Genomic DNA, 72,089 nt, shown 5'->3' on the forward strand with positions numbered 1-72,089 from the left:
ATAAAGCCTTCTGATCGGGACTTTTGATGACTAATTAGGTGGTCAATACATTTTGCTGATTCAGGGGCTCGATGCTTCCCGGATATCTTCTAAATCTGACACTTCAGATGAAACCGTAAGCAGCAGGTCAGGCTGGGAAATGACAATGCACATAATTTCCTTTTACAGCTTCTGTTCATTTCAAAATGTTTAACCTGTTAAAACCTGAAAAGCATCATCATTTTAGATTTCTTTGGCTATTCAAAAATAGCAAATATACAAGCCCATAGCTTGTGAAGTTTCTGCAAATCTTTGAATTTTCAAAATTGATCAAAGCGAACATTTTTATATGAAATCTTTGGTTCTGGGGATCCCTGGTAGAATTTTTTTTTTTAGATGGTCGGCAGCCAAATACATATTATTTTGGGGGTTCTTGACATGAAAGTTTGAGAACCACTGAAATAGCAAGATACGTTTTTCAGAAAACGTAGGATTTAAAAGATTTATTTTTAATCGGCCTCAGGTCTTAATGGGTCAACTAGATAAAAAAAGGCAAAAGAATGCAATAAAGACAAACTCACGACGGAACTTTTACACGTTTATTCACTAAGTGCTCCCATTTCAAGATACAACTCTGAACTGTTATGTCATTTGGAGTTAAAGTAGAAAGAAGACAGTTTTATGAACTACAAGTTTTTTTTGTATGTGACATGTGCCACAATTCTGTCCCCAAATAAAATAGAAAATAAACAAATAACAAATGAAAAAAATAAGGAGTATAAGTGAAAACTGAACTCAAGTCATGTGCAAGTCCCCACAACCCCCTGAGCCACGAGAAGTGCCAGATGAGGAATTGGGCCACAGGGAGTGATGACAAAACAGGGCAGCACTACCAACAGGAGGGGGGGGGCACACTCAGGCTGAGCTCCTCTGCTAGAGAACCGCTAAGGGATTATTTTACAGTTTAGGAGAGGGGCCGCTCAGGAAACATTTTGTCCTTTAAGCTTTTCTGCGGCTGCAAAATGTTGGTGTCTCAGAGATAATTGAAGTGGTGGGGTGGGGGGGGGGGGGGGGACTTGGGAAATTTGGATTTCTCAACACATTTTCTCTTGAGGTCTTTTGGGGATTACTGACTGAATTAGTATCATGTCATGAACATGGAGGGGAGGGGGAGGGGGGATCAATGTGGTGAGGTCTAGAGGGACAAGGGTTGGGGGGGAGCAAGTAGAGAGGTGACAGGGCACGTTGGATAAAAGCCCCCCCCTCGGTCCACAGTGCCAAAAGCTAGTGAGAGAGGGCGAGGAGGTTTGAGAGACAGCAGCTGCTGGGCTATGGATCATAGGGGAGAGGCAGACACTAAGGCTTCCATTTAAACTTGACTAGATGTTCAGATACAGATGATGAAAATCAAAGAGGCCCCAGTATACATGCACACTCCCCCTCTTTTTGTCAACCGGCCTGTCCCCCATAGCCTGGCACTGCCCCCCCCCCATTATATACATAACAGGCATCTTCAAGTCAGCTTTAACTGGGGACTATGTACAATCAGGCACAGGGTTACGTAAAACTCGGAACTCAAACTCAAACATTAACCACAGGCCTCAGAAAAATGATTGATCCCACACAGCTGACCTGGATGTATAACATCCCCCCCTCCCCCTCCCCCTCCCCCCCAACCCACCCCATGTACCCCCATCCCTTCGTCTTTCCCGGGTTGTGTGCGGGTTCAGTGTGGGGCTCAGCGGATGGTGTATCGGACGTAGGGCACTTCCACGTCTTCATCTGTGAGGTCGTTGCAGCACAGCTCGAACACCAGGGCTTTCACGTGTTTGCCCAGCTTCTTTTTGGACACCTTGGTCACAATCTCAGTCATCCTGCAGGGACAAATGACAGGGGACCCGGTTAAGACACAGCCAAAGCAATAATATACCCAGGGATTAAAACCGGGATAGCATCTGTGCGAGTTTAGATTTGAGCTATCCATCTATATATCTATCTATCTATCTATATATCAATATATAAAGTGGGGTCACCATTATCTTATACTTTGGCTATTCGAAAATAACAGATATACAAGATATGTATCCAGTCTCCTCAGCACACACTGATGCAGTCAGCGTGAGAAGTCGAGTTGAACTCACTTGCACCCAAGCAGACAGCCTGGTGCATCAGTATTAGCATGGCGAAATCATCATCGGAGTTCACAGCACTGGACAACTAGAGTTAGCTGAAACCATTAAAAGAGCTTGTGGAGCTGCTATTTTAAAAAAGAAAGTCAATTATTTTGACAATCTTTGAATATATATATTTTTAAAGCAATTATTTTTACTCAAATCATTGCTTCTGGGAGTCCCTGGAACAAAATATTTTGATGGGTCCACAGCCTGATATAGCAACATAAAATTTTCAGGATTTAGAAGACATTTTTAGAACCGTCTGCAGGTCTTAATGGCTTAAGGCCTAAGAGTGTTTCACAATATGGAGGCTAGTTACCTTCAGATCGTACATTTTTTGATAACTGCACGACTTGTCACTTATTACCACCATTTATTATTTTACTTTTGAGATTCACTTATTACTGTCTAATAGTCTAATATAAGACATAATACAGTAATTGAGCACACCGTGTGTGTGGTCACTTTACTTACGGTAGCTCCAGTCTCTCTTTGAGTTTGGACGCAGGCATGAAGAAGGAGTAGAGCATGGACACTCCCTGAGAAAGCATGGTGATCTCCAACTTATGTTCATTCTGTCAAGAGAGAAAGAAAATGTTAGAATTTAGTTTCATTTTTGGGTGAACCGCAGTCACAACAAGGGAAAGTGGTGAGATGGGGAAGTATCAATGGATTAATTTTTATTTTCATGTCTTGTCCCAAGACCCCTTATGGCAGTGGTTCTCAACCTTTTCAGGCCGCAACCCCCACAAAATAATCATGTTTGAACTAGGGACCCCCCCAAATAATCATATTTGAACTAGAGACCCCCCAAAATAATCATATTTGAGTTGAGGCGTTCCATTTAGTTTGACTCTGTTTCAGAGATAAATATTGTGAAAATAAAAAATTATCTACAAGCTCACAACAACTCGCAATGCGAGGCGTTGTGGGCTTGTAGATCAGCTACTTTCAAAATGTTTGCCGCAGTCTTATATTATTTGAAAATGTGGCCATTGTTAGACCAGTTTTTATAGAATAGTTTGAGGATTACTTTTGATTCATTTCACTTCACCGTTTCAACGAAGCACAAATTCCGACATAAAACACCAAAAACATAATTTATAGTTACAACCAGTACCTTGAAATAGTCGAGGAACTGTTTGAGTGTCATCTCTTCACCGCTGGCCTGCATTCCCTTGACCTCAAAGCGATCCCACAATGTCCAGTCAATGTCGTAGTACTGCAGACAGAGAGAAGAATCGAGAGACACATGACAGCGTCACGTCAGTAAAGAAATAAGACTCACTGCATTTTTAGAGTTGTTCCGATACCAGTATCGGAAAAGCTGCCGATACTGCCTAAAATGCTGGTATCGTTATCGGCGAGTATGACAGTCTATGCCATGCCAATACCACGTAATTTATCACGTGATATTTCATTTACCGTAATATTTTTAATGTTTCATACTCTTACTGTATCATTTACATTAGTTATTTACAAACTTGTAGCTGCCCAATTATTCATGGAATTTAAATTTAGATAGGTTAAAAAATGGTATCGGTACATCTCTACTGCATTTCCCACGGCTCAAACGGCACGCGTCTGCCTTCCTATTGCTATTCAAAACTAAAATACCTATATGCCAGTCTCCTCAGCACACACTGATGCAATCAGCGTGAGAAGTCGAGTTGAACTCACTTGCACCCAAGCAGACAGCCTGGTGCATCAGTATTAGCATGGCGAAATCATCATCGGAGTTCACAGCACTGGACTACTAGAGTTAGCTGAAACCATTAAAAGGTCGCCATCTTTTTAAAACCTCAGCTGTTTTTACGCCAACACTTTTGTTTTCCCTTAACATGGCTCATCATCAGCATTAAGCGCTATATGTAAAAGCATTTTGTAACTGTATAATGTATCCACATGCACACACGTCCAGCTAAGCCATACACTGTACCTTGTGGCTGGGAGCAGCAATGGGCTCGGAGAAGGCAAAGAAAGGCAGTGCCAGGTTCATGAAGCCATTCTTGAAGTTATCCAGCTTCTTGTGTCCCTGCACGATCTTAATGAGCTCCAGACACACCAGGCCCACCACAGCGGCCGTGGTGGTGGCGATGGCAGGGATGATCTTGCCAGCGATCAGTTTGCTCTGAACACGAACAGTAAACACCACAGAGAGAGAGAGAGAATATAATGAGCACAGAACCCATTTTACCACCCGTGGGGTGGTTAAGTCCCAAAGAGTTAAAGAGTGACAAAAGTTCTAGGTCAACATCAAGAGCGTGCATCAGTCAAGTGCGCTCAACCTTGTGTCTGTCGGCAGCGGGAATGTCGTAGTTCTCTGCCCTCGAGTTGGACGCCGCCACGATGAAGTCCATGTGGAAGTTGGTGTCATCATCCTGGAGAACACACACAGGTGCACACAAACATCAATATAGAGTACGGCACAGGTGATATTAAACTGGGCTATTAACCACTTAACCCCTATATACACTTCATTGACCAAGGGTCCCTCAGGTGGTCAATACTTGGTCCCTTCCTTTCCCCCCCCTCTACATCTCTTAACCTAAAATAGCAGCTCTACAAGCTCAAGCGATGGGTTGTGAGCTTGTAGATCTCCATTTTCGACAGATGACAGTGCTGGACTTTTATGAGGCAGACTCTGTATAGCATTTAAAAGACTGTGGAAGAGCGGTCTAGCTTGACATACTATGTGGCTAAGGACAAGAGGTGGCGTACCTTCTCAAAGTCGATGGAGCTGAGCTTGAACGTCGTGGAATTCTCGACGTTTGGGAGAAGAGTCTTCAGCTCCTCAAGTCGGGAGTCGTCTGCAAACAAAGGCGGGCCAGTGGTCAGTTAATGTGAAAACAAATCAAATGGGCGCCCCTGCTACCCTGACAACACATGCTAAATATTCCCAAATACTTACGAGTTTCCGCATGCAAACAGAATGCCAACTTGTATTTGCCTCTGGCATTTGAATGATGAAACTTCTGTTGTGGTTCTAATGATTCTATGCAAATTAACAGCATAAACATATGATTTGTTTATTTAAAATTCAAATTTGATAAAGCTTTCAGTAGGTTAGACACATTTATCTACACCCAATACTCTGAATTGAGGAAATAGCATAAAAATGGCATACAATGAACAGTAGGGCTGCAAAATACAACACAAATTAAATCACCATCTCAGGGGTGCTGGAAAATGCCTGGATAAAGTCTTGACCACATAATCATCTCTCTACTCTCAATAAGGCAAAAGCTACCTTGGTGATTCATGGTTCTATGCAATTTAAAATCACAAAGGCTTTGATTAAGACGCACGTCGTTTCAATTGGGAAACCTTAAAACAAGCACTCTCAAATACAGAAATTCAAGACTCACTGCATTTCCCATGCCTCAAATGGCACGTTTGCATTCCTATTGCCATTTTAAAACAATAAAATCCAGAATATGTACAGTATATGCCAGTCTCCTCAGCACACACTGATGCAATCAGCGTGAGAAGTCGAGTTGAACTCACTTGCACCCAAGCAGACAGCCTGGTGCATCAGTATTAGCATGGCGAAATCATCATCGGAGTTCACAGCACTAAGACAACTAGAGAGCCCCGACGGTGAACTCTACACAATTTAGTGTTCAAGTGTGCAATAAGTAGCCTATTGGTGCAGTTGGAGTGCACATTCTACATTAGCCATTACACAGTTAAAGGGATACTTCACTTTCGGGCCGGGGACACATTTAAAAAAAATATTAAAAATAAATGAAAAAAGTTATGGAAAATTCATGGCCCCCTCACGACACGCAGTGTCCTACTAATGTGTGAGGGGGCCATGAATTTTCCATAACTTTTTTCATTTATTTTTAATATTTTTTTTAAATGTGTCCCCGGCCCGAAAGTGAAGTATCCCTTTAAGCTTATTGCTTAAGTCAATTAGTTGTTTTGAACTACTACATAAAAATAGAAATAAATCACATCAATATTTGGGATGCACCATTATTTTAGAATAGATGATCATTTCCCATCCACATCAGCCATGTACAAAAACTGGTTAACCTTTTCACATAAGCCCGTCTTCAGATAATCGAGGAGTAAAATTACTTTAGGGGAGATATAGAACTTTGGTAAGGGTAAGCATAGTTTCAACAAAACCAAAAGAGGCGCTTCCGGGTCACTGATATAATTGGTCTGAAACAACCATAAAGCACATTCAGGCGAACAAGGATTGTGATTTTTAACCCATAAAGACCTGGAACGTATCCGTGTCATTTTTAGATTTGAGCAAAAATTGAGCAGATATACAAGCTCATAGCGCGGCACCGAGTGCAGATCTACAATGAGCTTGTAGATTTGCTATTTTTGAAAAATCGTGAAAATGTGCACATTTTTTAATATATATATTTTTAAAGTGAACATTTTTTACACAAATCTTTGCTTCTGGGGGGGTCCCTGGAACAAAATATTTTGAAATGGGGTCCGCGGTCAAATACATTTAATTTTGGGGGTCCTTGACGTGAAAAAGATTGAGCACCACTGATATAGAAACATACGTTTTTCAGAATACTGTTGGGATTTAGGAGACATGTAGAATCGGCTTCAGGTCTTAACCCATTAAGACCTGGAACGCATCTGTGTCACTTTAGATTTCTTAATCTTTGGCTATTCAAAAATAGCAGATATACAGATCTATACTTGTAGATCTGCTATTTTTGAAAAACCGTGAACTTTTTTTTAGATTTTTTTCAAAAAACTGTTAGGATTTAGAAGGAAAAAAAAGGATCGCCTCAGGTCTTAATGGGTTAATACAGCCTTTCGATAAGTCAGTGCATTGACATTCCCAAAAATGTTCCCTATACATGAAATATATGGAACTAAATATTCATCTTCTTATAAACATGCATGCTGAAAAATCTTGATCTCAATTCTAAGCCAGAAAATTGTGATTCTCATTTTAAGCCTGAATGATGCAGCCCTACTACAAAATACAACAGCCAAGTTCTCTTACCGACAGACGCATTGGCGCTCTGCAGCTCTTGATCGGAAACGTGGATTTTTACTCCAGAGCGAGGGGTGAAGACCGGCACGTTGAGCTCCTCCAGGATCTTGGCCACGCCTGCACGGTCGGTGCTGCCTTGCATACCGTATGTCTGGGCAAACAGGTTGGCTCCTGCCACTACGTAGTCCATGTGTAGGTCCTACACAAAAGACATGGGAATTAATTCCAAAGGTCAGGAACACAAGCGAAGCGGTGTTGATTTTGTCAACTAAAAAACTAAGAATAAATATATTGACAATTTCGTCAACAAATAAGAACTAGACTAAAATGTTAGTGAGGGACTAGTGGATTAGAGATCCAGTAGAACTAAAAGACAAGTGATTTTATGTTTGGTTGCGCTCGGGTGTTGCGCTCTGAAAATAGCAGATCTACAAGCTCACAACGCGACGCGTTGTGAGCTTGTAGATCGGCTATTTTCAGCATGCAACCAAGTGTAAAATCAGCCATTACGACGCCATCAAGACACCACCAACATACATTTTAGATTTAGTCGACTAAAACCAGGCCAGCAGAACCCACCAGGCACTTGACCGCTGGGGCCAGTGAAAATAATGCCTTTAAACATTAACATCTAATGTCATATTATTTCCCTGTGGTAATGTGTTTTGTAATGATTTGTGAAATCGTCTGGGCAATTACCGCTAAAACATAGCGTTACGTGAGCCCCATGTCATATTGAATCAAAGACAAGAGCCATCTGCTGTCTGTGTGCATCAAGCAAGCAATTCAAAGCTCGCTCATGTTTACTCCTGCACCACTTCCAACAAACTAACAAAACACAGACAAGTGATGAGCCCCTCACTCACATTGCTAGTGCTGAATTCTAGGGGATGAGGACATCTCTTTGGACCAGACCAGAAGGGGGCGCCAGAGCTGGTGGTCTGAAAGACAAGACATGACAAATGTTATTTTCCATTGAGCCAGTGGAGAGAAAATTTACTTTTTGAAAGTAAAGATGGACCAGTATGTCCATTTGTTTTACCCTATCAAATGGAGGGTTTGGACATGGAAGGTTTTGCTGTGTAGAAAGGGCACACATGTATACCTGATCTGGAGGAAAGTTGTGTAGTAGCTGGCGGATGTTGTTGCTGTATTGGCACTGCCAGTGGTTGCGTGACCAGGCTACACAGTCGGCCCAGCTGTGGGGGCAGTCATTGACCAGGCTCTTGTACACGGCTTCCAGCACCTCCAAAGGCTGAGCTCCAGGTAGTTTAAGAGTGCGCTCCATGAACTTGGGATCTCTGTTAAAGAGCAATGAGACAATTTATACAATGAAATTGAGAAGTACTTTTCAACGCATGTAATCCTACGTGTACTTGAGTAATATTTAAGTATCAATGCTTCTACTAGAATAAGATATTCTAGTACTGCCCTGATGGTTTGGCAAAAAATTAAAAATCAATTACACACCTCATGAAGCCTTGAATTCATGGAGATTTTTTGGTTTGGTTTTGTCAATCAGTGAATCACACAAAAAGCACTAGCACTAATGTTTTTACTTGCACACTTCATTAATAGCGGCAGTCAGTCTCGAGAGACCATGGCACAAGCGCACTTGGATTAGATCAGGTGGTGCTGAGGGAGCAGTGCTTAGTGTGGCTGCAGAGTCCCACTCGCAATATAAGAACAATGTGAATAAGAACAATGCTGAACATTTCTATTGGTTTTGATTATTCAATGGATACATTGAATTTTTTCAATCTGAGGTTTTATTCTGTTAAGCAGTTGTCCTGGTATTTAAGTAATAAATGTACTGTGGACTCACGATAGGTATTGCATGGCATTTTCTGATGGCTGCTTGAATAGACCCTCGAACTCATCACGGGCCCACTGAATAGAGAGGGAGACAGAGACAACAGGTTCATTATTCACTCATTCATGGTTCAGACCTGCAGTGCAGTCTCATGCATTTGAGTGACAATCTGATGACCTACAGCATGCATTACGACAGTGGTTCCCAAAACCCCAGGGGGGAGGTCCCAAGATGATTAGCTTAAAGCAGTGGCGTCCCCAGGATTTACGTTTAGGGCAGACAAGTTTTTTTTGCCTCCCCCCTCTATTACCCCCAAAAAAGAAATTTCAACTCAATCTAAAATCGGCGATCGAAAACTGGCGACAGTGGCCGTTTTCAAGATGTTTTGGCCATTATCTCTGAAACGGAAGGTCCAATAGAGACACACGGGGACTACAAATTTCACGCCCACTTTTGAGACAGCGCCGCTACTCGAGGTCCGTTAGAACGATGAACTACAGCTGCCAATGCATTCCCTATGAGAGGATATGAAAGTTAGCCTACTTTTAAAATTATCCTGCATTAACTGAAGACGATATTGATTTAAATAAAAATATGTTTCCAAATGTATGGAGTGTCTTTGTCAACATATCTTCTTGTTTTCTTAATAGTTGATGTGTTTCACATTTAATTTGCCACTTTAACGAGTTACCCATAATGCTAACACAGCGAGGGTAGACAGCAGACGGGCATTTCAGTGACATCACTGTCTTTATGAGCGCCGACCAGTGGCGTACGCACTGTAGAGGCAGGAGAGGCGGTCGCCTGCCCAACTAAGATCTCGCCTCCCCTAAAAAAATAAAAAAATAACCCGAAAATGTGTCATTGCGTGCTTAATGTCCTCAAAGTCACGCATCCAACAAGCTTTGAACTGAGCAGATTGGACCTTCTGTTCCAGAGATAATGACCAAAACCTATTGAAAACGGACACTTTCGCCAGTTTTCTGGGTATTGAAAACCTCAAGGGATGCGTCCGTGACGTATATACCATGCGATATAGATCTCCGATGCTAGCGGTTTTGACATACTGATGGAGTATATTATAGTATATTGTGGGTAGTATATCGAGATGAAAGATATGGGACATTAAAAAGGACAAATTAAACAAATGGGACAGATTATTATAACACAAAAAAAAATCGCTACAGCCTCAGTAGTTAACCAGTGAAATGACGGTATTTTACAATGCCTCTCATAGAGATTGCATTGAGAGCTGCAGTTCATCGTTCTGACGGACCCCGAGTGTCAAAAGTGGGCGTGGATTTGTAGGCCTTCCGCTTCCGGCCATGTGTCTCTATCTGCTCAGTTCAAAGCTTGTTGGATGCGTGACTTTGAGGACATTAAGCACATAATGACACCTTTTCGAGTTATTTGGGTTTTCTAGGGGAGGCGAGATCTTAGTTGGGCAGGCAACCGCCTGTCCTGCCTCTACAGTGGGTACGCCAGTAACGCCACTGGCTTAATGTCCAACATTGTTTTCTCACTCAACAGTTAACAAACCAACACACAGTATAAGTGTATACAGGGTATCTGCACAGTTCTTAAGTTCAATTTAATGACTTTTAAAGACCTTTTAAATATCAAATTGGCCAAATTATGTATTGCGTAATAAAGAAGCAAACATTGTGAAAATAGCTGCTCGTCAGGGTGGGGGGGGGTCCCTAGTTCAAATATGATCATTTTCAGGGGGTCGCGGCCTGAAAGGTTTGGGAACCCTTGCATTAGGAGGAAAGGGTCTGTTGGGCTGCTTTACCTGCAGTGTGTGTTCAATGGCATTGGGGAAGTTCTTGAGGGTGCAGATGGGGATGGACTTCTCTGGGGGGTCTTGGCTGGAGCTGTAGGACTCTGTGAGGAAGGGGATGACCACCTGCACGTTGCCCTTGGTTCCAAGAGTGCCAGACTCCAGCAGGGGCTTACGGTAGTACACACATCGGCGGTCCATATACATACCTGCACATTGGGGGTGAAATAAGCAACATTAATAATCGAATAAAAGCTTAGTAATCAATCTGTTTAGCGATGTTAACAGACATTTCTAACATGTACAATTTACCAAACTTCACCCAAAAAGGCAAATGGTCTTTGATCAATATCATAAAATGGAAAGCATGTTTTTAGCACATCTAGTGGCAGGGCACTGAAGCCTGATTTATATTTAGTTGCACGCCGCTGCTGCACATCAAAACTAGGCAATTTACAAGCTTGCAATGTTGCGAGCTTGTTTTCAGTAACGACGACGGGTATAAATCAGGCATAAGGATGGCAATGTCGGTTGTTTATTTCAGTGTTTCTCAACCTGTGGGTCGGGCCCCAGGGGGGTCCCCACATGATTTTTTTTTTGGGGGGGGGGTCCCCAGTTGACAGTTAAGTGACAAGTTAAGGACTTATAAGATCTTTCAATACTTCAAAAAAGGAAAAAAGGCCATTACTGCATCAAAAGTAATCAACAAACTATACAATAACATATGGTCAAATATTGTCCAAATTATCAAATATTACATAAGAGGCTAAAATTGTGAAAATAGCTGATCTAGAAGCTCACGTAGATCGCCTATAGTATTTTCACAACTCTTAGAACCGAGTCAAACTAAATGTAATGTCTCAACTCCTACAATTCCAAGTGCTTGTCAGGTTGGGGGGTCCCCAGTTGAAATATGATTATTTTGGGGGGGTTGCGCCCTGAAAAGGTTGAGAACCACTGGTTTGGTTTACTGCTTGATCCTAAACAACAACTCAAACACTCCTGTTTGGATTATTATTGAATTTACTGTGTGCATTCACGCTCTCCGTTGAATGAACACTACAGGCTTTGGTGACCCCATGCATGGCCTTTCCTTTGGCACCACAGTTTCCACTTAAGCACAAGATCTCTCAAAATCTAATGAGCAGATTCCCATGAGCTGAGCACATTTGCTGTATGAGTGTGAATGACCCCATGATGTTGACTTTAGCGCCACCCTCAGGCCAAAATGCCAAATCTGCACAAAAGGTGTCTCATTATGCAGTGGGCAGACTGCAAGATGAACACAACCGATTTAGTTGACCCCATGGCCTTCCCTCAACCATCTCCTTCAGTGATTATACAAGATTCTCTATTCTGCCACCAATAATGACTTAGCACCCTTAGCGAAGAAATGTATTGATCAGGTTAACCCACTTGGGTCTGGTTGGGTGTCAAGGAGTAGCACAGCCTCTAGAGGCCGCTCTGACATTTTAGACTGACTGCTGGGTAAACATTAAACATCTGATATCAGATACCCTGGTGTGGTGAGGATTTTTACCATATTTCACCACCACATCACTTAACCCTATATACACTACGTTGTAGGTCAATTAGGCTTGGGCAATTGGACTAATACATTGTCCTGTTGGCTGATTTGTCATTTTTTTCTTTTACTTACACCCACATCAAGGGTCCATAGGGGTACTTTAGGATCTTAAGTCTCAAAAGACTGCTTGAACTTTGCTTCGTCTCCCCTCATTGCTGTGATCTTAGCCTACTCATGAAAATTGGAACTGATGTTTCACAATTCTTCGTTGTATAAACAAGTTTTGGTCAACAAGAGGGGCCCCCCCGGGGGGGGGTGCACGCCATGCCAGCATCTGTGTTTCATCTGTGTAACTGACAGCGGCTGGGCAGCCCCCCAAGGGACTGGGGAGCTGCTCTCGCGTGCATTGCTTTTCTCACGCAAATAACAGTTATTTAGGTCACTGGTAGGAATCTTTTGCCCCAATATCAAAAGTAGCCGATGTAAAAGATCACAACACGCTGCAACAGATTGTGAGCTTGTAGAGCTGCTATTTTTGCTGAATATTTGCTTATTTTTTTACAAATGCTACTTCTATTTTCCCCATTATGACAAGCCCAGAACAGTGTTGATTTCGTCGACTAAAACTATGACGAAAAATGTTCGTAGACTAACTTTTTTCACTGACGAATACTAAATAAAAACTACACTATGATGACTAAAACTGAGACTAAATATATTGACAATTTCGTCAAATAAAAACTAGACTAAAATGTTAGTGAGGGACTAGTGGAGAAGAGATCCAGTAGAACTAAAAGACAAGTCATTTTATGTTGGTTGTGCTCAGGTGCTGCGCTCTGAAAATAGCAGATCTACAAGCTCACAACGCGTCGTGCTGCGACACGTTGTGAGCTTGTAGATCGGCTATTTTCAGCATTCAACCAAGTGTAAAATCAGCCATTACGACGCCATCAAGGCACCGGCAAAATACATTTTAGCCGACTAAATCAACTGTAGATTTAGTCGACTATACTCTTATGATATTTAGTCAACTAAAACTAGACAAAAACTAAAACATTTCAGATGACTAAATCTAAATGGAATTTTATTCAAAAGACTATCAATGACTAAAACTAAATAAAAAATTGCTTTCAAAATCAACACTGGCCCAGAATATGGCATAAAACAACTTTGGGTGCCTTACGTGCGTCAACGTTGTCGAGCGCATTGGCCACGCCGTCGAGGCTCTCGAAGAAGTCATCGTCGTAGACCCTCTCGGTGTCGGGGCCCACCCTGTTCTGGTGACCTGTGATTTTCATGGATGGGTTCATCTGCTTCACCGCTGCTGCCGCCGTCTCACTCTTCATTTTCTGATATAACGCACACAGGAACACAAAATCACCTCAATAACCATATCTCCATCTCTGGTCAGAAGCAAATATCAGGCAGCGTTAACTGTCTCCGCATCAGAAAACATACCTTCTAAGTTCATAAATAAAAACGGCATTATAATCACAGCCTTTTTTTTTTTTTTGGCTGAATATATGCTAATATATCCCAGTGCAAGTGTGTGCTTTAACCCATTAAGACCTGAAGCCGATTCTACAAATGTCTTCTAAATCCCAACAGTTTTCTGAAAAACGTATGTTTCTATATCAGTGGAGCTCAAACTTCTTCCATGTCAAGGACCCCCAAAATGATATGTATTTGGCCGCTGACCCCCATCTCAAAATATTTTGTTCCAGGGACCCCCAGAGATTTGAGTTAAAAATGTTTGCTTTAAAAGAATATATATTCAAAGATTTGCACACATCTTCAAGATTTTTCAAAAATGGTAGATCTACAAGCTCATAGCGCGGCACCCGCGCTATGAGCTTGTAGATCTGCTATTTTTGAATAGCCAAAGTGTAAAATAATGCTTTTTAGCTCAAATCAAAAAATGACAGAGATGCCTTCTAGGTCTTAATAAAATTACTTGGGTTTCAAAATAATATACAATACTGAAATTACTATTAAGTACTAACTTCTATACATCAATATATATAAGCCAACAACAGTTGCCTTTAATTCCAAACAACTGCAAATACATCAATTGCTCCCGACCCCTTACTTTCTTTTCTGACAAAAGGAAAGCTTCCCCTGCTATCAAATATAACTCGAAACTGTTTTTGCTTGGTAGCACTGGTGCTCCCAATGTAAACATTTAGGAGCATCAGCAAAAAAATTGCATCACCCACCAAAATTTAAGGAGCACCAATATGTAATTAAATGTTTTATTAATGAAAAAAAACATCATTACAGTGTGGATTACAAGCAACATAAAATGCTGAAAGTAGCCTTAAAACGCATGGTAAGCCACCACTGAGGCTTCATGCAATATCCTGGGGCCAGGATTTATAATGTAGTGTCCTAGCTCTGTCCCTCATCCATCCAATTCGTCACTGAGACATCAAACATCTCCAGAGGAGGACACCTATGCCGATTCTAATCACATCTTCACATGTGTTTGGCCATATTGCCTATGTGCACATAAATCAGGTTTTTAGTGTTGTCAAATACAGCACATTTTTTGTCTACATATTGATTCAGAATATTTTAAACGGTTTCAAAACTCATTAGCTGAAATATACCAGCCATGCATTCTCCTAGGACTTATAGCCGCCTAGTTCACTCACACTAACAGTGATGCACGCACAGCACTCACGCAAACACAGACACGGAGTAGCTTAGCTCCGCCTTCTCGTTCCCTGTGAGAGCGAGACAATTTCAATCTCTACACAATCGGCTCGCCTCATTTATCAACTTGAAAATACTGATTACAAGTCGTTTCTGACACACGGTGATATCGCACAAAAAGCGATAGAATGTCGGCACAGAGGCAACGCCTCCGCTCCGTTGTGTCAATGAGTGAACAATCTCCAAGCTATTAGCACTGTAGCACCAAGAGCTACTACCATTTTGGTCACACCACACAGCAATTATTTTCACTCGCACAAATGCTCCCAATTATATTTGTGGGTCCCACAGATTAAATTTCAGGCACATATGCGATCACAACGGTTGCAATTTTGAGCCCTGAAAAATCCCCTCTCATACACCTTTCGTTTCATGAAACATGAGCCACCTCATGTCATGAATACCATCGTTTTTTGATCGTACTGCTGCACCAAGGCATCTTTCACACATCAGCAACTCTAAGTGCACTCTGAAGCAATCTCAACACACATTAAATCCATATGCAGGCACAGCATCGAACCATCACATTCAATTATTAACAACTTGTTTGGCCTTTCTCTTTCATCTAGCACTGAGTGATATTACAGGGTATTTGCAGGTATCAGCAATTTAAATGAAAGCCCTTTTTAATACAACTGTGATGCCAAAAAAGGTGTGTATCTTGTTCGGAGAAGAGATTTAGTGTAGACATTATAAATTTACAAAAATAACATGGCTGTAGTTCATGGATTTTGACTAAGTATAGGGTTTAAGTGGCCATGGATTTGAACTAAGTATATAGTGGCCATGAAGTATATTATAGGGTTTAAAGGAAAGTTCACCCAAAAAATGAGCCATTGAGTCTCCGCCGGTCATCAAATTATTGGCTTAGGAAAAACAAAAATATCTCCATGAATTCAAGGCTTCATGGGGTTTGTAATTGATCGAAAATATTTGTTTGGGTGAACTACTCCTTTAAGTGGTTGAGAACAATTCATCTACTAAAAAAAGCACAAATACAAGGTAAGAAAAAATTAAAAATCCTAAATTTTATTCTACGTGTCTGTGGCACTTTGAAGACCTTTTTCAAGCATTCAAGCATCCAGTAACCCTGTATTACTAACCGTGACATCCCAGGGTCTGAAGAGGAACTGTCTGTTGAGGTTGGACTTCTCTATGGTGTCCATGTCCGTCACGATCACCTCACCATCCCCACCAGCAAGCCCGATCATGGCAAAGTTCTTCAAAAGCTCGCAGCCAATGGCGCCGGCCCCAACCTGACATGGTCCATAGGTCACACAATGAGCAGGGTATATATCCATGTAGGGATGCAATAGTTCATCCAACCAATCAATTAAAAAATATATATATATATATAAGTATAAAATAGGTTTTCTAAATTAGACAATATAAAATCAGACTAATTAACCCATTAAGACCTGGAACGCATCTGTGTCGCATCTTAAGCATTATTTTACACTTTGGCTATTCAAAAATAGCAGATATACAAGCTCATAGCGCGGCACCGAGTGCCGCGCTACGAGCTTGTAGATCTGCTATTTTTGAAAAATCTTGAAAATGTGTGCAAATCTTTGAATATACACTGTTTTAAAGCGAACATTTTTAACTCAAATCTTTGCTTCTGGGGGTCCCTGGAACAAAATATTTTGAGATGGGGTCCGTGGCCAAATACATATAATTTTGGAGGTCCTTGACATGAAAAGGTTTGAGCACCTCCGATACAGAAACATACGTTTGTTTCAGAAAACTGTTGGGATTTAGAAGACATAAGTATGTATATTATATAATTTGTTTTGTGTTGATTTGTTAATATATATTTTTTTTAAATTTAACACTCAAAATCTCTAATTGACAGTTGCAGTCCTATATCCATTTGCAATTCTATGAGGGAATTTGGGGAAGCAATATCAATGTACCATATTCAAGAAAACAACCTAAATGCTGGTCTCGTTGTTCTGGGCTGATTATTTTTAGGCTTTAGCGGGGTAAAAAAAATGCCAAAGATAAATTCTCCCAGGCAACAGAACACCAGTAAAAAGGTGTCTACATCGTGATTGTTTGACTCACCAGGAAGTACCGCTGTTTGCCAAGTGCCTCCTGCAGCTTGGACCCAAACACTGCAATCTGGCCATCGTAACGACAGTTCCTCTGGGTGGGGGAAAAAAAAGACCAAGACAGGAAAGATGGTTTAGAGCCATCATTCATCACCAATAATAAATACATTGGTTATTAGTCTGTGTATAGAGCACCTAAGTCTGACGTAATTTACACATCCTACCTGGGTCGCGTTTCCCCCCCCCCCCGTTCTGAATTCCCATAGACGTGTTTAATATCGCGTCAAATAAGAACTGTGTTACAAAAATAAACAAATGACCCCGGCGGTTTGACTCTTATGGATATGAAGCATCAACTGACGGGGAGAAAACTCTAATGTTACTTCCGCCGAATTAGTTACATTTTCGCCAGAAACAGACTGTATCAAACATGAGTGACTGACTATCATAAACGATACAGAGCCACCTCCCTGACTATTTCACAGAGACAGTTTGTTTATTTTTGGACTCCAATTCTTATATGAGACGATTCTATGATGACACAATGTTATTCTCCATAGAGAAATTACTTTACGACCCAGGGGATGAACGAGTGACGTCAGGACTTGTACTCTATTGTGTGTTTATGTAAGCACTTACAGGACTGCAATCCTCCTCTGTGAGCGAAGGGTCGTCTTCAGGCAGGCACTCCAAGGCATCGTAGTACAGCCACTGCATCATTGGCATGAACTTTCCTGTGCACGCCTAAAGGAGTACCAGGACATGGTGAAAATGGCATTAAAAACCAATACATGCAGAGATTCACTAGCATGTCAAAACTTGTCTAATGAGAGATAAGAGTTAATACCACAAAACAAACTAATTATATAGTGATAAGATGCTGCTTTGTTGACTGATATAGATGTTCAATAACAGACAAATGAGAAGACCTAACTTTAAGAAACATGTCAAATTGAGAGAAGTCTTTGACATCAATTTTTATGTACAGTGTGTGGTAGGCAAAAGACCGCCCGCCGACCAGAACCGGCCCACTAACAATGGCCTGTAAATAATACATCATTTAAGATGTCTCTCACTCCCACATATAGGCTGTAATGTCTAAATAAGAGAATTTACCCCTGCCTGAAGAATGCATATTAAACTTTGAAGAATGCTTATTATACTTTAATCCATGATGCGATTGAATAACAGGCACAGAAAATCACGTGTCAGGCAGCAGGGTGCACTGTGGTGCTGAACCTCTCAGTGTAATCAATAGCATTAACGGAAATAGTGTGATCAATAGAAAGATGACTTTGCATTGATGAAAACAGCTAGGGTGAACACAGTTCTTGTGCCATTTATCCTTGAATGTTGTTTTCCTCTTTAGATTTTAGGATGACAAACACACAAGAGTGTTTCTCATGCCTTAAAAACATGGTTCTTTTCATATCTGAAAAGAGACCTTGAATGAAAGAATTCCTGTTCCATGAAATAGCTTATTTTTCTCTTTGAAAAAACTGTCTGTCTCCAGATTTTAAAAACGTTTTTTTCCCCTTTCACTTTTTAATTAAGTAAACGTCCTCCAAGTGCAACATTCAAGGGTGCGGCCTGCACAAAATGATTACACAAGTATTTCTATCTGTGCCTGTAACATTTGATTGCATTATGCAGTTTTAGTTATAAAAGGGGGGGGGGGGCAAACGTACATACATACACACACACATTGCATTTACAGTACAGAATACAAATGTCTACATTCTCTCCGTATTTTAGATGTGTAATCCATCAAATCTCGGTCTAGTGAATTAATGCAGCGTGACGAGTCCGCTTACCTTCATAACTTCCTGTGCGGCCAGTCCACCAATGAAAGCGTTGACTGGTGCCAGGTCACCGGCGGAGACATAGGCAAACTTCTTGACGAGAGCTTCATCCAGCTCCTCTACTTTAGCCGACCCCGTCAGGGCCGAGTTCACATCCTTAGCCAATGTCACCAACTCATCACCGTCAGCCTGGAATACACAACAATTCAGCACATGAACATTTTCACTTAATTGCTTATTCTATGCATTGCGTTCAATGCATTTATACAATGCATTACACTATGCCTTTCAAACATTTCCTGACAGAGGTCATCTTAACGTCCATGTAATTGCACCATTCCAAATAGAAAAAGACTTCAGACTGAGTTACCCGGTTCCAGGGCTTGGGGAGGCGGTCGTTTTTCTTCTGGAAGGCGTGAAGAGCCTGGAAGGCCACGTGCAGCTGTCCTGGACGTTCAAACTTGGCAAAGTCTGTCATTGTGATCTCTGGCTCAGCCAGGGCGGATGAGTACGATTTCTGCACAGGTAAGACATACAACGCAGCAAAGTGAGATATGGCCAGGGTCGTCAACTTGTCACGTCGGTGACCTTGCAGTTGCTTTGACGCAGTAAAAAATGGGAGCCACTTACGAAAGCAATCTTTTTGGGCATCTTGACCTGGGCCACAATCCCCCCTCTCACATAATCAGTAAAGCCAGTTGTGTCGCAGATACTGAAGGTGTAGGGACCTGAGTACAGAAAGACGACAGACGTGTTGAATGATCACCAACTCGGGAACCTCAAAATCCATCCAACGTTGTGACAACATGCTACGTGGAAATTTGTCTTACCCAGAGCCTTGATTTCAACGGGCTTGCAGCTGTTTAGCTCCGTCATACCCTGAATTTCGGTGAAGGTGACGTGGTCTCCGCTCTCAAACCCATGACGAGCTTCATCCAGACATGTCACAACACCAGCAGCATCCTGGAGAAACAGTGTGACCAAACGGCTTTGCATATTACTGGCTACCTGCGCATAGTTTACAAAGCACTCAATGGCCAAGGCCCCTGCATATATTACAGACTTTGTATTGCCATACACTCCATCCAGAGCACTGAGCTCATCCACAGCAGGTCCACTTGACACATCTCAGCACCCACAAAAGAAAATAGGAGAGGCTGATTTTTCACCAAAACTGTGGAACATACTTCGTGGGGAAGTTAGAGAGGCTAACTTCACCGACATTTTTAAACATAAGCTAAAGACACGCTCTTTAGGTTAGCGTTCTCCTCGCGTTTCAGGTTAGCCCTCTCTTAGCACCTTATATGGTTCCTCAGCACTTTATTCATAATGTTTCCTGTCTATGATTTTAAGTTATTTCCAGGATTTCTTATTATTTTAACCCTATGCGTGACTGTTTCTTTATTTTACTATTATTATTATTTTTTGTGTGTTGACTATTCTAATCCTATGCCTGTCCTCTTTAGCCCATGATTCTATGCATATTCTGTGTTTTGCCTGGTGTTTGCCATGTTAATAAATAATCTGACTTATTTCTATAAGTATTTGAATTCTGTCCTGCATGTGAAGCACTTTGAACTGCAACCCTGTATGAAAGGTGCTATACAATTAAAGTTTATTATCACACTCTTCCCATTAAGTGATAAAACATCACATTAGCTAGGGTTTTGTTCATGCCCTGGGTGGTCAAATGCATCGACTAACCTTGGTGATCATGGAGATCATGGCACTCAGAGGCTGCTCTCCGTTGGAGTCGCACACCACCATTTCCTCACCAAAGTCGCAGAACAACTGGCTACAAAACAAAGCAGACATAAGCCAATTAGAAACTCATGGACAGACAAACAACGTAAATTAAAGAATTAAGCCGTGGATATAAATGTAAAACGCCTATGTGCCACAGCAGGACACAGGACGGCTAAGAGAAGGGTTCAAAAAATGTTATGCATTTATGATGCACAGCTGCAATTTTAATTGCAACAAACTGGCTACAACTTGAAAAATAACCTGATAAAATAAGACAACTTTGACAAGTCATTTGTAATGACAAGCTAGTACCTAGTAATAGTAGCTAGTTAAAGTCTCCCTCGTAGTTTCACCTCCAGAAGAATATGATCATTTGTCAAAGAGTTGAAGAGCAGGCAGGGTTTCATTCATTCAGGTCATTCAATGCTTTGCATGGACAGCAACTACATCGGGCCACTGTGACCATAGAGCACGCCTCTTATCTCCATATTTTTGGGAAATTAATACCATACTCTACCATTCTATGTCACACAAAAGTAGCAAAAATAGCCTATCTACAAGCTCAAAACGTGTCGCAGTGCGTTGCATTTTGAGCTTGTAGATCTATACTTGGTCCCCTCAATTTTTTCCCCCCCTCTACACAAAATCTTAGCCAAATTTTTTTTTTAAATTTGGTTCATACTACTCAAACGCTCCAGATGAACCCTCTTAAGAGCTGTTGAACCAGTTTAAGCCTGCAAGGATATCCTCACATACCTCCATCAATCCCGCAGATTCTAAGGACTATGAATACGGGCAGGAAATATCCTTTCATTGTGTACATTTGCTACCCAAATAACTAGCATGGCTACAAAAACATGTCATCTAATTTAAAATATGCAGTTCAGTTTGTTTTTACACTGTGGGTATATTTGGTGTAGTTTGCGGTTACTGGGTTGTTTTGTAGTGTTAGACACCAATTACTGTAGCTCTATCGTTTGCTATCGGGAGCTACTGTAGCTCTGATTGAATCGTGTTTGGGACATGTGCACCAGTGGTTCTCAACCGTGGAAAGTTTTAGCGACTCGAGTAAAAGGCACATTCAAGACTCTTACCCGAACAGTCCCCGTGTGTCTGCGATGACCAGCTTGACTTTTTTGCTGTGGCAAAGGTCACCTAATTGCTGCTGCTCCTCCAGACTGGAGTTGGTCAGCACCACCACCTAGAGCACAGGACAAGAGAAAACAAAATGAAGTGAAGTCACACGTTTTCATCCACACGCTGAATTGGATTAAAAGTGCTGGTAGCAAACATATACCTGGAATTGAGTGAGGTAGTCCTCTGCTTCGAGGGCTCCGGTGTAGGCTTCCACGTTTACATAGCTGTTGAGTTCGGCCAGACGAGTCTGACTCACCTCTGCCCTGTTCTTACCTAGGTCCTCTTCCCGCAGGTAGAACTGACAACAAACAAACAACATTTTAGGGAAGCAAGATATTGAACGGGTGGTCGACATTCGATTAACGATGAATTGCATGGTCAAATCAACCAACACCGCAATAAAGGTTTCCAGTAGGGTTTATCTTACACCGGTTATGCAGTAACTGTAATTCTGTGTGCAAATGCAGACTTTAAAAGAGCAGTGCATTCATATTATCTGATTTATTAGGCCTACTGATGCACACTGATTAGTTCAAACAATGTAAATGTAATATTTATTTTGTTTTACTTTTGCAACTTGTCCAACGTGTTAATCCTTTGGAAAGCTTCCGAGAACACACAGATTGAATCTCTAGCCATCATCACAAAAGCTTCACATTAAAACAAATATTCTAAAATAAAATATTGGCTACAACCGATACATTATTTGATATCGGTTTGACTCACATCGTATTTTTAGGCCGATATTGCAGATACTGATACAACGTCCTAATCGTGCATCCCTACAACATATTATAGAGGGACTGTACAAATCATTATTGCCGTCAATAATGAGGAATGTGTACCAGAGCAGATTCAAATGGATCAAAGCGATTTTGGTAGAATAAATGAATCATGATAAATATAGGCTATGGGACTGTGCCAATGTGCATATATGGAGCTGGGTTTCTCAAAACTACTTCTAGTCGCATCAGGTAAAGAAAAAAGTATTTTAAATACAGTGTCACCGTTTCATCTACACTGAATACAACAGGAATATCCGTTCCTACATTTAGTAGATTGGGCGCAAATTGAACAAGCCAAACTCAGGGTGCCAAATTCATGCTCTGTCGTACGACTGTGTCACGTGCTGAAAATAGCTGATCCACACAAGCTCCAATGCGTCGCGGATGTGAGCTTGTGGATCGGCTATTTTCAGCGCACGACACCATCGTAGGACTAAGTATAAATCAGGCTGTAGTCTGACAACAGGCCATGGTCATTTGTTTTCCACTGCAATGTTGTCCAACAGGCCTTCTCTTCACTACCAGTCTATGCCCCTAGCACGGGCTACACACAGACTGCTAAATCTAGGTCAGTCATGGTAAGTAAGGGAGGGGCTTGCTGCTGCCCTATTGTTAGATGGCTGCAACAGAAGGAGTAATAATACCATTATATTGACCTTTCAGTTTCATGTATAAACAAAAATCGAATCATGTGGATCCATATGTGCATATGTAGGTCCAATGTGGATCTCAGACGACGTGAGGCCAGGTAATCGATGACATCAGTCGGTTATGACCTAGGTATCAAGTATGACTCTGAATTTGAGCAAGGTTTCAGCTCGATCAGACGCCCATTTTTTTTAAAGTATTTTAAAAAATCACACCCAGTGTGAAGTGGGCGGTGTGGTCACAGTGGTCATCACAGTGATGGAAGTTCACTTAAAGAAAAGTGATATTTCTGAAGTGGGTGGTGCTATTTATTAACAACAATAAATAAACAATGGTTGGTCCACAATGGGTGATTCACTTAAAAAAAAAACATAAATGTGTTTTTTTTAAGTGCATAGTCCTATTTATAGGGCTATGCACATGTGTCATGTGTTTCACTAGCCAATCACAGTCCTGAATAGAGTCAGCCAATAGATTTGCATTGAATGTGTAGGGGTTAGGGGTGTACAATGGTGGCCAATCACGGTGCAGGGTTAGGGGGGTACAATGGTGGCCAGTGATTTGCATTGAATGTGTAGGGTTAGGGGGGTACAATGGTGGCCAACAGGGATGAGCTGTAGGGGGTGCTATGGGGGGTCGACGACCCCTTAGTTCTGGCGCTGGCTGGGGGCTCCACATGCACGCGCGAGCACGCACCGTCAGCTGCGGTCTTAACACCTTAAAGTTTAAACAATAGCCTCTCAAGGTTCGCGCTGTCAGCGGCGAGCCGTTCTCAATAGCGTCTACCTGGCTGCTTTGCATAACATTAGGCTACTCGAAAAAAGCCATGGACTTGAATTGAATGTGTACATTCCTCTCACAATGAGAGACAACAGACAGTCTCTGCACTGCAGAGTGTGAAGGTGATCGCTTAGAAGAGAAGAGCCTGAGGACCCAGTTCTCTGAGACAAGACAAAGACAAGTTGTCTGATTATTTTAAGTACTTATGTGTGGGTGAGTCTATGTAAAGGGCTTTTATATAAAACTAAGGAAAATAAAATAATTAATTAATTGAAACAAAAATAAAAACAACAAATTAACAATGCAACTAAATAATAAGATATAATTACATTAAAAATCACATGTTGAATACAGTATTTCAACTAGCACTGAGCTGATTGGCTATATGCACATGCGTGCACGTGCGCGTGCACGTGACGTCAGAAAATATAGCCCCCCTAGTTCAAAAATCCACAGCTCATCACTGGTGGCCAATCACAGTGCAGCGAATGTCGATGTCCAAACCTCACATATAGGTTTATAATAGTGAAATAAATCACACCCAGTGTGAAGTGGGCGGTGTGGTCACAGTGGTCATCACAGTGATGGAAGTTCACTTAAAGAAAAGTAATATTTCTGAAGTGGGTGGTGCTATTTATTAACAATAAATAAACAATGGTTGGTCCACAATGGGTGATTCACTTTAAAAAAAAACATAAATGTGTTTTTTTTAAGTGCATAGTCCTATTTAAAGGGCTATGCACATGTGTCATGTGTTTCACTAGCCAATCACAGTCCTGAATAGAGTCAGCCAATAGATTTGAATTGAATGTGTAGGGGTTAGGGGTGTACAATGGTGGCCAATCACGGTGCAGGGTTAGGGGGGTACAATGGTGGCCAGTGATTTGCATTGAATGTGTAGGGTTAGGGGGGTACAATGGTGGCCAATCACAGTGCAGCGAATGTCGATGTCCAAACCTCACATATAGGGGCGGTTGCACCGCCCAAAAATGGTTGGGGGGGGAGAGAATAGTAGAGGTACTTTTGTGGCCTACTGGCAATGTGCTCAAGACATTTGGTCCTGCTGTTTTGGACACACACTGACCCTCTTACAGCTAGCTGCAGGGCCACACCATAAAAACTCAATTTAACAATCATGACCAATTAACTAAAAAAGGTGTGCTGCAATTAACAAACTCACCTGTGAGGAGAGGTCTCTCCACTCCGCGACACCATGGTCGTGCACAGTGACACTTTTGACTCCTGCCAGGATGACATTCTTAGCGATCTCCACTCCAAGGCCTCTCATGCCGGAGATGAGGACATTGGAGTTCTGCATGCGCTTCATGGCATCATGGCCCAGCACATAACTGCAGGACGACAAAAGCACCATTATACACAATGTAGCCAATGCATTGACAAAACCAAAAATGTCCAATTATATTTATTTATGTTAAAATAAATGTTTAATAGCTCTATATTCTGATTCATTGCTATAGTGTCTCCCCGTAAAGGAGTCTCCCAGCCTTTCCTGCTATTTAAAGCCGCAGCGTGCCAATCGCGTAGATGTTCGCGTAGATCCCCCCCCCCGGTGCACTTTCGGATTTTTTTTATCCATTTCCGGTTCCGGTTTGAAGACCGGAAACAGAATTATTTGGGATCCGGTTTTGCCGATCACGTCGGCCCTCGTTCTAATGACGAAACTGAAACTCAATTCTCTTCCTGTAGTTTTTTCTCCTCGCATATCACTGTTTAACGTAATCCGCTCTAACTACAACCATGGAGCTCCGTTTGACACGTGGTTTTCACTGGTAGATTCAGTGAGAAGTCGCCGATGTAAACAGACAGTGCACAGCTCAATCTTAAGGATTTTAACAAGGTCTATGGCGACGTGAAAAAAACTAAAAAACAACAACACGTTGGCACTGGTGAGTACATTATGAGATTAACGTCTGGCATGGAATGTGTTAAGACCTGAGGCCGATTCTACAAATGTCGTCTAAATCCCAACAGTATTCTGAAAAATGTTTCTATATCAGTGGTGCTCAAACTTTTGCATGTCAAGGACCGCCAAAATGATATGCTTTTGGCCTCCGCCCATATTTTGTTCCAGGGACCCCCCAGAAGCAAAGATTTCAGTTATAAATGTTTGCTTTAAAATAATATATATTCAAAGACTTGCACACATTTTCATGATTTTTCAAAAATGGCATATCTACAAGCTCATAGCGGGGCACTTGGTGCCGCGCTATGAGCTTGTAGATCTGCTATTTTTGAATAGCCAAAGTGTAAAATAATGCCTTTTAGCTCAAATCAAAAAATGACACAGATGCGTTCCAGGTCTTAATAGATTAATCCAAAAATAGCAGATCTACATGCTCACAACGCGGTGTGAACTTGTAGATCGGCTATTTTCAGCAAAGACATTTGATGTTGATAGCAAAAAAAAGGAGGGGACCCCCAAGTTCGGACCCCTGGGGGAAACATATAGGGTTCATGAGGCTAAAATGTCTGCCAGCTTGCTTGATGAGGCTTATGAAAGGACTTACAGTTGTCTGGAGTACAGGCCCTCATCGATCTCAGCATCATTGCCATTCTTAGCCATGCCCTGGAGAGGAAAATGGCACATGTCAGTTTATGTCGCATGTTTTGCCAGTACCAAATGGTGCGTGTGCCCGTGTGTGAGCCCTCACATTGGCAGGTGTGTGGGACAGTTCTGTCCTGACAGGTGTGTGTGTGTGAGTGTGTTGGGACGGATGGGACGAAATGAAAATTACACATCACGATTATTGTGGCAAAAATAATAGCGATGTCGCGATAATCAAAAATATGCTTAAAACTTATAATGCCACTTTTGTTTAATCACTTCAACCCCCAGTATCCCTATTCTGGGGGGGAACGTTCGCCAAGAATAGACGATCTACAAGCTTGTGGCTTGTAGATCTATTTTTGGCGAATGGATTTGTGTAGAGTGAAATAAGTGTACCGAATGCGCTCTTTACAGGTCTGTTCTATCAGAGGGTTTAAGTGGTACTGAATTTGCAGCTCAACAAAAGCCAATTCATCCAAGTGGATGATGGAGGGCAATTTCACGATAAATTAAAATCTCAACGATACGATTATTGTGTGTTTTTTTACCACGATAAACTATAATAACGATTATCGTCCCATCCCTAGTGTGTGTGTGTGTGTGTGTGTGTGTGTGTGTACTTACGTTGGCAGGTGTGTGGGACAGTTCAGTTCTGACAGAGTTAGAGGAGGAGCAGTGGGATCCCGTCTTCGTCTCTGTTCCTGACAAGCGACGCTTCTTGGACAGCGGCGAGCTGGACATCTGCGTGCAAACACACAAACACACACACACACACACACACACACAGTACATTACGGAACATTAATTTCCCAATCAAATTTATCAACTGGCGGCTAACATTCTCCAACATTGATTTGAGTTCCCATTACTGTGTCATTTATATGCAACCAGTAACGACGCCACTATGAAAAATAAGGATGTCAGTGCCCTCAACAAGGACATTATGTACGAAAAGAGACAACAGTTTCAAAATTGACATATTTATAGGCCATGTTTTCAATAGCACCATGTAAAATATTTTAAATTGCAAAAAAGGGGGATACAAAGGTAGTATTTATGATTTCATCTTCATGATGGGTATCCAAGCTAAATGCTATCCAATCCCTTTCATGTTGGGGGAGAAAGAAAGGATTTCTAGTTTCAGGGGGTAGCAGCTGGGCTGGCTGCATGCCAAAGCAAAAAATCTGGTAGAAAACGAACTGAGCCCTGGGAAGAGACATGAATAGCGAGCATTATCATGCTCTTTTCATACTCTGAGACACAGAGGTGGCTTGTTTATGTACCCGGTATTGTTTATTATTATGTAGGGGACCGCCCACCTTGTTCCAACAAAAGAGCTGAATCATTAGAACTTCACTGCGGTAGAGCACGAGCAGGGTGCAACACTTTAACAATGACTCGCAGGTGTAGAAGGCAAGGACCACGCCATCATGTATAATATAAGTGGCCAAGAAAGAACATGCATTTATTTGTAGCGTTATTATAAAAAACATATCCAGGTTGCATTGCAAGTGTCGCTATTATATTACTTGGAGAACTGAAACAGGCCGCATAATATTAAAAGGATCGATTCTCCTACAGGCAGCCAACAAGACAAACCAGAATTTCCGCATCCAATGCGGCTCCCTGCGTTGCCCGAAGTGAAACTTCAGGCTATGTGTACCATAACATTTTTTTATTATTATGCCAAATCAAATTCACCAGGTGGGGAGTTTTTTGTATTAAAGCTATAGCGAACGAGAATTAGGAAGGGAAAAAAAGACACCCAACATATTCACGCCCAGGCAGATTATGATCCGGATTTATTACCGGCCACCAAAGCGAAAATGAAGGCATCGAGAATGATACAGCAAAGCTCCCCGAGGTTTCGGATTACGCCCCGTTCGCTTAAATAAATTCCCATCTGACGATATTAATTATTAGCCCATTTGCCAATGTTCTAATCAAATTAAAAGACAATGTTCTAAAAACAACAGCACAAAGGGACTACGGAGGAAGAAGAAAGTAGGTCGTGTTTAACCGCTGGTAATAATCACATAAGTGATTTCGTCTTGTGGTCATCCTACTGACACGGTGGGAACATTAATAACTTATAGCAGCCAGAAAACACGGGACTTCCAGCCGGGATCCACTAGTCTCTAGCGGACTGGGGGACTAGAGGCCTTCCACCCAGACCCAGTGCGGAACAACACAAGTTCACGGTCTCTCTGCTAGCTGGCTTGTCGGTAGCAACCTGCTCTCTCCTTCCATCAATGACAATAGCGTCGTTTTAATAGCTAAACACACGGACGTAAGACCGCGTGGATGTTAAGCAGTTTTAACTACTGACCCCGACATTGTTAGAAAGACACTAACTTTATTGTTAAGCAGCCATTTCTGCCCGAATGAAAGACTAGCAGCACTCGTGCCCCCATTGATTTGTCTCTCTTGTCTTACCAATAATCCTTCTCTGTCCCTTCTTCTCAAAGCAAACCGCTCCTCTTCCTTTAGATGTCCGGAGGGTGTCAACAACTATAACGATGGTTGGATTCAGCCGGTTAGAGAAAAAAACCCAAACGCAATGCGGGGTTGGCTATAATGTCGAGTCACTATGTCGTTTTTTTTTTTTTCAGCTGAGAGAGAGTCCAATGTTAATCGCGTTGGTTGCTGGCTTTGCGACTGCAGACGGGAACAAAACCAAAATGGCAGATGGGGCTGAAGGGGCGGAGAGCAGGGAGTGTGACGCATGGGCTGAAGCGTTCGACAGGGAAGAAGGGGTTGGCTGGTTGGCTGAGAGCAGAGCACGCCGCCGCCCCGGTGCTCCTGTCTGTACACCACAGTACATGAACCGAGGGATTAGTCTGTGACGTCACAACTGCGGAAGTGCTTTAGAGCAGTGGTTCTCAAACATTTTCATGTCAATCAAGGACCCCCCCAATGTTTGTCCTGATGGAAGGTCTAACGACTGCAACGTAGATTTTATAACAAAGAGCATCCTTTTTTTAAAAGTTTCATACAGTGTGCGGGACCTTTTTTCTTTGATATCATAGATCCCCCCCCCCATATGAGAATATTTTTGTGCCAGGGACTCCCTCACAAGAAGTTAAAATGGTTCAAAAATATTCCAATTTTTTCACAAAGAAAATCAATAATACATCTCTATATATATCTATATCTATCTATATATCTATATACAAACACACATCTATATATATGTATAATAGATTTACAAGCTCACAACGCTTTGCAACGGATTGAGCTTGTAGAGTATTTTCAGATAGCCAGTGTATAGATATAGGGTTAAAGTGAACTGATGCTTAATTAACTTATTTTGCCGGGGACCCCCTGGCACCACGTCAAGGACCACTGGCCTGGGGATCCTCAGACACCACTTTTAGTCAGGGGATATTAGCAGAAAATGTTCCAATCTTGGAATAAATTCCTTACCAAAAAAAATCTTCACCAATGTGTTTGTAAAAGTGTCTAGTAACACATCTCACAAAGACTGAAATGCAGTTTACCTAGGGGAATTTTTGACAGCTCCTGAAAGTAGGGGTACCCACCATAACCTTATGCAGGGAAAAAAATTAATTCTGTTTTAAGTAGCATGTGAGGGGGCAGACTAGGGTGTTTTTATGATTCTGAATCCATTGCAAGCATTTGTTTTGCACCAAAACCACTCCTTGGGCTAAAAACAGCCCAATCTCAATGGGCTTTTTACACAAAAAGTATACCTGGAGAAGGATGGCTATGGCCGTTTTTAGCCCAAGGAGTGGTTTTGGTGCAAAACAAACGCTTGCAATGGATTCAGAATCATAAAAAGACCCTAGTTTGACCCCTCACATGCTACTTAAAACAGAATTAAATTTTGATTTTTGGGCGGTGAAACCGCCCCTATATGTGAGGTTTGGATATTTGCACCCCCCAATCCTGCGCTGTGATTGGCCACCAGTGTACCCCCCTAACCCTGCACCGTGATTGGCCAATCACAGTCTATTCAGGACTGTGATTGGCTAGTGAAACATGACACATGTGCATAGCCCATAAATAAGACTATGCACTTAAAAGGGGTGTACAATGGTTGGTCCATAATATTACTCTTCTTTAAGTGAACTTCCATCACTGTGATGACCACTGTGACCACACCGCCCACTTCACACTGGGTGTGATTTTTTTCCCCGCATAAGGTTATGGTGGGTACCCCAACTTCCAGGAGCTCTCACAAATTCCCCTAGGGAAACTGCATTTCAGTCTTTGTGAGATGTGTTACTAGACACCTTTACAAACACATTGGTGAAGATTTTTTTTGGTAAGGAATTTATTCGAAGATTTTTTTTTATATCCCCTGACTATTTGTGAACCACTGCTTTAACCACGAAACTCCACCATTGTCACGTTGATAAAGTATGTCATTTTGTTGCCGAGCGATACTTGTGGAAAGGCTCATGTGTAGAGCTGGGTGATATGGACAAAGCAACGGTCATGATATTTTTGAACAAATACTTAAATATTGCGACATATTTTACTTATTTAAATAAAACAAATAGCCGATCTACAAGCCCTTGCATTATGACCTAGTATTTTCTCTATTTACTTTGGGGAAAAGTGTAAAAGAGCTTGAGTGATCGAAACCGGGAATATACAACACTTATGCCATATACACAAGGATATTCATAATTCCAGATATCTAGTCTAATATCACAATATTAATTTGTAATATTGATTTCCCAGATCTAAACATATGACTATTGATGCGTTCACACTGGCAGATAAAAAGATACAGGCTACCAGTCTCTCCAGCGACATGAAGAGTAACATCCAACATTTCTAACTGATACAAATAAGTTGAGCTGGTTTCAACTTCAGATACAAAGCTACAAATATGCTGTGCAGCTTTGTATCTTTTGTATCTGCCGTGTGAGCGCAGCATAAGTATAATATTTTAATGTCATGGCCCCATGACAATAGGCTTCCCACACTTCCAACAGTGTGTGACGTCACTAATCTACCCTTGGTGTCTTTAGGCTACTGGTGCTAGTGTACATCCCGCCCTGTCAGATGTGCATGCCAGGTCAATGAGCCTTAGTAGGTCCAACAATAAAACGAGGAGAACGCTTAAATACTTTAACACAATTATTGCTAGTGGAATAATAACACGTGCGTTATGAAAAGATGAGAGCTCAGACAGAGCAGGGCACGTTTTGCTATGGCTGAGAAAACAACACTCTCTTCCAAGAAGACGGGTTGATGTAAATAATCAAAAGAATATGAATTGAAGCGGTGATTGTAGCATCTTTGTTCCAAAAAGGAACAGATTAGCTCAGTCGTGGCACACCAACCATTTGCAGTGCATAGGTCCCGGTAAATTACAACGATGCAGCAAGTTGTTGAAACAATAAATGCGTGTGTGTGTTGTTCAATTGCGTGCGTGTTTTTCCCCCCTCAAGACGTTATTATTCCTAAGACGAATTATGCACGGACGGCACACCTGCGGTTATATATGTAATCAATGAATGAATGTAACACGGTGATGGAGGCGCACACACACACTGGTGGCAGTAGCCCCTTTCGGAACCCCATATACCTTTTTTTTGTATTTGGGATGATCCAAATACAAAAAAAAAGGTATACGGGGTTCCGAAAGGGGCTAAATGGTGGCAAGTTATGCAAGCAGCAGCCCTGCAGCAGATAGATAGCCAGGGGAAGGATGATGCTGAGCCTGTGGTCCCCCCACAGTACTGGTGGGGTTAGGGGGGTGAACAGCATTCCTCGCTCCCTGGCCTCCTGCACAGAGCAGTGATGGGGGAGGGGGGTCGGTGCCTGACATGACAAAGCCGGGCCGAAGAAAAGTGGGCCGCCTGGCTTATTCTACGGATGCACATGTAGTCAGAAAGAAGCCATGGGGAACCCCGAATGTAGCTCATTCAATAAAAAGCTTCCAGAAGCATGCATGCATTTCCCACCATGCTTAGATAGATAAAAGACATTGAATGGTGACGTAGGTTGGTCGGAGAGTTAATTAACGCCATCAGTAGGATATTAACCTTAATGACCGGTTATAATGTTACTGTATTTGGGGCCAACGGCGAGTTGGAAATAGTCAAGTGGTTATGTATTGCCACTGTGGTAGTGTGCCCTACAATGCCCTGTGTCTGTGGAATGTTACTTGGGAAAGCCACACCAACAGTAGCTTTAACCAACGTTACTAGTGGCCAAAGCACTGTTAGGCTAGTTAACGCCATTCTAATCTATTGTGTCCATCACACACAGCCACCAAAGGCGACCGTTAAGTGACAGCGGCTTGCTGGTTAGCGTTAGCAACTAGACAGAAGAGGGGAGGTTGGTTGGAGGGGGGGCAGCACTGCTATGCTAACATTAGCATTGAGGAGAAAAGAACGAGCCAGGGTATTTGGGAGACTATAATAAACGACTGCGTAGTGAGTGTGAGGCTACTAGCTTGCAAAGCTATCAGGGTCCAACCTAACGACTTTCTCTCCCCCACTGGCGCTAGTCTGTTAGCCAACTGAGCTAACGGTAGCCTAACTAGCTGTAAGCTAAGAACGCTTCATTTAAATACTTCGTCGTTGCACGAATTCTGTCCGAGAGAAAATAAAGAGACGTAATACTAAACAAAAGTGTATCAATTGGAGAAACGTATCGTTTTTTTTGTCGAGCAACACCACGCCAGAGCGACTATTAAAGTATGAATTCCACTAAAACGTAACCACCAGACAGTTAACGGTAGCTAACGCAACGCAAAGTGTGCATAACTTACCACATCCGATATTTACTCGGCCTGATCTGTAGTACCAAAAAAAAATAAAGGAAAAAAAACCCAAACAAAATGCAACCGTAGTTGTCTAAAAAACGAAAACAAGAAACCTGACAAAGAAAGTCAAAAACTTGACAACTCGACAAAGTGAAGTTGATGCCAAACTTAAAGTCGGTCGGTGTGTCAAGGAGGAGGGTTGGTTGGTGGCGGGATGTGATCTGTTCTGATGGGATGTGTTCTGGTCCGGGGTTCGACTCTCTTGTGGACGGGTTGCCTGGCCGGTGTCCTGTACCGGCTGTTTCCAGCAGCGCGTCTCCTCACGCTCACTAGTTCTTTCTGTTCAAAGCAAAGCAGCAACATGTGCACGGTGTGGACGCGACCACCCAGCCCCCTCACCGAGGGGTACGACCTCAGGAAGTTTTAAGTCTCAAGACTCTCAGAATATAGATTGTTGCGCTGGATTTGGATAACAATGTTTTGATTTAGTGTAATAGTGCTTTTACTTCTCTTGACTACGTGATTTAAACGATATTTCTTACGTTTAAAAAGCTTAAATATTTGTACCACCCCTCCGTATGCTTACATAATAATAGACCAGCCACATGTCACGCAGGGCCACATGGGAAATGTAGGCATAACGGAATCTTGGAAGGGTTGGTAGGTAGCGAGTAGTAGATAGGCCAGTCAGTGGTTCTCAAACCTTTTTGTCTCAGGTCACCCTGGCCTGTAAATAACCTTTCCATCCAACACCCCTGAGTTATTGATACATATAGCACGTTACATTGATGTCATATTACGCTACGTAAATATGTAAATCCTTCCCCCTCAGATACAGTATGTCACGATGAGGAACGCTTGAGACAATATCCGTTTCCGACAGATTGAAAATAACTTTACAGCTAGGCCTATTTGATGTTTAACCACTTGAACCCCAGCATCCCTAGTCTGGGCTGGGGGTAACATTCGCCCCAAAAGTAGCAGATGTACAGTAGATCTGCTATTTTTGACAGAGAGATTTGGAGTAGATCAAAAAGAACGCACCAAGTATTCAATACAACTCAGGTCTGTTTTACTAGGTAGCCTATAGATGGATGGGTTTAAGCGGTTAAACTGAAGTGATATTGATAAAATTCCAAATACTATCAAAGTATTCTACGGCACCCTTGGACTTGCGTCACGGCACCGGCACCCTAGGATGCCACGACACCCACTTTGAGAAACGCTGGGATATAGTAGGGTCATCTGTGGCACTTCCGTGACCGTGGAGAGCAAAGGTCCGTTTCTCAATGGATTTGTCATCTAGGAGGGTTATTAAACTAATTTAGCCGGGGTGTATTTTTAAAAGGGGCGGGGAAAATGAACTTTTTAATGGTTTGACCTACAATGATGCACAATACATGGTTTCAGAGCGTATTTTGGTCAAGGAATACATATTTGATGTTTACATAATGATTTGACCTATTGTTGACCTTCAAATGCAAGATGGCTGCCAATTATGAGCTCCAAAAGGTTTTTTTTCTCAAAATTGTCACAGAGCCTTCTTATTAGGCTCTAATGAAAGCTCTGCTCATGATGAGTTGAATAATATGCAGTATAAGTACACAAGTATAGGCGCTTACTATTTCAACCACACTGTAGTAGTGCACTCTGGCGCAACAGGCAGTGCAGCTGCTGGCATTTCAGCACGGAGTTTCGAGTCACATGGGGGCGCGAGCCAATGAGAGCGCGGCTGTACACAGACACACACAGTCACAACCCGAGCACGGTTACATAGTAAGCTCCACTTGGTCGGAGGCCTCCTTCCGCGTTCGCAACAATATAAATGCAGTATAAGTACACACTTTTGGCCTCAGCCAAAAGTACACATGATCACATGGCCTCAGCCATGTGATCAGTGTCATACGCAAGGTGTACTTTTGGCCTCAGCCAAAGGTACACCTTGCGTATGTCACTGATCACATGACCTCAATCAATTATCCAGTTCTAGGCAACATATTGAGGTATTCTTGATTGAGGTCATGTGATCAGTGACATACGCAAGGTGTACTTTTGGCTGAGGCGATGTGATCATATGTACTTGTGGCTGAGGCCAAAAGTACACCTTGCGTATGTCGCTGATCACATGTTCTCAATCAATTATCCAGTTCTAGGCAACATAGAAGGGGGCGGGGGGACTTTTTTCTTATTTCCACACAACAGCTAAGGTGTATTAAAGACATATTTCAACGTTGAAAATGAGTGGTATTCCCCTATTCACCTGTTTCCTAGGCTGTGTGTTTTCCACTTCCTGTCAATTTCATTGGATATCATTGGTCATCTGACCAGTTTCATTGGATTTCATTGGATCAAATCGACAGGAAGTGGAAAACACACAGCCTAGGAAACAGGTGAATAGACATGGATTAACAGGACACAGGTGAACTCAACAGACAATCGACACTAAGATAGGCTGGGGCATAGACATATAAAGGTAGACGCCTCCTCTGGCTCTGAAGCGTCGGCATCTCGGACGCACTTCCGCTTCCTCTATGCTTCCGGGGGGAAGCTGGAAACTTCCGTGTGCGTCACAGAAGGGGGCGTTCGGTAGGCCAATCAGAGGCAGGTGGGGTGGGTCTTTTCTTAAGAGGCAGCCGCGCAGCAACTAGTCAGTTAGACGCGCTGTGATTGGCCAGTAGTTAACGTGATGTGATTGGTCAGTAGTCAAACAGCCCCCCGGAAGAGCCTTGTATTGAGAGACCAGTCGTTACAATGAACTGCAGAGGCCAATGAGGTATCTAGGTTTCTGTGGGCTGGGGGACTAAGAGGACACAGGTGGAAACACTGACACAATCACAAGACTGGTTAGACAAGGCAGGTAAAAGTAAGTAGACAGACAGGAAACACTGGGAGCAATACTACAAAATAAGGGTGACAAATGAGTTGACCTTTAAATTCACCTCAAGCAACTAAACTTTCTAGCTTTGCATACAGAATACTATGTTATGTTAGGCTATAGTGCTAATTCATTTTTGGTTCATTATGAAAATGTGATGGGATGAACTGGACACCATATTCTCAGTAGCCTACACTATTTAATGGGAAACCGCACATCAGTAACTGTTGTTTACACACAAACATTGACTTTATGATGAGTTGAATACAAAAGTAATCTCTGAGGTCAATAAAGTCAATGTTGATGATCAGTGACATACGCAAGGTGTACTTTTGGCCTCAGCCAAAAGTACACGTGATCAGTGTCATACGCAAGGTATGTACGCCTCAGCCAAAAGTACACCTTGCGTATGTCACTGATCACATGACCTCAATCAAGAATACCTCAATATGTTGCCTAGAACTGGATAATTGATTGAGGTCATGTGATCAGTGACATACGCAAGGTGTACTTTTGGCTGAGGCCAAAAGTACACCTTGCGTATGACACTGATCACGTGGCTGAGGCCATGTGATCATGTGTACTTTTGGCTTAGGCCAAAAGTGTGTACTTGTACTGCATTTATATTGTGTACTTATACTGCATATTATTCAACTCATCATGAGCAGAGCTTTCATTAGAGCCTAATAAGAAGGCTCTGTGACGATTTTGAGAAAAAAAACTTTTGGAGCTCTTAATTGGCAGCCATCTTGCATTTGAAGGTCAACAATAGGTCAAATCATTATATAAACACCAAATATGTATTCCTTGACCAAAATAAGCTCTGAAACCATGTATTGTGCATCATTGTAGGTCAAACTATTAAAAAGTTCATTTTCACGGCAGCAATTTTGGATTTTGGTCTCTGACAAATGTTCCCCGCCCCTTTTAAAAATACACCCCGGCTAAATTAGTTTAATAACCCTCCTAGATGACAAATCCATTGAGAAACGGACCTTTGCTCTCCACGGTCACGGAAGTGCCACAGATGACCCTACTAATAAGCTACACATCAAGCTTCTTGTGGTCTGTGTACTTCAATTTGAGATGGACGTCCGTTTGAAATCTGTTTAAAAGCATATCCACAAACAGCTTCAAAACTTTTTCTTTTATTGAAAGAGTTGCAGACAGCACTAAAACACAGATACATAAGATTAACAGAGGACTTATTGAAGAGGGAAAACACAGAACCTGTTTACATAGATCCAAAGCAGAAAGGAATTCATAGACAACACATTTTCTAAAACACTTGTAAGAGAAAAATATGCAAATACTGCAGACAATACAGCCCAGTTAAGGATACCAATCAAATGAATTAAATAAATAAAGTAAAACATTCTGGGTAGTTTTTTTTTTATGGTAGGTAGGAATAAGGTGAGGAAATGTATATATATTTTTTTAAATGGAAGCTGTATAGCAGCAGTGGAGCTTCTCACAACACTTTAGTGGCAACGCAGTACTTTTAAAGGAGTAGTTCACCCAAAAAAAGTGTCTTATTTATTATCATTTTTTTTGTTTTTGTTGCATTCCTAAGCCAGTAATTTGATGAGAGTTTCCATGGAGTCTCCTACAACTCCGCCAGTCATCACATTATTTGATTTATTTGATTTGATTTATTTATTCGCACAATAAAAAACAGTACAAAGGTAACATTAAAACAATGCAGAAATAAGTGCAGGTGAGAAAGGAAACCCATATAGGACTTATACAAGGTTCTCACCTAAAATAACAAACAAGTAGTGAGTTAAACATAGTAATAAAACATAAGACACGACAAACAACAAGTACCTTCTGTGCAGTTGAATGTGTGTGTGTGTGTGTGTGTGTGTGTGTGTGTGTGTGTGTGTGTGTGTGTGTGTGTGTGTGTGTGTGTGTGTGTGTGTGTGTGTGTGTGTGTGTGGGGTGTGTAATTGATAGAAAATAAGTAGTTTTTGGGGTGAACTACTCCTTTAGATATACTGTACAATAAATGTTAAATATACAGTACTGTACACAAAAGGGATGGTACTGCAGGACCTTCTCTTTATCACTTCAGACTCATTTATGTCTGTACAATTGTGTAGTGACTGAGTGCATCAGTGATAATTACACAGTGCCACAAAGGTTTTGAGTAGCTACAATTAAATTAAATTAAATTAAACAACAATGTATGATGTGGAGGAGGTGCTGCTTTGTGATATGTAAAGGGTCTTGGGTACAATTATTAAATGAGACCACAGAACGAGGAGTAATATCTTCATTTGTATGTATTTACAGCCTGTATAGGTGGTAATGAATCTGCAGTTATGTGCTGTATAAAATAATATATGCAATTACTGTAACCCCTCATAATGCTGTGGAAATTTAACATTTACAAAAGCATGCTCAGTGCTTCGACTCCCGCAGGTGTAGGTCATGTGATGTTAATCTCAGGGTTCATGGATGGTCCAGTCAAGCCATGCAGATTAAAAACACTGCACCCGAGACTTAATGCTTGCGACACAGTAGACCAGGTCCCTCCAGTCAAGAGACTATTGGAATGTACTGTATGCATGAACAGACTATAAATGTCAGGCTCAACATGAACACAAACAAAACCAAAACAACAGCGTTTGCTTCCCTTTTAGTTGTTTTTTGTCAAACACGGCACACGGGTCAGCGAGTGACATATGAGACATTTCCTGGTGAGGCAGTGTCCTTAAAGTATCACGTGAAGGGTGATTTATACTTAGTTGCGTGCAGGTGCCGTGCGTTGGAATTAGCAGACCTACAAGCTCACAACTAAGCTAATTGTGAGCTTGTAGATCTGCCATTTCCGACGCGCGGCACGCAACCGAGCATAACTCAGGCTTGAATCAGATGTTCGAGATGTTCACAGCCCTCTGCCCATCCCAGTTCTGGGAGACTGGCTAGAAGGAGCAGCCCCCCTCTGTCCCTCCCTGTCCCCGTCCTCGTGGTCTCGTGTGGCCTGGCCTGAGGACTGTGTGGGTGGGGAGGGTGGTGGGTAAGATGGAGGAGGAATGGTGAGGTGAGGGAGAGAAGGCAGCGGGGGTCTGGGAGAAGTAGGAAGAGGTGGTGCAGTGGTGGACAGAGCACCGGCGGAAGGGTGGTGTGAAGAGCGCGCGCGGGAGGTGGTGGGCGAGGCGTGTGCGCTCAGCACGCGCTGCGTCTCCACGGGGCAGTCACTGATTTGCTCCAGCAGCGAGGGCATGTCTCCCTCGATCTTCTCCAGCACGGCGGCCATTTGCTTCTCGATCTGCTCGATCACACTGTCCATTTGCCAATCGCTTGTGGCGCGGTCGCCCCCCACCCCTCCCATTCCCATGCCCCCGTGGTCAAACCCGGTCCCATACATGCCCATCCCTCCTCCGCTCGCGTATAGGGAGCTGTACGGAGTTCCGTACCCCGCCGCCAGCCCCAGCCCTACGCCGCCAACATCTGGGTTGTACGGGGTAGCATTTCGGCCCAAGCTAGCAGAGCCGCCTATTGAGTAACATACCGGTCCTGTTGTGGCACCTCCCCTGGCTGTACTAAACTCAGCGCTATACCTGTCTGTTCCCCTGTCATCCCTATCCCTTCTGACTAGGGGACTAGCATCGCTCTTCAACATCACCTCGAGTCCTGCATCCGTACCGGCGCCAGCCCCCACTCCTCCTGATGCTACAGAAACTCCAGCAGGCCTCTCTGCCACTGCTTCTGGAAGCTGGGTTTGGCACCAGCTTCCTTCACCCTCATCCTTCTCCTTCCCCTGCGTGGCTGGCCTCTTCTCAGATGGAGGCACAGCAGCAGCAGCAGCTGAATTAGCCGCGAGGGCTGTGGGTGCTGGGCCATGGGGGGTTGCAGCCGTCTTACGTCTGCTACTGGCGTCAGGGGTGTGTGTCGCTGTGTGTTTATTTTCAACATTAGGGGCTAAGGAGGGTTCTGGGACACGGGCTGGTGGGACACTGGGAGGATCAGGGCTCACTAGTGGAGTTTGTGTGGATTCTGATGCAGATTTATTTTGACTCAAATTGGCAGAACTTCTTAGGGTTCCATCACCACTAGCAGCTGTCATTGCCCCCCCATACATATCAGGCTCCACCTCAGCAGGCTTTGGCACTACATTCACTTGGCTAGGCTGGGATGGAGGCTCCTTAATATCTGAAGGTGAAATCCCTACCGACAGACGTGCTGCCATTCTTACCTCCTCCTCTCTTCTGAGCACAACTCCCATATCACGCTCCTCCTGCTCCTGATCTATATCTGCTGGTCTACTTTCTACGGTAACCTCTAAAGACACGTCACTCAACGTCCCCTCTCCTTCACTGTCTCGCTGACGTCCCTGAGTCTCACTACTAATAGTACCTTGAGACTCATCCACTCCTCCCCTATCTCCCCTCTGTGCCTCCCCTGAACTTTCAGCCAAGGCCTCTGGGTTCTTCAGGCGTTGCAAGAAGTTGGTGACACGTATTGCTTTCTGAAAGAAGAGACAGACAAGACAGACATACAGACAGACAGACAGACAGACAGACAGACAGACAGACAGACAGACAGACAGACAGACAGACAGACAGAGGAGGGTAAAGACAGTGAGAAGTGTACAGTTTTGTCCATAAACACAAACAATTTGGATATTAGTTGTTTAATGACCAAGCATCATTTATTAAAAGCTCTGAAGTCAAGCAAATTACTAAGAGCCCATCAAGGCACCATGATTAGGCAACATCATATTAAGCACTGATCATGTGACTCTAGTGAAGTGAACACTATGGAGAGACTAGTGCTTACTATGTACTTCCAGGAGCCTATATGTCAAGATATGTACTGGTTTCAAACAACCCGTATAGACCCATTCCTCCCAAGCTACCCCTTGATAGTTTGTTGATTGGTCAAGATAGATGAACAGATAGATTCAAATCAGAGGGACGTTCCATCATGTTCACATTTATCCCGACTCCTATCAATCTACAAACACTTAAGGTGCAAGGAAGAGAGAGTGACCTCGAAAGTTGTTTCTTTTAGACCAGGTCACTGATTCTCTGGAAGTGGAAAGCCATTTGGACACAGATATATATCACTGGTAACATGTATTTCTTAACTGGGTAGCTTCTGCATGGCTCCAAGTACGACTAGAATGTGACACTGAGACACAGTATGGGGCGGTGAGCCAGGAATCACTTTCAGAGGAATGACAGAGGGCTGAATAGTCCCATCACTGCATCACAATAGTCCACAGTGGCGTCCTTCTGTTCTTTCCCCTTATATGCTTCTCCTTAACCACACCAATCTTTGTATATAAACAAGACAGATTTTTCATTTTTTTCTCTTTTTTTGCAGTCAACCACCCAGTTTAAAAGATTAGTGCAGATTAAGGCAGAGGAAAGGAGCAGAGGGCCCACTTTGAACATCTGAGTCGTATCCAGTGAAGAAAGAAGTGGGGCAGAGTGGATGGAATTCTTCTGGGACAGGCTGAGCGACAGTGGGCGGGGCCAGAGCTTGTGGGCAGCGGCTTCACCAATCTGACATGATCGACACATCTCTATGGCACAATTTTCCTTTTTTTGGTGGATAATTAGCGCAGTGCTTCTCAAAAGTGGGGTCCAGGGACCACCCCCCAGGGATCCTTGCGGGGGTTCCAGGTGGTCTAGTCCCCCAGCAAAATGTTAAAATAAGTCTAACAAATTTAAACCTATATACATCATCTTTTTTTTTTAAATAGCCAATTTACAAGCTCACAACACGTCCCGATGCCACATGTTGTGAGCTTGTAGATCTACTATTTTCTTATCTTTTTTTATCTAGATTTTTTTTAAATATTTTGTACAACACAAATCTTGTATGGGAGTCTGTGGCACAAAATATTTTCAGATGGGGGTCCACGCCACGGCCAAATACATACAGTATTAATTTGGGGGTCCTTATTTGAGAACCACTGCATTAGTGAATTAGGATTTAGTTTAATTAGTGTACTGTTGATTGGTACAACAAAAAAACGCTTAATGCTAGCGAGGCCAATCAGCCATGATAGAGATGCTTCTGTACTGTGTCATGCCAGACAGACCGTGAGTCTGAAACCCAAACTCCGACCCCCCCACTCTCTCTCTCACAGTGGAGCTACGATACCTTCAACTCCTGGGAACCACATGCCATGGAGGGAGAGAGAAAGAGGGTTAATAATAGACGTTATTCATGTTGTCGTAACATCAGAACTATATTAGCGTGACCTTCCTCACTCTCAGTCATCACCCTCCTCCCTTCTCGTGATCAACATTAATCAGCATTAACATCATTACCCACTGATAAAGCACTAAAGCACTGTTTCCCAAACAGTGGGTCGGGGATCGCAGACCGATTTTTGTGGGTCACGAGTAATTACCAGTTTATTTTTTGTTTCTTAAAAATTAAAAAAAAATGCAAAAAATGTTAAAAACAAATTCAAACGTTTGTAAATAATTCCATAAAAAAGAAATCCATTAATTAGAGGGAAAACAACACTTTTAAGAAGTAGTGAAAATAGCCGATCTACAAGCTTGAGCTTGTAGATCCACTATTTTCACTAGTTTGGGTAAAAAGCAAAACAGTTTGGGAACCACTGCACAGACATATCAAAAGCCCTTGTGAATTCCAAAGACGGTCATAAAGATGCCTGTCCTGAACTATACACTGAGTCAGAAGAACAGCTCAATCTATTCTGATCATCGTTACAAATAAAACAACACAATCATCGTTGGTGATCATTTGGACTAATTAGCACAATTACTATCTCTACCTGCATACAGAGTAAAAGTGTTAAATTAATGTAACCATTTGTAGCTCTGAGAGTGTACAAATGTAACAACATGGACGCGTATGGGTCCATGTGGTTACATTTGTACACACAGAGGTAAAATTGTTTATATTAACAATAAACAACACACAGGATTTTACATTGTATTGTCTGTATTTATCGTTTATCATCATAAACCATTGGCATTAGAGAAGCAGATAATGATAGAGAGAGTTCTTACCCTCCACTTGGCCTTGGCAAAGTTCTTCTCAAATTGGGCACACACGCCATCCTTAAGGTTCTTCTCTGATGCCCCATTCCCTGCAATCCTTACACACAGCATACATAAAAAAGTGAGTGTGTGCCCGAAAATGTGTGTATGCAAGCACGCTCGTGTGCGTGTGCGTGTGTGTGTGTGTGTGTGTGTGTGTGTGCTTAGTTACCATTCATGCCACAGTGCATCTTGTGCCGTGATTCGCAGCATCTGATCCACTTCCATCAGTCGACACACAAGCTCCTTGGCTGAAAGAGGATGAGCAGCATAACAAGACAACTGAACATAACATAACAGACAACTGAATTCACTTAAGTTGAACTGATATGTGTTCTAGTACGGATGCCTCCCGAGCGTCTCCCTAGGGAGGTCCTCGCTGCACGTCCCACTGGGAGGAGACCCCGGGGCAGACCAAGGACCAGGTGGGGGGGATTACATCTCCACACTGGCCTGGGAATGCCTCGGGATCTCCCAGGAGGAAGTGGCTAATGTTGCTCAGGAGAGGAAAGTCTTGAGCTTTCTGCTGGAACTGTTGCCCCCGCGACCCGACTCTGGATAAGCGGTTGAAGATGGATGGATATGTGTTCATTTTATTTTATTTTTAAGATTTATTTTTGGCATTTCATGCTCAATTTCAGATAGGAGAGTGTAGAGAGACAGGAGACCAAGGCAGCAAGAGGAGAGACAGGCACGACATGACAGGAGTCGGGGTTCGAACTCGTGTCCTCACGACTCACGACTCAAGGAAGGAGCATAATATGGCCTGGCTGAAGCCCAATTTATATTTCATCGTATGGCGGTAAAAAGAGATCTACAAGATCTACAGACAGCTCTGAGAGTGTACAAATCTACACTCTCAAGAGTTAAATTAACACTGAGGATTTTACAATGTAGATAGATTGTGGTCCCAGAGAAAAGAGAAAGAAGTATCATGAGGGGGTCTGTGGCCTAAATGCATATCAAATTGGGGGTCCTTGAAATGAAAAAGATTAAGAATCACTAGTTTACACATTCCCATAAGACCTGATATCAGTAGCCTAAATCATGAATGCTACCCATCATGTTTTGTGTAATGTGACAGGATACCACGACAGTAAGGCCTTTCAGCATTGGAAGCACACACATGGAGAGACATACACTAATCCGGCCTGTTATGAAGTCGCATTTCCGGACTCGACACCCTCCATGACTAAGTTCGGTGGTGGAAAAAGTACTCACATGTTTTACTTAAGTATCAATACTGCAATGTAGAAATACTCTGTTGCGAGTAAAAGTCCAGAATTAAAAATGTACTTGAGTAAAAGTACAAAAGTATTGGCATCAAAATGTACTTAAAGTACCAAAAGTAGAAAGTACTCATTATGCAGAAAGATTTCAAATGTATAAAAATCTTCGCGACGCATTGTGAGCTTGTATATCGGCTATTTTCAAGATTGTAGTGGAGTAAAAGTAAAATATTTGCCTCTTAGATGTAGTGGAGTAGAAGTAAAAGTACAGAAAACTGTAAATACTCCATTAAAGTAAAAAATACCTCAACATTTTACTTAAGTACAGTACTTGAGTACATGTACTTCGTTACTTTACAACACTGACTAAGTTCAAGTGAGTTTGTTTTTCCAAGTGAAGACTGGTCTGGTTGGATGTCATTCAACAATCTCAGCTAAGTCTTTACCACCCTCTAGTGGGTTAGTTGTGTACCTGCAGGTGAGATATCGTCCCAGTATGGCGAATCAAACTCGTACTCTCCAGCCACGATACGGCAGAAGATGATGCGATTGTGGAGGTCTGTGTTCTCTTCTTCTGTCTCGTCGTAAAAAGGGGGGTTCCCCGATAGGCTGGAAGGAAGAGAATTTATCATCAGACATCATGTTACAAGTAAAAGTCTGGAATTCAAAGTTTACTTGAGTAAAAAGTATACTGTCTGAATACATGTTCACAAGACTGCCCTTTACATGGACAATATTTCTCCTTTCAGAATTAAGTCATTCAGATCAGAAATTCCAACTGAACTGTGTTTACATGGACGCTAAATAAAAGTAATACTCGTTTACATGCCTCAGAGCGTTTAATCTGAATATATATTTTAACTTGCACAAAGTGGTTCTGCCTGTTTTGTCTCCGGTCAATTTTCTTGATGTACCCACACCGTGTCCTCGCTCGGCTATTTGCGTTTTTTTTTGCTGTTTCTGCTGTTAAGCAAATGTCTGAATGACACACGCAATGGTCATTCATGAAATTATGCACGTTAATGGACAGGTATAGTAGTTCCAGACTGGGACTATATATACCTGTCCATTAACGTGCATCATTTCATGAATATATATACCTGTCCATTAACGTGCATCATTTCATGAATGACCATTGCGTGTTTGTAGAATGTTTGCCTTCAGAATAGGGATGCTACGGTTCGTTTGGTTCATGTGAGACCTACATGCCACTTAGTCAGTAATCCTGCATTAAAGGCATCACAGGCCAAAACAAATGTCCTTGTGCAGAATGCAACCAATAGATGCAAGTTTCCATTTGTCAAATGCTCAACAATACAGCCATTAGAAGTCGTTGCTGGCTATGGAATGCTTGGACCTTGAGCTTTCCTCTACAATGTAAAGTAAAAGATAAAATAATTTATGTGCACTGCTTGATAATAAAGTGTATTCTGATTTTGAAACGTATGGCAAAAATGCTTGGCATTGTGTCTTCGTAAAGAGAAACAAACTATGTCGGGATAGTTAACCTAGTGTGTGTTTTTGCTGTCAGACTAGATTTTGTTAGTGTGGCGATGTTTGATGGAGACTTACAGTATGAACATAATGACGCCCACAGCCCAGCAGTCCACAGGGCGGCCATATCGATGTCGAGCCACTACCTCAGGAGCTAGATGGGTAGGTAGGTACATAGATAGGTAAATAAATAGATAGATATAGATAGATAAAGAGACAGACAGCTAGATAAATAGTCAGACAGACATAGAGACTGACGGATAAAGATAGATAGATAGATAGATAGATAGATAGATAGATAGATAGATAGATAGATAGATATGTTATCTGTCGATTTGTTGATACATAAAATCTAAAAATAATACAAATAAAATGAGCCTCTCAACTATTCGATTAATGGACAAAGCATTCAATAGACTACTTTTGGGCATAAGGAGCAGGTGGTCTCCGCCATTGGATTGAGTGTGTGTCTGTGAATGCAGTTGGTTAAGGCAGCCGTGGGCCATAAAAGGCATCAGTGGGAGGGAGGGAGGGTGAACTGATTGGAAATCTGGGCTCTCCATTTACAGACCATTAAACCACATTCGTCATTCTTCCGGACCGCATAACTGGACCTTTATTTTTCAATCTCTCTTCTTCTTCTTTTTTTCCCCCCTGCCTGTCACCATCTCAGCTCATTTGCTTATTTATTTGTATAATAATCATGTGACACAGGGTTATTAAGAACTTTCACTGCTGGGCACTGGGCCAAAGCACATGCCCTCACAGCACCCCTGTTCAGAGAGACAGGGGCTGAGTCTGAGAGGTCCAGTGGTGGAAAAACTCTTTATTTTACTTAAGTAAAAGTATCAATACTGCAATGTAGACACGCTCAAAAGTAAAAGTCTGGTAATCAAAATGTACTTGAGTGATGTGTTGTGAGCCTGTGGATCTGCTATTTTCAAATAGCCAAGGTTTAAATAGGGCTGAAGTGGTTAATGTATGTTTTGTAATAATAATTTAAAAAAAGTAACTAGTTACTAAAGTTTTCTAATAATTGTAGTGGAGTAAAAAGTGCAATATTTGCCTTTGAGATGTAGTGGAGCAGAAGTAAAAGTATTGAAAATAGGAAATACTCCAGTAAAGTAAAAGTACCTCAAAATTGTACTTAAGTACAGTACTAGTTCCTCTATCCTCACTCCTAGAAGGTTCATTACGTAAAGAAGGAAATGACGTCTACAGTGTATGAAGGTAGATATGCTCATTAATATATCAAATGGGGGGGTCTGTGACCTAATAATGTATATCAAACTGGGGGTCCTTGAAATGAAAAAGGTTGAGAATCACTGATTTATCACATACCCAGCCTTTATTTGTCCTGGGCGCAGAGCGGAGTTTTTGTACTTTGTTTTGCCTTCATTTAACCCTAGGGGTGTGCCGATATATCGTCCCACGATATATCGCGATACGTTTTCGTGACGATATGTATCGTTTTGGGGGAAGAAAATATCGTTTTATATCTTTTTTTTTTTTTTTTTTTTACAATAATAATAATCAGGCATGCAAACAGCCCGAGGTGAAAAGGGTGACAACATGTTGTTTTTTTTCGGGTCAGGTGTCACACTATTGCCCTATTTGGATTCAAAACAGCTATTGTAGCTGAAAAGCTACAAGTTTGCATGTCTGAATAATGAAGAACAGAAATATTTGTTTGCATTTGCTTCCCCCTCCCCCCCATATATTTTCATAATAAAAAAGTGCCATATATCGTATCGTATCGATATCGTATCGATGTCGTGAGCCCAATATCGTATCGTTTCATGAAATTAGTGTACACCCTAAGAATAAAATAGATTCATAAAACTGATGTCTTTCTTCTTTCTTATTCTTCTTGTTAACAAATCTCTGAATCAGAAACACTTTCATCGTCACATCACAGGTTTACAATGTTTTTCAAAGTAACTTTCCCACCCATGCCCAAAGTCACTCTTGACAAAAAAATAAACAGTAGTAGAAGGCGTGAAAAAGGGTAGAGGAGATAGACATAAATACAGTGAGAGAGTGAGAGAGAGAGAGAGAGAGAGAGAGAGAGAGAGAGGGAGTTGCCTACCAAGGTATTCTGGTGTTCCACACGGCTCTGTGATGGAACCGTTCTCAAACTTGGACAGGTAGAAGTCTCGCAGAACCACTTTCTTGTGGTTGTTTTCTGTGTAGTACATCAGGTTCTCCAGCTGCATGGAATGAAAGACAGGTTCAGTAATCTTCTGGACGTACAGAGAACGAACGCACGCACGCACACGCGAGCACACACACGCACGCACGCACATACGCTGGCACGCACAAAGGCTTCCTGTAAAGCCTTCTGGTGATGTACAGTTTGATCGATGTGTGCTGACCTCAATAATCAATGTCAGATGAGATGATGTCAAGCCGATGCTCTTACTGGCTTTTGAATGTCTAGGTCTGCTTGACGCAAGTAGACCGAAAGTGTCCCGTGGCTTATTGAATAATATCAGATTAAGTCAGTGTTTCACCTTTGCTTTTTCAGGTCTGGTGTATTGGGAGTTGACTCACACATTTTATAGCTTATGCCGTGTTGCTGCTGTTGTTTTTAAAGAGGAAATGAAACTGTATTTCAGGCAGTGTAGCTAACATTAACTAGCTAGCAATCCAAATAGTGATGCAACTTAGCCACTCTAGCTGCCGGAGGATGGAGTGCATGGATGAAGGGGTGCAGCTGACTCCTGACAGGGATTCTAGTTAAGTTGCAGTGCTTCTTCTAGCAGCAGTATTAAGAAAAAGAGAAGGAACCGTTTTGTTCATTGGTCCTTTGTGCATGAAACATCTATTTACATGTACTGCATGTCTGTTCTGTGAGTGAACATTTTAACTCAAATCTTTGCTTCTGGGGGTCCCTGGAACAACATATTTTGAGATGGGGTCGGCGGCCAAATACATATAATTTTGGGGGTGCTTGACATTGAAAAGTTTAAGCACCACTGATATAGCGACATACGTTTTTCAGATAACTGTTAGGATTTAGATGACATTTGTAGAATCGGCCTCAGGTCTTAATGGGTTAAATGTAATGTGCAGCTAGATTAACTGTTATGTCATACAGTAGAATAGATAATGACATTATGTCATTATTCCTCCACAATTAAGCAGTTTAAAGAGAGGCATTGGAGGCATTGGCTTGAAAGAGAGCAGCTCATATCTATTTCTTCAGTGATCTGTGTGTTTGTGTTCTTTTTTGGCCCAAGAAAAGATCCAAATGAGACATTTTAACTTTCCTGCCAACAGGTAAAACAGAGACATTTGTGAAGTTCCGATGCCTACCAGTGGGGGGCGTCTGAAGCCATGAGACACTCCACTCAGATAGAAGTGATAAAGATGGTTGAAGATAATGTTTCTTCTTGTGTGTGTGTGTGTGTGTGTGTGTGTGTGTGTGTGTGTGTGTGTGTGTGTGTGTGTGTGTGTGTGTGTGTGTGTGTGTGTGTGTGTGTGTGTGTGTGTGTGCACGTGCGTGTGCGTGTGTGTGTGTGTGTGTGTGTGTTAAAAGACAGCGGAGGCAGAGTCGTTAACTGAAGATTGTATTGCATTTGTAATGCTTTTATCTCCACAGAGAGTCAGTTGACAAAACGTTGAAATTTACTTTCTGCTGTGAAACAAAGCACCAAATATATCTCTTTCATACCGTCTTCGTGTTTTATATCTCTTTTATATCATCTTAATGTTTTTCTTCTGTGTTCATTGAATCCAAATTACCATTTTAGTACTTCTACTTCTCCTCATCACTCACACGCACAACTGAAATTACAATACATGCCATTTCAAAGCCATATATCGTACATAAACATAGCATTTTGTTCCATGAATTTTTGGACTTCACATTTGTTTACACTTTGACCAAAGTGATTAAAATGTTACGGAACTTATCGGAATAACGGAGTCATCGTTTGCCAAACATGGATAATTTGAATTTTGTTCGGAGATCAATCTTTTTTTGATCATGGGAATAGACCCCTTAACAGACGACGTCACACTGATAAGAACCAGTATGCGCGCGCAGGCCGGCACCAAATGAAACCCATTCTATCAGGTCTCGCTAGGACGCGCCTCACTAGCCAACACACAAGAGGAGGTTGAATGAACTGAAACCAGCGAAACCCCGAAACAATATGTTGGCAATTGATTGCATGAAACAATCACCTGTGCGTCCAGTCTCAATGTTGGTAAACAAATAATTGGTCTATATCTTCGGCTAGACCTTTCAAAACAATCCGCGCTTTAATGTCAAGTGTGCCCTGAGTTGTAAACCTGGCCCTGTATGAACCTTTAAACTAGCAGAGGAAATAGAGAGGGAGAAAATATGAGAGAGAGAGAGAGAGAGAGAGAGAGAGAGAGAGAGAGAGAGAGAGAGAGAGAGAGAGAGTTATTGTGTACCTTCAGGTTTCTGTGAACTATGTTGAGAGAGTGTAGGTAGGCCACAGCCTCCAGCACTTGTCTGATGACATTGGATGCATCTCTCTCTGTGTAATTCCCTTGGTCCAGTATCCAGTCAAATACATCTCCCCCTGTAGCGCTGTTGTGTCCACGCACACGCACACGCACACACACACACACACACACACACACACACACACACACACACACACACACACAATTCACAGGTACAGTTATACTTAAGCCTGCTTATAATAGAGGCTGCTTTATACTTACAGCCTCTACAGTGTGTGCTGGTTCTCATGCAACGAATATAGCAGATCTAAAAAGCAGAGCTTGTAGATCTGTTATTTGGTGGTGCACGACACTCGCGCGCAACTAAGTAGCACTCAGGCTTAATAGAAACGAGAGCCAGTTGACTCCATTGTACAGCATATTATGATCCCATTAAACACATTGAGTAATGCAATTATCAAAACCACCATACTTCACTTGGTTAATACCTTCAGTAAGGCAATAAGCCTCTTCTTCAGACCCAAAGACATAACCCTACCGAGCAATTTACAAATTAGACTGTGGCTCATTCCTCTGAACGACTTGATTAACTTTGGGAAGACAGTGAATTATTGGTGTGATTATCATGTAGTGAGCAGGAGCAATATCACCGCCGCGAGGAACCGAAGCATGAACACAAACAGACGAGAAGGGTAAAACACAGCAACGGACACAGTCTCACATGCACGCACGCGCGCGCGTGCGTGCGTGCATGTGACACACGCACACACACACACACACACACCCCCACACACACACACACACACACACACACACACACACACACACACACACACACACACACACACACACACACACACACACACACACACACACACACACACACACACACACACACACACACAATATCACTGTGTGGATTACAGCCGCACATATTGAAAAGTGCATGTACTTATGTTCACTGGTGGAAAGTAACTAAGTACATTTACTCAAGTACTGTACTTAAGTACAATTTTGAGGTATTTATTTTTGGGCGGTGAAACCGCCCCTATAAGTGAGTTTTGGAAAAATGTACAAATATCCTGCGCTGTGAAACCGCCCCTATAAGTGAGGTTTGGAAATTTGTACAATTATCCTGCACCGTGATTGGCCAATCACAATCTATTCAGGACTGTGATTGGCCAGTGTCACATGACACATGTGCATAGCCCTATATAAGAAACCATAACTTGAAAAAAAACATAAATTTGTTTTTTTCAAGTTATAGTTTCGTCCATCATAAAGAGTGTTTCAATAAATGTATTTATCTTTTGTACATGATTGGTTGACTCCATTCAGTATTGTGATTAGCTAGCAAGACACCGCCCACTTCACACAGGGTGTGATTTTTGGGCGGTGAAACCGCCCCTATAAGTGAGATTTGGAAAAATGTACATTTTCCTGCGCTGTGATCTGGGCCCAGGAAATTTGTAGAATTATCTTGCGCTGTGATTGGCCAATCACAGTCTATTCAGGACTGTGATTGGCCAGTGTCACATGACACATGTGCATAGCCCTATATAAGCAACCATAACTTGAAAAAAAACAAAAATTTGTTTTTTTCAAGTTATGGTTTCGTCCATCATAAAGAGTGTTTCAATAAATGTATTTATCTTTTGTATAATATACATTTATGTATTTATCCATTCAGTATTGTGATTAGCTAGCAAGACACCGCCCACTTCACACAGGGTGTGATTTTTTTATTTACTGGGGTATTTCCAATTTTCAATACTTCTACTTCTACTCTACATCTCAGAGGTAAATACTGCACTTTTTAATACAATTATTTGACAACTTTAGTTACTAGTTACTTTGTAGATTTAGATTATTATCATAAGACATACATTAACCACTTCAGCCTTATATATACTTCAGCTACCTGATAATAGCTGATCTACAATCTCACAAGAGCTTGTAGATCAGTTATTTTCAAAAGATGTTTTACACATTTTAAAAACTTGAAACGGGACATTCTCCATAATGAGTACTTTTGGTTCTTTAAGTATATTTTGATGCCAATACTTTTGTACTTTTACTCAAGAACATTTTGATTACCGGACTTTTACTTGCAACAGAGTATTTCTACATTGCAGTATTGATACTTTTACTTAACCCATTAAGTAACAGTTTTTTGAAAAGCTTATGTTGCTATATCAGTGGTTCTCAAACTTTTTCATGTCAAGGACCCCAAAAGGATATGTATTTGGCCGCGGACCCCCAACTCAAAATATTTTTGTTCCAGGGACCCCCCAGAAGCAAAGATTTGAGGTACAAATGTTCACTTTTTAAAAATATATATTCAAAGATTTGCACACATTTTCACGATTTCTCAAAAATAGCAGAGCTATACAAGCTCATAGCGCGGCACTCGGTGCCGCACTATGAGCTTGTATATCTGCTATTTTTGAATAGCCAAAGAGAAAATAATGCTTTTTTAGCTCAAATCTCAAAATGACACAGATGCGTCCCAGGTCTTAATGGGTTAAGTAAAAAAAAGGCACTTTTTCCACCACTGCTTCTGTTGCACAGTCAAATCCACAGCGTGAATTTAACTCCTATAAGAGCGCACAAATGGAACCGAATGGAGTTCAATTCACACGGAGGATTTGACTGTGAACCTACAGTATATGTTAGTCACAAGCTAGGCGGGCCAGGATCTATTGTCGGAATCGATCCAGCTATAGGCCCTCTGTTGAGAGAGACTCTCTTATGGCGGATCAGAGCTTTAGCAGAAAGTGAGTAATGGGGAGTGGGCCCAAGAGCAAATATCTCATCAAATCTAACGCTCGTTCTTCCCTGAGGGCGAAGCAGAGAACACGTACTGGTAATAGCCGGTCATATCGCACCCCTGGCCCTGGAGCTGACGTGCGTGCGCGCGTGTGTGTGTCCGTTTAACTACACACAAGGGGAGCAAAGTACTGCACTGTGTATCGGGATATTAAACCCAGAAAGAAAAACTTATGGGGACATTTTGAAGCCCGATGACGACAAGTTTCATTTAACCTATAGACCTGAGGCCGATTCTACAAAATGTCTTCTAAATCATAACAGTTTTATTTTGTTGCTATATCAGTGGTTCTCAAACTTTTTCATGTCAACGACCCCCAAAATGATATGATATTTGGCCACGGACCCCCATCTCAAAATATTTTGTTCCAGGGACCCCCCAGAAGCAAAGATTTGAGTTACAAATGTTCCCTTTAAAAATATGTATATTTCAAAATAGCAGATCTACAAGCTCATAGCATGGCACTTGGTGCCGCGCTATGAGCTTGTATATCTGCTATTTTTGAATATCCAAAGAAATCTAAAATGACACAGACACGTTAATGGGTTAATGCCATCCGGACAGAGATATAGAACTTTGAGATGGGAAACATGTTGCTTTAGCAGGAGTTTTTAAGTAAAGTGTGTCAAGCAAGCCCCCAGAGTTGCTGAGAAACATTGAAGCCGCCACCCCAGTGGCCAAAGCTGGAACTGCAGGCGGGGAGAAATACATGCACGAGCTAAACATACTGAGAGATATTTATATATATATATACATATATAAATATAAATATGTAAACATATTATACATATATACATATGCATTTACATATGCATTAAATATGCATCTCGATTTAATAAATATCTCGCGTTCATTCCTTGGCAACCGGGCTGCCGTAGGACACAAAAAGGACACTAGTGCGCATGCTCATAACTCTATGTGTGTCCAAAAACAAATCAATAATTCTACTTCCGGCAGCCTTCCGGGTGCTTCAAAACGCCACTGAGCACATTAATTGAAATGATAGCTGGGGGCGGGGCAATCCGCCCTCTAGTTATATTATACCTCTATGGTGTCAAGTCATAATTTGTTGCCTTGCTCAAAATAAATCCTTTCTTTTTTCACCAAAGACGGAGTGCCTTGGAATTATTTTCTTTGTAAGTTTGCAGTCCACACCTTTTTGGAATCAAGCAGTACTTATTTGAAAACCCTTTATTGTTCATAATATTCCTACCTGTATCACCAAAGAGCACTTATCTATCAGGGCCACTGACTGATCCTTGCAGCGCTGTTTTTTTTCCCTCTCTCTTTTTAAACTGTGTCAGTGACATGTTAGAAAGTATGAATGTATTTTGGAGATTCTATGTATGTTTTTTTTTTACCTGTATATTTTATTGTATGCTACTGTTTCTCACGTGTTTCTATGTGGAACAGGCTGTGAAACAAATATCCCTCTTGGACAATGACGTCTAATCTAAACTAGAAAGACCTTTGGAGCTACGGTTACAATTATAGTAAAAGATTCTGTTTGGGGTCAGGGTTCGGATTAGGAGTTTAGAGGATAGGTTTAGGGCTTGGGGTTATAGGCTTAGGGATAAGAATGGCAAAAGAAATTGTGGGGAAAAAATGTCTTTGACATCCCGACAGGGATATAATACACATGCACGCACGCACTCACACTCACACACACACAAACACACACACATGCATACACACATGCACACACACATGCATACACACATGCATACACACACGCATACTGTTGGACAGATGACAAGACAAGCACGATGAAGTCAGACAGTCTAAGAAAAAATCACTCACAGTTCCTGGATTATGAAGTATTCTTTACGCGTCTCATACGTATCGATAAGCTGGAGGATGTTTGGATGATTCACCCTGAAACACACACACACACACACACACACACACACACACACACACACACACACACACACACACACACACACACACACACACACACACACACACACACACACAGGAGTGTGATTTTAACTTGCTAGCAAGCAGGAGAAGATACTGTACTTGAATGGAAACAGGAAAATACAAGAATTTTACATGAAATTTAGATGAACAGAATCATCTTCTAGATCTGCCTTGTCTCCCTTTCTCATATCGGCGCTGTCGGGTAGAAACCATGTACTACTAAACAGTTCCTTTTTTAAATTATCATTTTAAAAACATGTGAGCTTGTAGATCTGCTATTTTCACTACTTTTGTGCAACACTGCAAGACGAACGAATATCAAATATGGAGATGGGACGTTTTTCTGCCCGACAGCGACGATATGGATCCGTCTACACAGTTGTCTGACCGTTTGCGTACATTTTCAGGATCATGATCTCGTTCTTGGCAGCCTTTCGGACTTTTCTACCGTCTTTCTTCAGGAATTTCTTACAGACATACACCTTGTCTGTCCGTCTGTCCTTGGCCAGGCACAGCTCACAGAACTCCTTCCTGGACAAATCAATCCATAGACATAGTACATGAGCTACAGAATGAAGCAGATAAGAATACATGAAGATAAAACATGGCCCCAGATGTTAGAGAGGTGGGAAATGGAGAAGTAGAAACACACTAGCCTGGAAACCAGACGAATCTGCCACAGCTAAACATTTTCTTTGCCCTGGGCAGATTGGTCTAGCACTACATTGAATTATTGAATTACATTTCGCTCACTCCAGAGTTGTGGGTGACCAATCAGGGCCCACTATTCCACAGTGGTGGAAAAAGTACTCAAATGTTTTACTTTACTTTAAGTAAAAGTATCAATACTGCAAGTTTTCAAATGTACAAAAATTATAAAAATCTTGGCTGAAATGTATATAGGGCTGAAGTGGGTAATGTATATTTTGTAATAATAATCAAAATCTACAAAGTAACTAGTGCCTAAAGTTTTCAAATAATTCTAGTGGAGTAAAAGTACAATATTTGCCTTTGAGATGTAGTGGAGTAGAAGTAAAAGTACAGAAAATTGGAAATACTCCAGTATAGTAAAAAAAATACCTAAACATTGTACTTGACAGTACAGTACTTGAGTAAATGTACTTTTTTGTAAAACATTTTGTTGTGACGTTTGAATCTGTTTGTAGGCGGCCCTTGGAAATTGAGCTTACACACCGAAGTTCCAGACTAATATCTACGCACTGTACGCAGTGATATTAGTCTGGCCATGCCAGGCTAGAAACACACAATTAAACTCCAATCATATTCATTCACATCTAGAGAATATGACACACTAAAATATCCAGTACATAATATTCAAATTTGTGAATCATAGGGCACAGGGGCCCCTTGAGGAAATGCAGTGAAATCACTTTTAATTGGATTGGGGTTGTTGGACCCAGAACAGCCCAGAACAATGTCCCCCAGTGGAAGAATAAAAGCAATAAGATATTTCCAGTAAATAACAACAACAATCAGATATGGGTGTCTTCAGCGGGGGGTCTTCTGCTTTCTGCTGGTTCAGCAGGCTCAAACTACAGCGGAACCGGGCCAGAAAGAGACCAGGTCCAGAACTCACCCAAAGGCAATAACATCTAAATCAGGGGTCTTCAACAGGGGTCCGGGACCCTTAGGGGGTCCTCAGAGTTACTAACCAGTTTTAAGCACTTCAATCCTAGAATCCCTATTCTGAGGGGGACATTAGCCGAAAATAGCCAGATATAGCAGTTCAACAAGCAGATCTACAAGCTCTGTAGATCGGCTATTTGCCTGCAAAGAGGTTTGGTGTAGAGGGAAAAAGGAGCATTTTTTTTTGCTTCATCTCTCTCTCAGCTAAGGGGTCCTTGGCCTGAAAAATATTGAAGACCCCTGATGTAAATAATAATAATAATCATCGTCATGATGATCATCATCATCATCGTCATCATCACAGCACAGCACAGCAGATACTTTATATTTTATTATTTTATTTATATTTTGAATGCCAATTTGTAACCCATGTTGATGAAATACGTTTGAATGTATAGAATTGGCGATAGCAAAAGCGACGGTGAGGGGGTCAAACCCAGCTCCATGCACTTTGATTGATTGAATACTTTATTAACAGTTTGCAAAGACAAGCACAGGGAAGTACAGTTCAATACAAGGTCTGTTAAGAGGATTTTAAACCCAAGAAAGCTGCATACCTTCATTTTCTTCACCAAGCAATGAAATGTCACAGTAGGTTGAAGTGTCGGCGAGAGTTTAGGAGCAGGCTTACGCACTTTATCTTTTGATGCTCATATCGATTTTGATCATCAGTCGCTCTCGCTAAAGCTGGCTTAGGATCAGATAGCTGTAATTGGTGTGTGTTCGTGTGTTCTGAGATTTGTATCTGACATCGTGTTGGACTGTGTTCAGACCCATGGCAAGGTGCACTGACGTGTGTGTGTGTGTGTGTGTGTGTGTGTGTGTGTGTGTGTGTGTGTGTGTGTGTGTGTGTGTGTGTGTGTGTGTGTGTGTGTGTGTGTGTGTGTGTGTGTGTGTGTGTGTGTGTGTGTGTGTGTGTGTGTGTGTGTGTGTGTGTGTGTGTGTGTGCGTGCGTGCGTGCGCTTAAGGTCTCACCTTCACACTGATGTATATAAATTATATATAGTTTCACCTTTTATTGATTACTGACACTGGCAAGGCGCTCTTCTGTGTGTGTGTGTGTGTGTGTGTGTGTGTGTGTGTGTGTGTGTGTGTGTGTGTGTGTGTGTGTGTGTGTGTGTGTGTGTGTGTGCGCGCGTGCATGCGTGCGTGCAGGCTTGTGTATTTGGATATAATGACTATAAGAAGGTGCAGGAAGGTGCAGGCATACTAGCACGCATGACAAATAGGCTTATGTTTTGTGTCTTGCATTTGTACTGTTGGGTTGGTTGCTGGGTTCTGGATAATGACTCGTTGAGTATGATGGCTGATATCTGGGTTGGTGTGACTGCTCACCTATAAATATATCTAAATCTATATATAATCTTTTTAAATCTATATATATATTTTTTATAGGAAACGAAAACAAATTGGATATTTATCCGTAAGTCTCTGACCCATAAAAATGGGTCAGCGATAAAAAACAAGTCTTCGAATCCATTTTGGGCTCAGTCGTATTGTGTGGCCATTATTTTGGCACCTATGTGAGGCGTGCAGGTTCTACTTGCGGGTTGGGTTTTTTATGATAGATATTTTTTCAACTAAAGCATTTTACTTGGGATCACATCCAGGGTTTCTTGGGGGGTTGCTTTGCATGCAATTGCCCTCCAGTGCCACTGTGTGACAGTGAATATAAGTACCCACAACAAGTATCTATTTTACGAGACGGGATAATTCAGTTAGTTTAGTTAATCCTATTTAGTTTAGGGTGGGGAGACTCCGGTTCTTTTGTCCACTTGTCATCATAGTCGGTATAGGTTTTGTATAGTTTACCTTTGATTATCTTCTAGATCAGCGGTGCCCAGACCTTTTAGGCATTGCACCCCCTTCTACATCCCAACTGGGCTGATGCACCCCCTATCCTAGGCATCATCACAAATGCACAAATAATCACAACACATAAAATATAACACATTAAAACACTCAATAAATATTTACGAGAGCACAGAAATGTGCACATTTGAATTAAATTGAAACTACATTGTGATACATTTTCAATTAATTGCAACAAAGTTGCACACAAGGCAAGGAAAGGAAAGTGTTTTTGTATAGCACATTTCAACAACAAGGCAATGCAATGTGCTTTATTGTGCTTTACAAACGTCCATGTGAAATAGCAAAGAGGAAGGGTGAGGGCAGGGACAACAGGCACAGGCTCATTAGCAGAGAGCCATCATGAGGTGAGATGGGGGGAAATGCTGTCATAATTAAGCCCCATTAAATTAAAGAAATACTTTTTTTATATGACTGAAGTGCTGAAGTGCATTTTGGGTACATTAATTTGTTAAAATGTAAGTTTTTAATTTTGGATCAAACTTTTACCAAAGTGTACAAAGGAAATGTTTTAATTGCATGCTTTTACTTCATTAAAAATCCCATTTGGTGGTTTAATGGTGTAATTATTATTACATCCATTAAATGTTTCTTCTCGTGCACCGCCCCTAGAGCATACATGGGCAACTGGCGGCCCGGGGGCCACATGTGGCCCCCACCTTCACTTAATGCGGCCCGCAGGTTAATATCGGAATACTGATATATTATTGATTTCAGCTGTTACAATTCCAAACATGCAAACATGACCCGCTTTCATTACTTCAGTCTATATTAGTAGCTTAATGACTAGTATTAAAATTTGTATTTGTATTTAAGTTAATACAATTTACATACAGTATAACAAAAAATAATCTGGATTCCAAATAAAAAATGGCAAAAATAGCAGATCTACAAGCTCAAAACGCGACGCGACGCGTTTTGAGCTTGTAGATCGGCTATTTTTGCTACTTTTGTGTTACATAGAATGGCGAAGTATGGCATTAATTTACAAAAAAAATACGAGAGTCTGTCTGCCTGACAGTATATGAAATGTGGCCCTCTGGAGTGAGTGTGGAAATATAGAGGCCCTCTCCATCATCAAAGTTGCCCACCGGCCACCCCTGCCCTACAGCAGTGGTTCTCAAACTTTTTCATGCCAGGGACCCCCAAATTGACATATATTTGGCCGCGGACCCCCATCTGAAAATATGCTGTGCCAGGGTCCCCCAGAAGCAAAGAGTTGTGTTAAAATGTTCGCCTTAAAAGAAATATATTCAAAGATTTGCACGAATCTTCAAGATTTTTCAAAAATAGCAGATCTACAAGCTTATAGCGCGGCACTCGGTGCCGCGCTATAAGCTTGTATATCTGCTATTTTTGAATAGCCAAAGTATAAAAGGTTAAAATTATTGTGACGCAATAATAACACATTTTGCTGGGGACCCTCTGGAACCCCCCCAAGGACCCCTGGGGGTCCCCGGACCCCACTTTGAGAACCAACACCCTAGAGGCAGCTCATGCACCCCAAGGGGTGCACGAACCCCACTTTGGGAATCCCTGTTCTAGATTGCTAGATTTGGTTTTCATGGCTAACACTGTGGAAGATTTCATTTAGTCTCCCTCTGATGAGTTTCTGGAGCAATGTACCATAAAGGGAACAGTTGAGGAAGACTACTCAGCATTGAAGGCTAAGGTGGTGTGCTGATGGATGGGGGAGGTAAGATTGGTGTAAGTACATCTCTGGCTTCTTGCTTGACATTCGCACGGCAGAAATAATTGCTGCTTTTGAAATCAGAACATGAAAAGGAGTTGTAAATAATTGAATACAACAACGAGCAACTAAAATTGTCTCGGGAACTGCAAAACCTGGCATTGATGTCTGCTTCTGCTTTTGAGTGAGGTAGCCACCGGTACGCATTTTGATGTTGCAAGTAATTTGCGGTTGTTGCTCAAGTGAACGGCAATGACGATGTTTGAGTGCGTGGGTGATTCAAGAAGCTGGACCGACGAGCAGCAAAACTTTAATGGTGACGTCTTCAACATCGCTATACAGGAAAAGCACAAGAAGTTTACTCGACTCTCTTCTGAGGACTGTGAAGAGTACAAGATGGTAAAAAATCGCCAGTTTGGAAAGGAATCTGAATGAGTTCCAGAAGCATATTACTAATGGTTCAGGGGGATTTGATCTCACACTTTAATCGCTGGTGCTCTTCGTGTGTGAACGTTTGAAACGTTATGTGATCTGATTGCTCTGGAACAGTTTAAACCAGCCTCTCTGCCTGATAACATCGCAACATATTAATGAATCTGGGGGGGGGGGGGGGGGGGGGGAGACGCTTGTTGTGGGTGATGGCTGATAGATACCTGGGTTGGTGTGAACGCTCAGCTATAAATATACTCTAGGTGCTTATGAGCAGTCAGTTTTTCCCCTCCTTGAATGACAGAAACAGAGCCTGGCTGTCCTCCACTATTTTGTGGATTTGTTTTCGTACAACCCATACAGTACATGTTCACAGTCACACATCCACACACTACATACATTACTGATGAACTAACTTCAGACTACATTTAGTTTTTCTCATGAATATATTTATTTTACTTTGACCACTTAACCCTATATTCTTAGTTGATCGGGGTCCCCCAGGGGTCTATATATACTTGGACCCCTCCTTTTTTCCCTCTACACCAAATTAATTCGCTGGAAATAGCAGATCTACAAGCTCATGCAATGCATTGTGAGCGTGTAGATCTGCTATTTTGGCTGAATGTTTGCCTATATGACTGAACCCATTTAAAGGGTATATATATACGTTATCTAAATTCATTTAGTAGATATGGAATCCTTCATTCCACTAGACTAGAGAGTAACCTTGCAATAATATTCAAGTGTTTACATTTTTTGTATTCACATCTTGTCTGTGATGTTGTCACACATTCAGAAGGATCTAGTCAGATGTCATGTCAAATGAATCATTTGTTGAAACAAAGAATAACAAGCACACCCTTCACCCTTATCTGAACCTGAATCTAAATAAATAAGACCATGTCATTGTGCATGTATGTGTATTGGGTTTCATACACAGAGCACAGATCTTTAGCACCAGATATTGGCGATGCCATATGTTCTGTTATACTGAAATGTGCATACATGGCATGCATGCGTGCACCCGTGTGTGTGCGCCTGTGTGTGCGCCTGTGTGTGTGTGTGTGTGTGTGTGTGTGTGTGTGTGTGTGTGTGTGTGTGTGTGTGTGTGTGTGTGTGTGCATGGAACATAATGAAGTACTCAGAACAAGAACACGGTTAGAATTCAGCTGGTGATGCTGCAGGGAGATTTTCACAGCTTTTAAAATATGTTGAACAGATTTTTTTTTCCTTCTCCCGGCAAAAAACTGACTATTAAAACGGAATAAATTATAACGTTCCACTATGATTCATGTATTTTAATGATCTAAAAAATATATAGTCAATTGCTTGGTTAAAAATGAATAAAATAAAATAGCCCTTCTATTGGGTCTGGGGGCTGGATAGCAGCCTCATTCTATTATCTCCTCTTTCTTTTGGTCAAAGTGTGGCAAACACATTAAAATGCTCCAATTCAACTACACTTTAAAGGACTGATGAGGGAAAGAGTACAAAGACAGTAAATCACTTGCAAGTACAGAAATGCTTTCATAAAAGCCCAGGAGAATAGAGAAGGGGCTTACTTTAAAGTAGCAGTTCACCCAAAAATGACTTATTTTCTTTCCCATGAAGCCTTGATTTTTTTTGTTTTTGTCTCATTCCTAAGCCAATAATTTGATGACCGGGTCATCAGTCAGTAGGAGACTCTGCAAGTCCCCGCCGGTCATCAAATTATTGTCTCAGGAATGCAACAAAAACGAAAAAATCTCTATGAACTCAAGGCTTCATGGGGTGTGTAATAGAAAATAAGTCATTTTAATAACGGAAAAACACAAGGATTGAACAACTGTATACTTACGCCCGGAGGACCTGTCCAATTTCATACTTGTCGGTGATATCAGATATGCTGTTGTACGTCCGCCCATCTCGCAGGGCAAGGCACCCAAATGGCATGGCGGCATCCACCTATACGACAACACAGAGACACAGCATGTCATGTGTGTAGTGCAGTGCAGTGTATAGTGCTAGCACTGTATAGATCTAAAGCTTAACCACTTAACCCGGTGGACTCTAGCGGTGTCCCTATTCTGGGCAAATATTCGGTGAAAATAGCAGATCTCCGAGCTCACAACACGTCCCATTGCGACACATTGTGAGCTTGTAAATCAGAAGAGATTTGGAGTAGAAAGTAAAAAAAAAGAGCACACCAAGTATAGAGCCCTGGGGGACACCATAAGTAGATAAGAGTTGAAGTCGTTAAGCCATGTTTTTTGTTAAGTTTAGATTGTCATTTGTTACGATTTTATAAAAACATTTTTACATTGTTTGACATTTTCTTAAAATTTCGGGCCATAATGACTGGCCCAAAATAGGGACGCCGGGATGGAAGTGGTTAATTTATACCCAATAGCATGACGGCAGCAAGCGACACCGTCACACTACGGCATATGAATTAGAGTAGACTTGTACTAGTGATGCATTGACAAGCAGGTTTAACACGTACAAAGGTACTTGTATAACATTTTCAAAAAGTTTAGTGTTATCTTAATGAATTGTTTTAATGGTACAGTTCCTTCAAGAATCCTTCAGAATTTGGAGGGATAACATGTTCCTCCGCATGCTGTCACGCTATCCCGGTTAAGTCAGGTGGAAAGAAGCGGTTGGCAACTCCATGTGTTTTGGAGGAGACATGTGGTCGTCTTACAGCCTCCCCAGACCAACCAGTAGGGGTTGTTGGCAGCCAGTGACAGACAGTGACTATATCTATATACACGGGGGGAATTGGCATTGACTAAATGACTAAAACGTACACGTTGATACAAGTTGATCAAATATCCCCTTCATACTGAAGCTTCAAAGTTACAAATAGGACACATCTCATTATGATGTATGTTAACCCATTAAGACTTGAGGCCGATTCTACAAATGTCTTCTAAAATCCTAACAGTTTTCTGAAACACTTACTAATATCAGTGGTTCTCAAACCTTTTCATGTCAAGGACACCCAAAATTATATGTATCTGGCCACGGACCCCCATCTCAAAAAATGTAGTTTCAGGGACCCCCCCAGAAGAAAAGATTTGAGTTACAAATGTTTGCTTTAAAAACATATTTATATTCAAAGATTTGCACAAATGTTCATGATTTATGAGCTAATGAGCTTGTATATCTGCTATTTTTGAATAGTCAAAGTATAAAATTAGGTTTATAGCTATAAAATCTAAAATGACATGGATGCGTTCCCGGTCTTAATGGGTTAAGAATTATGTGATTCAGGGTATGATGTGTCATACGCTGAAGAAGGGACGAAACGTTGGTTTGTACTACTCTGCGTGACCAGAAGAAAATATTGGCTACCGATGTGCAGTGCGGCCACTTTATTGTCTCTTGAAGACTATATCATTTGGATCCTTCTGCCGTGTATACCGGCACCACTACAAAGACGTTGGTGTGCGCGTACAGCATTCCTGTGCACAAAGAACGATGTGATTATCAGCTATGATGAACCGCACAGGCCCATGTCATCATGACTCATTCCCAACATGAATCTTCAGGGTGACAGACACTCTGGTCGCGAGCCAGCTTTGTCAACAGAATACTAAGCCACCCGCTAAGCTCCTCTCTCCACTCCGTTCCAAGTCGGTGAGTCAGCGAGGTCTGTCCATGATCGTCTTTATCCCGTTCAATCCGGGAACGCATCTGTGTCATTTTAGATTTCTTTTGGCTGTTCAAAAATAGCAGATCTACAAGCTCATAGTGCCCGAGTGCCGCGCTATGAGCTTGTAGATCTTCTATTTATTTGTTTTAATCGTGAAAATGTGTACACATCTTTGAATATATATTGTTAAGCAAACATTTGTAACTCAAATCTTTGCTTCTGGGGGTCCCTGGAACAAAATATTTTTAGATGGGGGTCCGCGACCAAATACATTTCATTTTGGGGGTCCTTGACATGAAAAAGTTGAGAACCACCAGATATTATAGCAACATAATCTTTTTCAAAACTGTTAGGATTTAGAAGACATTGGTAGAATCCACAGAAGCAAAGATTTGAGTTAAAATGTTTGCTTTGAAAAATATATATATTCAAAGATTTACCCCAAAAAAATTAAGATTTTTCAAAAACAAATGCAGATCTACAAGCTCATAGCGCGGCACTCGGTGCTTGAATAGCCAAAGACATCTAAAATGACACAGATGCGTTCCCGGATTGAATGGGTTATTTAAAAAAGGCCCCACATGTGTCCCGAAAAGCAGCTGAACTCTGGGGCTATAACTAGATCGTGATAATAACCATGCTCATGAACCATGACACCATATTATTTTTAACAAGCAACAAGACGTTTTGCACACCTACAAATCGATGCTTGCCTAAGAGAAGACCAGGAGCCAATCACCGCAAAAAAATAAATAAAAATCCCGCAAACAAATGTCTTTAAAATTCTAAAACTACGTTTTAATAGGAAAGGTTTTGGCTCGGAGACCTTGATCCCAGAGTTCTTCCAGAGACCTTCCGCACGGATATCTTGTCAATAATTACGGAGTTCTAATGATGGTCTCCTGACTGAATCGTTGTGTTTCCCATTAAAACCTTATTTTCTTTGCAGGCGTGCAGGGTGTTTGTTAGTCCTGTCTGCCAGAAATGAAAAAAAGAAACTCGCTTGAGGCCATGTTTTCAACATAGCAAATACAATCTGAGATATTAAAAGGACTTTGCCTAGTAAAAGGGCACTGAGGTTAAAACTGGCCGTAAAATTCGGCAATTCAAACCCATGCCTAGGCGTAATACTAATTAGGCTATATAGGCAATATATCAAAGCAAGGTGTTGGACTTTAGTGAGCTTGCGTTTTGTCCCTAACCCATTTCACAGATTAACAACATAATCCTGTCACTTACTTAGTAATACTTACTTACATTACTTATTACTTATATGGAAATAAAGTCTTGAATTAACAATAAAGAAAACATTTACAATGCCTAAAGGCCAGTCCACACCAATGCAACTCCTTGCAACATGCAACTACTTGCAACCACTTGCAACCATTATCCCCAATGGAAGTTGCAAGGATTGGCCTTAAAACAGTTTTGTTGCAAGGAGTTGTGACTAGTTGCATTGGTGCGGTCTGGCCTTAAAAGTGCACATGTTGACATTTATAAACACCCCTATAAGGTCGTTTGTTTGCTTTTAAGCCAGTGGATTCCTTTCATTTTGGTATGGTGTCCCAATTCTGGGGGTGAACATTCAGCGAAAACAGCAGATCTACACGAAGGCTATTTTCGCCGAATGTTCGTCTCCCGAACAGTGGGGGGCGCTATAGGGTTCATGACATGTGGCTAAACAAACCAACTGGACACCCCACTGTTCTGAATAGTAATCCAGCAATCAATACAGCATCTCAGCACAGCCCTTAGGCAGTCCTCAACCACTATTACTCTTTGTTCACTACGTCTGTTGTTGAGGACCCATTACCTTAACACACTTCATGCCATCATTCCCTCGGGTGTCACTCTTCAACCTGATACTTCAATTACCTGCTCCCACTGGATCATTCACTTTGATGGTTCCTTTAGACCATTAAAACCGGGAAAGCATCTTTGTCGTTTTAGATTTTAACCACTTTAACCATTATTTTATACTTTGGCTATTCAAAAATAGCAGATCTACAAGCTCATTGCGCGTCACTTTGTGCCGCGCAATGAGCTTGTAGATCTGCTATTTTTGAAAGATCATGTACATTTGTGCAAATCTTTGAATACATACATTTTTAAAGCAAACATTTTTAACAAAAATCTTTGCTTCTGGGGGCCTCTGGAACAAAACATTTTGAGATGGGGGTCCGCCAAATACATATAATTTTGGGGGTCCTTGTCATGAAAATTTTGAGAACCACTGGTAAAGCAACATACGTTTTTCAGAAAACCGTTTTTCAGAAAGACATTTTTAGAATCAGGTCTTAATGGGTTAGACACATAAAGACTTCCTTCCGGAGATACTTCTACCCTACATCTTTGTCTATAGGGAGACCTTCTTCGGGATATGGTAGAGTCATCAAATTGAACTCAAGACGAAAGAAAGTCAGCATCACTCTATTGCCAGAGGACATGCAAGAATTTGTTCTGGTTTAGCCGGTGCTTCATATCATAGAGGACAATAACACGAAACATTGAAAATAACAATTTGCAAGACAAACGTCAACATGGAAATGAGGATATCAAAATTCGCTATCAAAATCAAAATCACCAAAGTGTAAGACAAAGGACACGTTTGTGTGTGTGGGCGCGTGCGTTCCTGCGTGTGTGTGTGTACTGTGCATATATATATATATATATATATATATATATATATATATATATATATATATATATATATATATATATATATATATATATATATATATATATATATATATGCATACTTGTGTTTATGCATTTCAAGCTTAGGTGTATGCATGTGTGTGCATGTATGCTTGTGTGTGTGTGTGTGTGTGTGTGTGTGTGTGTGTGTGTGTGTGTGTGTGTGTGTGTGTGTGTGTGTGTGTGTGTGTGTGTGTGTGTGTGTGTGTGTGTGTGTGTGTGTGTGTGTATACACATGTGTGTTCGTGTGTGTGTGTGTGTGTGTGTGTGAGAGAACTGTTTAGATGACAGGACCAGCGGTGGTTGTGGTCTGTGTTGGAGGCAGGGTTGAACTGTGTAATCCTTATGCAGTCCCTAATCTCTAATCTGTCCCCCTAATCCAGAGAGCTGTGATTCATTTTGTGTTCATGTGGGTTCTCTCACACACACACACACACACACACACACACACACACACACACACACACACACACACACACACACACACACACACACACACACACACACACACACACACACACACACACACACACACACACACACGTGTATGTGTGTACATGTGCGTATATTTGCATATTTGTGTTTGTGCTGTGTGTGGATAGCGCAAGCGCAAGCTTAAGTGTGTGTGTGTGTGTGTATGTATATGTGTGTGTGTGTGTGTATGTATATGTGTATGTGTATGTGTATGTGTATGTGTATGTGTATGTGTATGCGTATGCGTGTGTGTGTGTGTGTGTGTGTGTGTGTGTGTGTGTGTGTGTGTGTGTGTGTGTGTGTGTGTGTGTGTGTGCGCGGTGCCCTTGTAAGAGAGAGGGGAATTTAGTGTTGAAGTGAAAAGTCCTAGATTTCCAGAGGGTTACGTAAGCACATCATGCACATAAGCGGGTCAGAGTAGTGGAGGTTGTGGTTGGGCTCTAACAGGCTACTTCTCTCCCTACAGGGACTGTTCCAATTGGCCCAGAGACAGCTGATGTTTCTGCTAAATTGGGTATTTTTTGGGGGGTTCAAATGGGTGCCTGCATGGACTGTCCCTTATTTTAGCTTCATTGTTTTTTGTCTTCTTTTTCTTATGTCTGGTGATGTAACTGTACTTAACTCTACTCAAGCCCGAGTGGGATGCTTGCAAAAAATACCTGACTCAAAAATGAACTTGGACTGAACCTGCATGAGCAAGTCATGCGGAGGGAGATGGGAGATGATGAGATAACGAGAGGCGGGCAGTGTTGCCTTTTTTTTATAACTTAAATAAAAGTAGCAATACCACAGATATAAGTAAAACTTCTGTATTTAAAAAAAAAATTGCATGTTCACACATCATGCATTTTTCTTCTTTTTTTTTTACATATACAGTATGAGGAATTTGTCAGAATTTTCAGTAATTGTGAGTGAACGGAGTTTGAGTTACCAGACTGACTTACGTTATCAAACTCACTCCCCCAAAGTCAGAACAGAAGCGACAGTGAGTCAGTCTGTGGGCAATAAGAACTAAATTCATGCATCTAGAATATTAACTGGATTACACAGAGGAAAAGCCAAAGACCTGGATTAAAGACAAACGCATTAGAATGCAGAATCCAAAATCTAGCTCTGTCTGACATGAGGGAACCAAATGCCAGGACGCAACTGCTAGCTTTTCACCATAAACTACGGTTCAAGACTACGTTTCTATGACTACATAGCAATATTCCAGCCTAGCTTAACAGTGGGGGAAAAAGTAAAATTTTCTTTTACTTAAGTAAAAGTATCAATACTGCAATATAGAAGTACTCTGTTTTCAAGTAAAAGTCCGGAATTCAAAATGTACTTGAGTAAAAGTACAAAAGTATTGGCATCAAACTGTACTGTACATCAAACTGTACTGTACTGTACCAAAAGTACTCATTCTGCAGAAATTGAAAATATTTTCAATGATCGAAATGTATAGGCTGAAGTGGTTCATGTATGTTTAGTAATAAAAATCGAAATCGACAAAGTAACTAGTAACTAAAGTTTTCAAATAATTGTAGTGGAGTAAAACTAAAAGTACAATATTTGCCTCTGAAATGTAGTGGAGTAGAGGTAAATGTACTGAAAATTGGAAATATTCCAGTAAAGTACAAATACCTCAAAATTGTACTGAAGTACAGTACTTGAGTAAATGTACTTTCCACCTTTCCACCACTGTTGTTTAATACAGCAAACTAAAGATCTGAAAAATGCAGGTATAGACTGTCAGGGTGTGTGTGTGTGTGTGTGTGTGTGTGTGTGTGTGTGTGTGTGTGTGTGTGTGTGTGTGTGTGTGTGTGTGTGTGTGTGTGTGTGTGAGTAAATTGGAAAACATAATAATCAACAAAAATAATGCCACATGACTTGTGGCTGAGCACGTGCTGTGTGCCTGTGGGTGTGTCTCCTGTGAGCATCCAGATCACGCTGTGCTGGAAAATGCACAGTAGTGGGTCACCAGATGGCCACTTCTAACCCCGATATACTGTAGAAAAATAAGAAAATGTGACCGTATGGTGACCTCAGGAGCCTGATGGCCTGCACCTGTGTTCAGAGGTGTCATTTCAGAAACAAACTAGAGGTTGGCACAAACAAAAAGTAATCATTTACCGATCTACAAGCTCACAACGCGTTGCGATAATGATAATGACGATGATAATAATGACATAATAATGACATGCCCACCATCGGGACGCCAAGTTGAAAAACCTTAATGAATGTATGGTTGCAGACAAGAAAACACGTGTCTATACCATGTGTGTCACATCACATGTAGATGGATTGAGATGCACTCAGCGCCGATTTAAAATCAGATTAATCTGCAGTATAGAGAAAATATGCATACATTATTAAACTGAATTTGAGGTTAAATGTGATGAACGCAATAGGTGCTGGCAATTGCCATTCCCTGGGACCCCAGGCAGGGAGACAGGTTAGTCTGTTAGGTTAGAGGTAATCCCACTCAGTACGAGAGGAACCGCAGGTTTCAGACATTTGGTGCATGTGCTTGGTTCAGGAGCCACTGGGGGCGACGCTACCATCTGCGGGCTTATAGCCTCGGGAACCCATGCCTTTTTTTTGTTTCAAAAGAAAAAAAGCCTGGGGTAACATTGCAGGAACTGTGGCATAGGAGTGGGAGGGAACCTTGTATTTTCCTAACCAATCAGAGTGCAGAGGGGCATCACTCCAAATTTGGTGACGTCAGTGATCTGTGCACAGGCCGGGGGGGGGGGAGGCGGGCACATAGATTGGTGAAGCAATAGGGAGTGGCGTTGTCTCCCAGCGCTAGGTTTGGATACGCCCCTCTATGCCTTGGAAAGCCTATGGTTCCTCCAGCCTAGCAGGCTTATGACTGGTTTACAGGTGTAAAACAGTGGGTGAAATTCGTGAAAGGGAAGAAGAAGAAGGGGGGAGGGGGCAAGGGGGAAGAGATATCAATCAAAGAAAACAAACAAATAATCTACATATTTACACATAGTGTGGCTTAGGAATGCTCAAATATCCATGAATTCAAATCTCCATGGGGTGACTAATCGATTTTTGGGTGAATTATCGATCGCCCGATGATGGCAGCCCCCCCTCCAGATGCACACTTCATGTTTGTGAATAACTTGCCACCTCTCATCTCTGCGTTTTCATCTCTCTGTGTTTCACATTAGCATATTTTGGATGCTCAAATCAAAATACATTTGATGATACTAGGCATGCCGTACAACAATGCAACCCAATCTGCCACTCGCTTTCACAGGCTCATTTTGAAAACTCACTGCTTACAAACAGCAGTTTGTCTATGAATAGCCTACAGGATGTTCATTGTTCAGTATATGGAATTTTGCCACGTTTGCAAATTACAGTTTGGGTTTGAATAACACATTATTGTGATCTTGTACCCATCAGATTTCTTGGCACGGCATGCGTGTTGATTTGAGTTGAGTTGAATCACTCTTGTTGAATAGGTCGTTTGGCTGATTATATAAACAAACGTGTCTATGCCAGCAATGTCAGCTGCATTGTAAAACCCCGGCGTATTATTTGTTGAACAAGGAACTCTTGTTTATTGATTTACTTTTCAGAAGAGTGTACAGTCTACTCCAGTAATTTATTGATCCAGAAAACAAAACACAGTTATGTTCACAACTTGTTGGTGATGCCTGGCTGGTCTTCCACAGTCTTCCACTGGTGGCCACTGACCACGTTTACTTGGGTAATCAGGTGTTAACCGACTACACGCTGGGAACCGCCCACCCAGGTTCTCTGTGATATGCAGAAGTTTGAAGTCATTCGGTTCAATGGTTCTCAAGATAAGTGAAGGACGGATACACTCACACGCACGCAAACATGCACACGTGCAGAGATTTGTGTTATTTATAGTTAGATTAAGTGATGGGCAGGCCAGGGCTTGACCTATTAAAACCGGGAAAGCATCTGTGCCATTTTAGATTTTTGCGTTAAAAAATAGCAGATATAAAAGCTCACAGCACTTCGTGCCGCGCTGCAAGCTTGTACATCTGCTATTTTGGTGTGAGAACTACTGATTTAGAGGACATTTGTAGAATCGACCTCAGGTCTTAATGAGTTAATTTGTGCCAGAGCTGGCCGGAGCTCGGCCCCGGAAACCTGCCTGCTGCGCTCGGGGGAAATCAAATCACACGTTTTTATTCTAGGCTATTTATTATTCATTCAACTTTCACATTTTCCCCTCAATGTCCCTTCCTGCAATGGAAAAGCAGCATCCTTCCTCAAACGTTAATATTCCACTGCTGGTGGCTTCAACAACAACAACAACAACAACAACAACAGACACTAGTGCATTCCAGAATACCCAGATTGTGAGAGCTGAATTCTGTAAGCACTTGATTCGAGATGCTCAACTTTCGTCTAGACAGGTACAGCTAACAAGCTGTGTTGTTTTGCTCTAGTATCTGGTGTATTGTCTTGTAACGTGATAGATCTAGTTTGACAGTACCCTGCCGAGAGCTAAAACAGAGGCGGTGGTAGCATGCTTGTTGCCTATACCACACCTTTAGCTTTTCAGTGCTCCCAAAATGAGCTTTACGCAGTCGTAGGT

The 72,089-nt window shown here is 41.7% G+C and overlaps 2 protein-coding genes across 4 annotated transcripts; both read right to left on the reverse strand.

Annotated features, from left to right (window-relative positions):
- Positions 1-564: 564 nt before the first annotated feature.
- uba1 (ubiquitin-like modifier activating enzyme 1) lies at positions 565-33,560 on the reverse strand. Of its 3 annotated transcripts, none has more exons than XM_080443648.1 (26): positions 33,246-33,560; positions 27,116-27,232; positions 26,451-26,509; positions 25,103-25,271; positions 21,870-22,007; positions 21,667-21,773; positions 20,531-20,621; positions 19,657-19,789; positions 19,457-19,554; positions 19,197-19,343; positions 18,839-19,015; positions 17,664-17,768; positions 17,038-17,118; positions 16,074-16,226; positions 13,439-13,604; positions 10,740-10,936; positions 8,960-9,024; positions 8,240-8,435; positions 8,001-8,075; positions 7,144-7,333; positions 4,875-4,963; positions 4,442-4,534; positions 4,093-4,284; positions 3,274-3,375; positions 2,628-2,728; positions 565-1,853 (listed from the first exon to the last, which is right to left on the reverse strand). In XM_080443648.1, the coding sequence occupies exons 2-26, from the start codon at positions 27,230-27,232 to the stop codon at positions 1,718-1,720; spliced, it is 3,177 nt and encodes a 1,058-aa protein (XP_080299774.1). In that variant the 5' UTR covers positions 33,246-33,560; the 3' UTR covers positions 565-1,717. The 3 variants fall into 3 exon arrangements, with proteins under 3 accessions (XP_080299774.1, XP_080299773.1, XP_080299775.1); XM_080443647.1 differs by lacking the exon at positions 33,246-33,560 and adding an exon at positions 28,928-29,161; XM_080443649.1 differs by lacking the exons at positions 565-1,853; positions 2,628-2,728; positions 3,274-3,375; ... (2 more) ...; positions 4,875-4,963; positions 33,246-33,560 and adding exons at positions 4,970-5,148; positions 28,928-29,163.
- Positions 33,561-39,004: 5,444 nt separating this feature from the next.
- On the reverse strand, positions 39,005-64,081 carry camkvl (CaM kinase-like vesicle-associated, like; the record flags this gene model as incomplete). Its single annotated transcript, XM_080443794.1, has 11 exons — positions 64,042-64,081; positions 62,543-62,649; positions 55,464-55,595; positions 54,942-55,016; positions 50,297-50,435; positions 47,961-48,081; positions 45,950-46,025; positions 44,850-44,986; positions 43,321-43,399; positions 43,119-43,206; positions 39,005-40,588 (listed from the first exon to the last, which is right to left on the reverse strand). The coding sequence occupies exons 2-11, from the start codon at positions 62,635-62,637 to the stop codon at positions 39,005-39,007; spliced, it is 2,526 nt and encodes an 841-aa protein (XP_080299920.1). The 5' UTR covers positions 62,638-62,649; positions 64,042-64,081.
- Between the last annotated feature and the right edge of the window lie 8,008 nt (positions 64,082-72,089).

Source organism: Gymnoscopelus braueri (assembly GCF_963280865.1).
Source record: "Gymnoscopelus braueri genome assembly, chromosome: 12".
Lineage (NCBI taxonomy): Eukaryota > Metazoa > Chordata > Actinopteri > Myctophiformes > Myctophidae > Gymnoscopelus > Gymnoscopelus braueri.

Bases quoted from the DNA above. Each gene is read 5' to 3' on its own strand.
- uba1 (XM_080443648.1), bottom strand. From the start codon at position 27,232: ATGTCCAGCTCGCCGCTGTCCAAGAAGCGTCGCTTGTCAGGAACAGAG. The intron at 4,535-4,874 runs GTACGCCACCTC...TGTGTTCTCCAG, and splicing joins GCTCCATCGACTTTGAGAAG to GATGATGACACCAACTTCCA. The intron at 3,376-4,092 runs GTACAGTGTATG...CTCTGTCTGCAG, and splicing joins TTGCTGCTCCCAGCCACAAG to TACTACGACATTGACTGGAC.